General features: G+C 36.0%; 4 protein-coding genes, 3 long non-coding RNA genes and 2 other non-coding genes across 21 annotated transcripts in view; 2 read left to right on the top strand and 7 right to left on the bottom strand.

Moving 5' to 3' along the window:
- The first annotated feature begins 2,249 nt into the window (after positions 1-2,249).
- Positions 2,250-9,316, top strand: LOC113699536 (uncharacterized). Of its 4 annotated transcripts, none has more exons than XM_027219919.2 (14): positions 2,250-2,740; positions 2,858-2,955; positions 3,858-3,940; positions 4,087-4,213; positions 4,738-4,801; positions 5,542-5,639; positions 5,734-5,818; positions 6,682-6,805; positions 7,357-7,463; positions 7,581-7,645; positions 8,420-8,501; positions 8,584-8,663; positions 8,748-8,871; positions 8,978-9,316. In XM_027219919.2, the coding sequence occupies exons 1-10, from the start codon at positions 2,487-2,489 to the stop codon at positions 7,615-7,617; spliced, it is 1,077 nt and encodes a 358-aa protein (XP_027075720.1). In that variant the 5' UTR covers positions 2,250-2,486; the 3' UTR covers positions 7,618-7,645; positions 8,420-8,501; positions 8,584-8,663; positions 8,748-8,871; positions 8,978-9,316. The 4 variants fall into 4 exon arrangements, with proteins under 4 accessions (XP_027075720.1, XP_027075727.1, XP_027075713.1 ...); XM_027219907.2 differs by having other exon boundaries at positions 2,254-2,740; positions 7,357-7,458; XM_027219912.2 differs by lacking the exon at positions 8,978-9,316 and having other exon boundaries at positions 2,251-2,740; positions 7,357-7,458; positions 8,572-8,663; positions 8,748-8,794.
- An 859-nt stretch (positions 9,317-10,175) lies between these two features.
- Positions 10,176-16,980, bottom strand: LOC113699506 (glucan endo-1,3-beta-glucosidase 4-like). 4 transcript variants are annotated; one of them, XM_027219877.2, is made up of 6 exons: positions 16,430-16,980; positions 14,486-14,575; positions 14,258-14,386; positions 11,438-12,685; positions 10,658-10,685; positions 10,176-10,511 (listed from the first exon to the last, which is right to left on the bottom strand). In XM_027219877.2, the coding sequence occupies exons 2-6, from the start codon at positions 14,493-14,495 to the stop codon at positions 10,352-10,354; spliced, it is 1,575 nt and encodes a 524-aa protein (XP_027075678.1). In that variant the 5' UTR covers positions 14,496-14,575; positions 16,430-16,980; the 3' UTR covers positions 10,176-10,351. The 4 variants fall into 4 exon arrangements, with proteins under 4 accessions (XP_027075678.1, XP_027075684.1, XP_027075698.1 ...); XM_027219883.2 differs by having other exon boundaries at positions 14,258-14,383; XM_027219897.2 differs by lacking the exon at positions 14,486-14,575 and having other exon boundaries at positions 16,430-16,977.
- A 3,192-nt stretch (positions 16,981-20,172) lies between these two features.
- LOC113699497 (serine/arginine-rich SC35-like splicing factor SCL30A) lies at positions 20,173-24,514 on the bottom strand. The gene is made up of 7 exons (XM_027219869.2): positions 24,393-24,514; positions 24,250-24,283; positions 23,068-23,237; positions 22,844-22,921; positions 21,848-22,015; positions 21,004-21,150; positions 20,173-20,688 (listed from the first exon to the last, which is right to left on the bottom strand). Exons 3-7 carry the CDS (start codon positions 23,208-23,210, stop codon positions 20,412-20,414), a joined length of 813 nt encoding a protein of 270 aa, XP_027075670.1. The 5' UTR covers positions 23,211-23,237; positions 24,250-24,283; positions 24,393-24,514; the 3' UTR covers positions 20,173-20,411.
- On the bottom strand, positions 23,743-23,820 carry LOC113719409 (small nucleolar RNA Z102/R77). Its single transcript, XR_003454883.1, has one exon. It is a non-coding gene; the product is annotated as a small nucleolar RNA Z102/R77 (small nucleolar RNA).
- LOC113719414 (small nucleolar RNA Z102/R77) lies at positions 23,969-24,051 on the bottom strand. Its single transcript, XR_003454884.1, has one exon. It is a non-coding gene; the product is annotated as a small nucleolar RNA Z102/R77 (small nucleolar RNA).
- Positions 24,515-29,068: 4,554 nt separating the features above from the next.
- On the bottom strand, positions 29,069-32,420 carry LOC140020977 (uncharacterized). Its single transcript, XR_011824938.1, has 3 exons — positions 31,962-32,420; positions 30,517-30,851; positions 29,069-29,931 (listed from the first exon to the last, which is right to left on the bottom strand). It is a non-coding gene; the product is annotated as an uncharacterized lncRNA (long non-coding RNA).
- A 3,371-nt stretch (positions 32,421-35,791) lies between these two features.
- LOC140007451 (uncharacterized) lies at positions 35,792-39,296 on the bottom strand. The gene is made up of 3 exons (XR_011814765.1): positions 38,903-39,296; positions 37,232-37,552; positions 35,792-36,487 (listed from the first exon to the last, which is right to left on the bottom strand). It is a non-coding gene; the product is annotated as an uncharacterized lncRNA (long non-coding RNA).
- A 1,290-nt stretch (positions 39,297-40,586) lies between these two features.
- Positions 40,587-48,395, top strand: LOC113699472 (uncharacterized). 6 transcript variants are annotated; one of them, XR_003450447.2, is made up of 5 exons: positions 40,587-40,819; positions 41,455-41,619; positions 41,989-42,484; positions 42,701-42,745; positions 46,032-48,395. It is a non-coding gene; the product is annotated as an uncharacterized lncRNA (long non-coding RNA). The 6 variants fall into 6 exon arrangements; XR_003450446.2 differs by having other exon boundaries at positions 40,588-40,769; XR_003450450.2 differs by lacking the exon at positions 41,455-41,619 and having other exon boundaries at positions 40,594-40,819.
- Positions 48,396-51,932: 3,537 nt separating this feature from the next.
- LOC113699461 (butanoate--CoA ligase AAE1) overlaps positions 51,933-55,387 on the bottom strand; it is a 3,674-nt gene continuing 219 nt past the window's right edge. Inside the window, exons 1-3 of one of the 2 annotated variants that reach the window (XM_072050174.1) lie at positions 55,214-55,387; positions 53,558-53,690; positions 51,933-53,299 (exon numbers count right to left, since the gene is read on the bottom strand). The exon at positions 55,214-55,387 is cut by the window's right edge and continues 219 nt beyond it. In XM_072050174.1, the coding sequence (XP_071906275.1) occupies positions 52,224-53,299; positions 53,558-53,690; positions 55,214-55,387 (1,383 nt within the window). In that variant the 3' untranslated portion in view covers positions 51,933-52,223. Of the gene's footprint in view, positions 53,691-55,213 lie in introns of both variants that reach the window. The other variant, XM_027219836.2, reaches the window with a different exon arrangement.

The raw sequence follows: 55,387 nt of genomic DNA, 5'->3' as shown, positions 1-55,387 counted from the left end.
CAGCTACTTAGATAAGGAGCTAATGCCAGTGGTATTGATTAGGTGTTAGGACACACAGTCAGAGTTTAGTGAATTTCAAGACAGTGGAAGCAAAAAGATGATCGAAACTTATGAATTGGATGAGATTTTACTTGGATGTTGAAACGTACAGGCAAAGGTAGTGCTTTGAGCTGTTTCACAGGGTTCAAGCTCACCATAGAATGGAAAAGCTAGTGCAAGCCTGAAGGATCTTGCATGAAATATTGTGTATTTTACCTTTTTTTTTTTTGGCCAATACTCCACGTTTTCTTTTTCTTTTTTTTGGTTTAAGCAACTCTCAGGGTATAAAATGATAATAAACGAGTTTTATCAGTGCAATGATCAATTCTCATCAAGTTGCAGCATTTGATTAGCTAAAAACTGCATCTTAATGACGTTTAGGTGAAGTTCACTCCGTGTTATCATTGGTGGCCAACGCAGGGTGTGTAGTAACAACTCTATACCCTGTGAAACAAGTGCACATCATTATCACGAATTTAGTTTAGTAAGGACATTAGTTAGGTAATCTTGAAATCTTTAGTTCAACTTTCACCCCTTTAAAATAAATAAATAAATGAATAAGTATATATATATATAATTAATTTTCTATATACTGATAGTGTATACATTTTTATCATTAGATACATGACATATAATTTAAATTTGAATTTAAAATTCAAATTTTATATATATATCTTGCATTCAATCGTGATAGCGTATACACTGTCAGTGTATATAAATAAATATATATATATATATATATCTGTGCAAACATAGAAAGCTTATGCCATAGAAGCTAACATCAGGCTACTGGACTTGTATCGGGTTCGTTTTGTTTGGGATGAATTCTCAAAGATGTGGAACTCAAAAAGAAGTTTTAAGTTCTTTTAGCTTAGTTTTAGCACAAAGAAAATCAGTGGGTTTCAAACTCCTTTACTTGATTTCAAGGGACTTTGGGGTTAGTATGATTTTGTTTGGTTCAGTTCCATGTGGGTATTGTATTTCTTATAATAATATTGGGTGAGCAATTCACACGACCTTCTTATTTGAAGCAACAATATAACATGATTGTGTCCTATCTATATTCCATTGATACCCCAACTGCATGGAAACTGCATAAAACCCAACCACATATGCTGCCACAAGATCCAATATTAATGCTAATTCATTCGGATTATAAGGTGCTAATTAACATAATTAATCTTGGATGCAATGCATTCTCCCACCTAAATATAGTAATAGATGATATCAAACTTTTGAGTAGAATATTTTTGTGTTATTCATTCATCTTTATTATGTGGAGATGCTACCTTTTGTATTCATGGTTTAGCAAAGTTTTCCAATTTACTGGTTAATGATGTTAGGTAAAAACATCACTTCCCTCACTTACAATGAATTAGCAGTTGCCACATTATGTAATTATTACTATTGTAATTATCACTTCACTTATACGTACAAAAATGGCTTTTGAACTAAAAAAAAAAATCCAATCTTTACTCTATGATAGGAAACTCTAGACTATAATAGACAAGCCTACAAGTTAAATACTCCCTCTGTCCCGTTTTGATAGTACTAGTTTTTTTTTTTACATAATTTAAAAAAAAATTAGTTAACTTTGTTGGAAAAATAAATTTAGGTTGCTATTTTTCTAAAATACCCTTACATTAAATAAAGTACAACTTTATATTAATTATTTATCAAAACTTGAATTGATGGTTTATGGGAACTTGTATTGATGGTCAAGTAACAATCTACATTAAATAGGATAGTTTATACTAATAACAACCTACATTGAAAAAGGATATTTTAGAAAAATTATAAGATAACTATATTTTTCAATTGGAAAGTGGACTACAATTTGGGACAGACGAAAAAGGAAAACGGAACTATGGATCGAAAAAGGAAAGGAAAACGGAACTATATTTTTCAATTGGAAAATGGGTCGAAGGGAGTAGTAATTTCAAACAAGGTTTCTCCAATTGAGATCTGTCCAATTCTAACATAATTTTTTCAATATTTGATGCAAATTCGCACAATTATGGTATAATCGTGAACTTTAACTTATAGTTTATCAAATGATAAATTTCACAATGACACCAAGATTGTACGAGTCATACTAAAATTTTGTAAGAATTATTTTTTTTTTTTTTGTAAGAATTATATATTAATTGAACAAAACTTGATGGATGGATGTTGCAAGAATTATATCCAATTGGACAAAACATGACAGAAACCAAGAGGAGAGGGGGCGGATCCCAAATATTGAACCTCCGTTGTCCACAATTTATAAGTCCAATGTAGTCCCACGTCATAACCAACGTTAAACCAGATAGAACCAGAACGGGGGATAGAAGAAGATGGAGAGTTTCATTTAAACCTTCCAAGAAAGGAAAGGAAAGGAAAGGAAAGGAGCTAAACTGCATCATCTGTGTGCTGTATGTGTTAGTGTGTGACTGTGTGAGAGAGAAATGAGTGCCCTTTGCGTGCAATTGAACATCAACAGCAGAGGTGGTTGTTTAGCAATGGCAGTTGCCCAGCAGAGCAGCAGCAGCAGCAGCAACAGTAGTACGACAGTTCAACTTCCTGAGGAAAAGGTTGAGAAGAAGAAGAAGAATTCCAGAGTCTTGATATTGGGAGGCACCGGAAGAGTTGGTGGCTCCACCGCTATTGCTCTCTCTAAACTCTCCCCTGACTTGCAGATAATCATTGCTGGTCGAAATAGGTAACCTCATTGAATAACTACTGCTCAGAAAGTATTCATCCATTGTTTTTAATTCTAACATATCCCTTTCACTACTCCGAAATCATGTGTTCTTGGATACTTCGTGCAATATTACAGGGAAAGAGGTGCTGCTATGGTGGATAAATTAGGAGACGACTCAGAATTCACTGCAGTCAATATTGATGACTCTAAATCATTGGAAGCAGCTTTAGTTGGTATTTCCTTTGACTCCTTTTCTCTGATTTGCTTATATTCGTGCAAGATGATTTCTTTTTGGGATGGATATTCACGCGTATTGTCTTCTATTGTTACAGTAGTTCATTGTCTGTCTGCACTAGCATTTACAAATTTGGTTCCTGTTGTTTCAGCGCATTTGATTGGGATTTGCTTATAACTTGTTGGGCATGTGTTATTTTGCCCAGTTGATGTGTATTGGGTTCCTGTTTTTCTTGGAATTTCTTCTCATTAGCAGGCCAATTTTGGTTTATATGTTAAAAATTTTGTGCTAATGTGATTAAAGAAGTCTACAGCTCAAGTTTTTCTAGTTGTGAGTTTTATTCAGTGCTTAAAACATAGTCAGTCAGCCAGTATCACAAGAGGCTTCTCTTTATTCCCAGAGAGCCAGAAGGAATGAAATATACTAGCTTCTGATTCACTAATCAATTTTCTCATACAAAGCTCTGAGTTGAATAACATCCATATCATTTAATTGTGTTTACAATGATTTTAACGACTGCGGCTGGCTCCCAGATAGCCATATTCTAAGCCAAGATCATGCAACTTGTACTTTGTATGAGAGCAAGTGGTGTTAGTTAATATAGCCAATTTTGAAAAAAAAATTCATGTTGATTATGAACCTGAATATGGGTACTTATTTTCCGCGAATTTTGGAGACCCAAGCAACTCTATGTCCTTCTAACAGTAATTAATTAAGATATTTCTCTTTCATCTTCCCCTTTTTTTTCAGCATAACAAGTCCATGGAAGTTTTCTATATCCTGTATCATTACAAAGCAACAGGAGAAAGTGCAATGTAGCGAACTGCATAATATTCTTGAGAGCTGCTAACTATATCAATTCAGTGTACTAATCCTGACTTGTACTGGGTACAAATGCAGATGTGGACCTTGTTCTTCATACTGCAGGGCCATTTCAACAGGCTCAGAAGTGCACTGTCCTGGAAGCTGCCATTCGGACCAAGGTGAGAGAAAGGTAATCAACATGTTTATAAGTTCCGGAATGCTGTTTCTTCTAATACTCTAGGTCCCACAAGTCTAAAGATATGATAATGCTGAGTTATTCTGATGAATGCATGTAATCACTGCTTACTAGTTTATTCATCCTCAGACAGCATATATTGATGTATGTGACGATACAAGCTATGCATACCGTGCCAAAGCTTATATGGATGAAGCTGTGACTGCAGGCATTCCTGCCATAACAACTGGTGGAATCTATCCAGGAGTTAGTAATGGTGCTATTAAGTTTCTTCTGAACTTCCTATGCATTCTAAGGCCTGCTTCAAATACTGAGAGAGCCAAAAACAGAAATTGGATTGCAGAAAGCAATATCTTGCTAAGCAGACACTACATGAGCAATGCTTTATGTCTTTGTTTTCTATATGAAAATTTTCTTGATAGCTGGAACTCTATTTCTTCATTTCAAAACTCAAACTTTTCTAATCTGAGATCACCAATAGTTGCTCTTATTTACCGATAACTTGCTGTGTTGTATATCTTAGTACTCCTTACAAAATGGCCACTGATTCTTCCATGCTTCCAGCCCTATATTTGGAAAAAATTCTCTTTCTGTTTGTTCATTTTAGGTCATAGATCCTCCTGGTAAAGTTGTACTCCCACATGTTTGAAACGTGCAGAACCTTATGTTTTCTTAACGAACAAATCCTGATTATCATTCTAGAAAAGCAAAATATTTTGCCTTGACTGTTAATGTTTCTCCATATATTAAAACTTGATTTTCTGAACCATCGCTGGGCAGTTATGGCAGCAGAACTTGTTCGTGTGGCCAAAAGTGAAAGCGAAGTAAAACCAGAGAGGTTAAGGTAATTTGGTGTCCTTGTTAGATGTTAAAGTTGTCTCTTTGGTGTTTCTTTGGTCTGACGGATGTGATTTCAAACAGGCTTATCTAAATTTCAAAAACTTAAGATATAACGAATAGGTGCTTCTCTTACAGTTAAACCTCTTCTAGTATTCCACTTTCTTCATCACAGGATATCTTTTACAATCCCATTTTTTCCTATGCTGCCATTTGCAACTTTATTTATTTATTTTTTTTTTTTTTTGGTTTCATCCTTCGACAGCTTCTAAGTATGCTCTAATCATGGATTGCCACTTTTATTTTTGGTCTCTACTATTTGTTATTCACTTTAGATCTTAGAGTTTCTAAGCTGTTTTTAAACCTGGAAAATGTTGCCATTTGAAAGTTTTGTCAAACATGTGATATCTGATATCTCATGGTGTCCTTAGGCCTCTTACCTTACCATCTAATGCATGGATTTTCTATTCTAATTCCACATTTGAGCCTAAAGTAAGTTTGCATCTGCTCCAAGTGCCAAGAGTTGATTGTATAAAATGGTCTCGAATCTGATCCAGTTACATATCATTCATGCATTAAGTAAGAAATCCAGATTCAATAGTTGTCCTCCAATGTGCTCGAATTTGATCAGTCTTATTTTATTAATGTGTTCAACTAATAACCCTATGATTGTCACAACTGTAAAGAACTAATATAGATTAACTTTTGTAAAGAACTAATAAATATAGATTACAATACTTTTTGTAGATTTTACTACTATACAGCTGGTTCTGGTGGTGCTGGCCCAACAATATTGTCTACTAGCTTTTTACTTCTTGGAGAAGAGGTAGTTGCATATAACAAAGGTCTGAGTTTAAAGTGCATTATGGCTTTCTCCTATTTCTTTGGTTAACCAAATGTTACTGTGCATTTGACTAAATTATTTGATTATACATTCAGGGAAAAAAATCAACTTAAAGCCCTACAGTGGAATGCTCAACATTGACTTTGGAATGGGGATCGGGAAGAGGGATGTTTTTCTTTTGTAAGTTCTTAACTTAGGAACTTCTTCACTGACACTTAACATTTAATGACTGTAAGCTACTTTTGTAACCTTGCAACTGAATGTTGCTCTTCGTCTTTTGTGTATTAAAAACTTGTGTAACTACTACATATGAAAGTTCTTCGATGGATGTACATTGCCTACCATTTGATCTACTTATAATAGCTTCAATTTATATCCTCTGTCCATTTAACATAGGGGTGTTAGCTATTCATCCCTGTTGAAGAGATAGTTAGTAGGACGAGCCTGGTGGCAGATTCTAGAACTTTGATTTGGTTCTCATCCTCTAAGAGCTTCTTTGGAATCTTTTTTTCAAATTGGATCTTGTGTTACATGAAGAGCTGTGTACTTTTAGATAACTTGTCCAAATTTCTTTACAATTTGCATCTGAAATTGCAACCAACATTCCTTGTATTGGAATAGAATTTCTAAATTAGTTTGACTAACAGCTTGTTTGTCAGATCTCTTTCTTACTACACATAGTTCCTGATTTCTGGAAAATGTTGCCATGTGTTGATGAGTACTTTTGGCAGAAATTTTAGTTTTTACTTTGAAAGAAACTTCTTGGGACTGTAACTTCGGTGATTTGCAAAGACATCCCCTGCATCATGTGCTTGTGATCATATTTGACTGAACCATTTTGCTAGGCCAATTTTGAAGTAATTTTTATGAAAAAAACTTTAATAAAAATGATATTAACTTGGTGTTGATGGCTTTTGGATTGCGAATGTGGAAGAGGCATTCTCGTTGGCTGCTTGACACAGTATAGAAAAAAATCGTTTTCTTTGGATGTTGTTCTACTGGATTATATTTTTCATTTTCTTCTATGCTTTCTTATTCTTCAGAAATTTGCCAGAGGTGCGTAGTGCTTATGAGATCCTTGGAGTACCAACTGTCAGTGCTCGGTTTGGAACTGCACCATTCTTCTGGAACTGGGGAATGTTGGCCATGACAAATCTGCTACCTGCTGTATGCAACTTATTAATTTATTCATCTTTATTAGAAAGTTAAACTTTTGCATAGAATTAGCCACAAAGTACAGTTGACAATTGCTTTTAGTTTAGAGTGAGGGCTTTTATGCTACTGCTTCATTGCTTCAGAGTAGGTCTTTCTCCTGTTTAACATCATCTCTTCTCTTATCATTTATCAGCTTAATGTTTTGTAAACTTAGGCACAAGCTATTGTCTTTTCCATTCAATTTGATAAAATTCCTCAAATTGAAATAATTACATGCAGTTTATCAGTGTGCTTTGCTCATTCATAGTTTTCTGATTGACTGGAGAAGACTGCCACATGCCCTGGTCCATTGTTTGTCTTCCTCGCGTGAAAGGGATAGAAATAGTGAGAAGTAAATTGATAGGGTAATATGAGTATGCCCTGCATGTCGCTGGTGTTTATACAGTATGGCAGGCAGCAATGAAGCTAGACAAGCTTCTGTTGTCCGAGAACATAATGAGTCAATGATGCTAGTAACTTTAGCTCTTTCTACTGTCCTTGCATGATCCTGCCAAAATATGCAGGAATTTTTAAGAGACAGAAGCAAAGTTCAACAACTGGTGCAAGCGTTTGATCCACTAGTACGAGCAGTAGATAAGTTTGCTGGAGAGAGAGTTTCAATGCGGGTGATGTAAATCTTTTCCAATTACCTATAATAATCTGAAATCCATATGTTACACAGACTTGTACATAGAACTTCTTTGCTTGATCCATTTATGTTATGTGGTCATTATTCTAATTTTAACAGGTTGATCTGGAGGGTTCTGATGGATACAATAGAATAGCGATATTCAGTCATAGACAGCTTTCTAAGTAAGTTTTTCATCACTCTTTTCATGCTGCTTATTTGGGTAACCCGTTCACCCTATTAGAGGAAATTTTGGCTGGATTTGAGTGAAGAGTACCTGCATGCATCTTTAGTCGATGAAACCTGAATGTTAGACTTTAATTTTGGTAAATGGAAGAGAATTTCATATCTGTATAGATGACACATACTAAGAACTATGTATCTTTGTTATGGTTCACCACATAGCATGATACGTCTAGCTCTAAAGCTTTTTTGCTAGAATTCACACTTCTGTTGGAGTTACAGCGGAGGCAATAAGGGACAATGGCCACCACGGGTCTTGTGGTGTGTAATAGAAATTTCAAGACAATCTAGCAGGCACAAACAGAATATGAAATCAAGCTAATGACAACTTTTATAATGTTAAGTCTTTGAATGAGAAACAGCTATTTTCAGCACAAAGTATTGCTTGTTGTCCGAGGAAAGCTTCCTATGAAAATGCTGAATTCGTTCTGGGACCATTGTGGGTTGGGTATTTTGACCTTATGGAATATAATGAAGTGCATAGATGAACCTTTAAATGTTTTCTTCAGGTTGTTTATTTGTTGCTTCAATGTCTCTTTCCCATTTTCGCGGTACATTTTGTGCCCTTCTTGAGTTGGACAAATAGATTCCAATGAATTCATTTGAATAGGTGTTCTAATGAGTTTTAAAAACTGACCTTGAAACAGGAAGTTTCTTTTAGACATTTGACTGGAGTATGCCTTTGATGTTATCTAACTTAATGAGACATCTTGCAGATCAGTTGGAAATGCAACAGCAGCATTTGTACTTGCAGTTCTTGAAGGAAGCACACAACCTGGTGTTTGGTTTCCAGAAGAGGTATATATATACATCATTCTTTTCAAATTCAATAATACAGTAGATGTAGTTATACCATATCAAATTTTAGTCTGGTGTGTAGCCTCAGGGTATTGCTGTTGAGGCTAGGGAAATGCTTCTCAAGCGGGCTTCACAAGGAACATTGAATTTTATAATGAACAAGTAAACATCTGCTATGAAACGACTGTTTTTTATCCTCAATTTTAATTGCCACATTTGAACAGAAAAAGATTTTCTCCTCAACAGGGCACCATGGATGATAGAAACAGATCCTAAGGAGATTGGATTGGGAATATATGTATGACATTCTCATCTAGGAACGTGATTCAATGGCTTAATTGTGTAGCTCATATCTAACTTCACATTACTGGTAATCTCCTATCTTTGCTTTGAGGATTCTCATTGAGAAGCAGTCAAGCACATTAAGTTCTACAGACAATTTAGTTGACTTTTTTTTTTTTTTTATTGTGATCCAGGTTCTTAAAGCTGAAGCAAGCTCATGTTAATAAGACTCGTAATTCACATGTACCGCCATATCAGTGTCTTGATTCATGAGGTTTTGGAATTCAGCTACATAATCTCTTTTGTATTGTTGCATATTAAAATGTAAATTGTTAGACGATGGTTTCTTCCCAACAAAGGGAAGACAAAATGACATTTTGAAGAATGAGAATCAAGGCCAAAATGTAGGAGATACATGAAATACACGGCATATGGAACATTTTGATGTACTTAAATCAGGCCTTTAAGTTGAAATTTGTTAAATGTATCTTGGAGCATTTCACACAATGCATGTTTTGCTGCTTTGGAGCTAATCTTTTTGTTGTGCCTAAATCCTGAAGCGTATGCTGCTATTTCTACCCAAATGAGACCCCTATTCTGTTGTTTGAGGACAAGTGAGATCCATTTTAATTTTGTTTTATTCACATTTGTGAAATCATCTCCAAGAGGAGCGGAAAAGCAGTTATCCTTTTACCTGATCAATAATCATAGGGTAAAAAACAAAAAAAGTCTCATGTGGTATAACTATCTTACAGAAAAACCTTTTATGGTTTCAAATCATACGTATCGATACCTCATGGTTTGAAATAATTTAAAACATCGACATAAATCGTTAAAACAAATGATTTTGAGTGAAATGATAGAAATATCCTAATAATATAAGCAAAAAATAGCCTGAAACAAACAGTTTTTGATTCATTAGTTTCATTCACTAATAATATAAACAAAAATCGTCGATTTTTGCAAGTTTGGAACAAAATTGAAAAGAAATTATGATTGCTTTATTAAGGTATGAGGAGCAAAATAGATAATTCAGGTTAAATTTTACCTTAAAAAACTATTTTTCAAAAGAACCACGTGCAGTTCCAACACGTTTACATCAATACTTTAAATCACTTTAAATCATGAGATACCGATATGTATGATTTAAAATCGCAAGGACTTTTTTGTAAGATAATTATACTACAAGAAATTTTTTGTTTTTCACCCATAATCACAACATCTGTCTTTGTCATGAACAGCAGATTCTGCAGGAATAACAAATTGGTGGTTCCAAATTTATCCTCATGCCTGCTTGTTATGTTAATAACGCCAAACTGTACATTGCACTGTGCGAGCAGACAAGCAACAACAGAGGCATCAAAGATCACCCAATACTTGCTCACTAGCATGGATGCAAAACTAAGACTCTTCACTCTTGGTTTGTAGTATAACTGAATCACTTAAACATAGAAAAACAATTTGATGGTGCAAAATAAAGAATATGTCAATCAATCATCTACACACTCAAAAATTGATAAATTTTCCCTTGCATTGTCATCTAAGTACAATTTCTGTGCTTAATGATGCTACAAACTCATGGAAATACTAACATCAGCCATGACCACAGACAAAAATACAACCAACAGAAAGCCAAAACTGAACGCTCGAACGCTTGAGCCTTGTGAGGATGGACCTACAGGTCCCAATGCTGGAGGTGGAAATAGACCACGACCACTTGTACTTGAACTGTTTCAACATAAATATGACAAAGTGTTAGCTATAATTGTTTGGAAGAATGAGTTGGATTAAAGCAAAGAACTCCACCCAATCTTTTCCTTTGACATTAAAAGAAATAAAAATTATCTCTGTTGAAGTTGTTCATAGTTTCTCACCTTCCAGTAAATTTACAGGATCCATAGCCTGCCGAAGAACACAACAGCATATTTGTTAGTGACATGTAGCAGAGAGTAACCAATGGTTACCAGAAAATATTTGCACAAACTTGGAATTATTCATGTGACAGGAGAGAGAAAGGAGGGGGCAGGGAGAGGATGATAATCAACTTCCACCGTCTTTATTCAAAATGCTGAGGGTAAAACATTTGCATGTTTCCATTGTGGTATTTGGCAACACAACAATTCTCTACACTGATATTCACCACAGAAATAGTGCTTCAGAATCATGATTTGCTGATTACCATCCAAACCAACTTCACATGCCCCAATTTTCACTACAAAATTTGCTCAACCAACATTCTTTTTCACGCGTCACACCACAAATAGTGTTTGTTTTCCCTATTACTCTAATATGCTCTAACGTATGATCAAAGCCAAATTGTCTTACACGTCAGTCCTCAATAGGCAATAACAAGTACAGAACTTCTTGACATCTTCCAAATGAAAAGGTTTCACAGCCAACTCAAAGCAGAGGTCCTATTTTCAAAATTCAGTGCAACCTATTTTTGCAGTTCCTCCAAGTATGTTATATCACCAATTCCTTATTTTTAAAATCAAAACACAAATTAAAGAAACAGAAAACAAGATACATTTGCCTTCATCTACACTACCTTCATCTACAAATCCATGTAAATGAATAAGTGCATGCATGAGATGTAGACAAGGCAAAGACGACTTATTCAGGCATGATGGCGATAAAAGGATAGAGAAGCTTACTTGGATCTTGACTTGTAGTTGTTGCTGTACCATCAAAGTCACAGGTTCCACCAAAGGTGTGCATCTTCTGATAATAATCATTATAGGCATAAGAAGCATGATTTTGCAAAGTATCAGGGAAATAACAAGGCTGCCCTGTCTGAATGGCTGAGCAGTTACCCTGGCCTTGTCCACAAGCATAATTAAGTCCATTTTGCAGCTTCTTGGAATCAGCATCTTGTTTAGCTATGCAAAATACACCTGAAGAATTTGTACTGACATTAACTGAACTACCTAAACTAATTGGATATACCGTGCTTCCATTGGGAAAAAAGATTCCCCAGTTCCTCTCTGAAATAGGCCCTGGCCTTTTGTCCTCATTGAACAATTCATAGATATAAGTGTTTATGGGAATGTCTGGCTGACTAGGAGGACCAGAGTCATTTGATACACGCCGGATTAAGTTATTATTAAAAGTTTCAGCATTTTCTACTGTGGCATCTTGTTCGTTGGCACCGCCAAGCCATGGCCAGCCAGTTTCTGTCACAACAACCGGGATGCCTGAGATATTGAATGCTGCAATGGAGTTATAGGTAGCATCCACCATAGCATCAAACATGCTGTCGTAATGCAAAAGGGTATTTGGATCAACAATTTCTTTAACTGAGGAAAGTGGTCGGAAAAGAGCATAATCAATTGGAAAGATGCCGTTGCTATTAACATATCCATAATAAGGATAGGCATTCAACATGTAATAGGAATTAGTATTTTTCAAAAACTGAAGCATCTGAAAAATTGTGGAGTTCCATGTGGAATTGAATGCTGCAGTTGATGGAGGAAAGGGCCTAGGGATTACATCCATTGATTGTGGGGTTGAAACTTTAATCTGATCATTTAAGTTAGAAGCAACCAAAGCTTTCTGAAGATAATTCATGGCAGGAACTAAAATACGGGCAGCATTAGGAATGGTAGTTAGAACCTCACTGCCCACAGCAATAGCTGTAATATTGGTTGAGGGAACGAAAGCAGCAACATTCTTATTCACCCAGGCCGCTGCCACAGATGGAGTTTGACCAATCCCCAGAATCTCCTCGTTTGTGACGCTAACCATGACCTCAATACCAGTATCCGCGAGAGCAGTCAACATGTGAGCATCAGCATCAAATAGGCGGACATGAGTTATTTGATGGGCTTTTAAGATGGCAACCACATCAGTTGCTGATGGTAGGTTTGAAAGGTCGGTGCCAATGTTAAAACCAACAAATGCTCCTACAAGCTCAAGAGTTTGATAAATGTTCAATAAGAAGAAAGCATAACAATAGTCTTGGACTAAATGGTAGACTAATAAATCTTTGTCCCTAACAGATGTCAAGGTGTCTGTTAGTACAGCAATCCATTGTATTCTCAACAGCCTAAATATGTTTTCCGGTATATATGGCAGCCATAAAGCCAAGTTAATGCACTAGTCAAAACAAAGCAAATTTGGATACTTTCTTGATAAGAGAAGTATAAGTTGAAAATTCTAGCATCCTTAATAAGGAACAAAAACAACATATAAACACTGACCAAGCAGGTTTCAGAAGAGGCTACATAAAATGCCATTTAACCAGCTAGCCAATAAGAAGGCACCATTTTACAAAATCCGAGCAAAATATGGAGAAACTTCTATCGCTTCTGGTCATATATGAACAGAAATTCATGATCTTGCAGGAATGCATATAATAGTGGCTGATAACATCGCAAATTTCTAGCCAACAGAACATGAGATTGGCCATATGAATCCTCACTCGCAGGTTTGTTTTCTTCATAAATCAAAATATATTTGAACATTTGTTTTAAATCCAAATTATATTCATAGCTTTATAATCTTATCCATTCCTCAGTTTGGCAACAATAAAATCACCTTAATGGTCATCTGCAGATCTAACAAACTCAAAATATTGGACCATTAAGAGAATTATTGCAAGCCTTTTTTAGGCAGCAACTATAGACTTAATGTGTTAAATTAAAAACCTCCTCTAAGAAAATAGGTAACAAGGCATACTACCTATAAATATCTCCAGTATCTGATGAGTGCAACTGTTTGGAAAATTTGCCTTGGGTTACACTGGATTGACAGTTCTTTCAAGAATTTTAGAGGACAGGGTTTTCCATTCCCTCAAGCATATATCCAAAAGAATTAAAAATAAATTTAAAGATGATTTAAAACTGCAATTGTAAGAAAATACAGTAACTGGTCAATAAGGACTAAGGCTTTCCAAATTAACAACATGCGCATGAATCTCAAACCAAATGCAAAACAATTCTCCAATTCTTGATGCATTTGACTAATATTTTGAGATACAGAGATGCAGCCAAAATATATTAACCTCTAGCATCTTAACAAATTATTATGGGATGACGTACAAAAAATTATTAAGTAATAAACCCATAAGAACGAAAAATTAACTCGTGCACAACTGAGAAGACCGCCATACTAATAGCAGTGACATAATTATAGAAGGTGCAATTTGATTAAAAACACATATAGAGGCATCAGGTCCATTTTTTCCATATAAGGGAAACATAAAACATGATTTCCATGTTTGCCATGTTTTATTTACTCTATGTAGTTATATGTAGTCCAATAACAAAGCCAATATCACAGCTCCGACAAAAGAAAAAGGGACTATAAAAGATGATGCAAAGGCAAGCTAAAGACACAAGTGGCCTTTTGGCACCATGGTTTTCAGGAATGCAGTCTTATATAAAAAGGATGCACAGATGACTTGCCAGGATAAAGAAGCTAAATCTATTTTTGAAGAAAAGAAAAACTCAGAAAGTACAAGTGAATCAAATTACCTGCTGCAATGGAGAGACAGGTGATGAACAATATAATTATACCAAGCCACAGTTTGAGCATCCTTGGCTCCACCATAAAGTACAATTTTGACTCACTGCAGATCTGTCTTCTTTCTTTTAGCAAGACTGCTAAAGATGCAGATAAATCGTGGTTACACACGGTACATTGTCTATTACATGGATCTATGTTATAGGTAAAGCATGAAAATTAACTGAAGAACTAATGACCTTGTATCATGTAAGTGTAGCCTCAAACCTTGAAAGATGATCAAGGTTCAAAAGAAACCCATGCTGTTTAAGTTCTCATAGACAGGCTAACTGGAATTCATCTCAAAGAAACAGTGGCAATTCAGAAAGACAGATCAAGCAGGTAGTACATCTATAGTCGCTGACTCTAATTATTCTTAGAATGATCATTGAAGCTGCAGCAATGCACCATGCAGAGCACACGGCCAAACTATGCACACCTAGACTAACATTAAACAACTCCTCTAATTAAAAATTTGACCCAAAAATGATAACACGACACAGCTGAACCACATCTGGTGGCTGCTTTTTCCGTATGAGAAGCACTAAAATGTTCTCTACGTCAGGACGAAAGCCGGTAGTAGAATTGTTTTAAGCTACAATGGTAACATGGTCTAAGACTGGATGGTTTCTAATGATAGGAGGACAGCAGTGTCTCTGTTGCCTACCAACTTTGAAAGGTTTATGGTCAAAGAATAACTTATCAAGTATGCTAATGCACGAAATATTAGAAGCAGAAAAAAATAAAAATCTATTTTTCCACAAGAGTTGTGCATGTGAACATTAACATGTTTAAAGAACTATACAAGATATCCACTTGACATACACATACAAGCATATGACAGCAAGATGAAGACCGCACAAGGAAAAGTTAAAAAGCAGATTAAGGAAAGCATTGCACTGAATATGCTGTCAAATTTCCATAATCCAGAAAACCTTTATCCCATATTACCATTAATCAGTACCAAATGTACTTCTGCATGCTATTCCATCTAGGTTTATGTTCACTGTCGAGCCACATTTGACCACATTATGTTTAAAAGATTACTACCTCCTGTTGGTGTAAAATGAACAACTCCATCTATACAATATTATCTTCCCTAAGGTAATTCTGCCACTGCCACTGTTTTTGTTATTTTCCAACAATCCATGTGTACCGTTTCATTTGTATAATCATCTCTTAGATTATCCTTTCTTGCTTTACCTTTATCAGAGTTCATCTATGCACTTCTCATTTTTATCAAAATTAATTTCCATTACATGCTGTTTCCAGTCGCCAAAGATGGTGTTCCCTTATTAGAGAGCTGGTCTTATTGCTACCACTAAAGTTCTTTAAGTGAAAATCCCACCATTAGACAAGAGCATTACTATCAACTTTTATGACTGAAAAGCAAAGAAAGTATGTCATAGTTTTTAGGAGTAATATCATTTAAACAAAGTATCAATTTTTAGACTAACTGTAGAAAGAAGCGGAAAAACTGATTAAGAAAGAAACTAATGTACAGTAATGGCCAAATTTTTTTAAAAGATTCAACAAGTCTCATAATAAACAAAATAGCAAATGAAATAGCTCGTGTGTCTATTGACAAACAAGTAAAATGTAGAAACAGCAAATAGCTGTTGAGTCTTAAAACACTCTATACCTTACAGCTTGAAGAAATTTTAGAACAGATCGTTCAACAGAGACAGAGAAGTAAGAAAGTGAAAAAGCTAGCAACTTTATAAAAATCACCATCAGTTTCCTTAGCAACAATAAGAAAGCAAATCCACATAAGCCATTAACAGAACATACACCAAAAAAATGCAAAGATTCAGCAAGCAAAAACATCATCCTTGCGAGAACAGAAAACCTCAACAAAAGTTGTGAGCACCGACTAGATGTTTTAAAAACAAAATTTGTTTCAGACCCTCAAAAGAGCACTAATGCCGAAAGAAACTAGCTTTGTCATACACTATGTTCCAAAAATTTGAAAATCAACAAATGAAACCAAGAAGAGAATAAAAAGTGAACCCACTACAATTTTAGCTCCACTGAGAAAAACCACACTCCAAAAACCCCTCAAAAGCACAATATTTAGCAAAAACCCAGAAGCAGAAAATCAAGAACCAATTTTTAGAGAATAGAAGCAGAAAATGAAAAAGTACCTTTATCTTCAACTTAATTGCAGCATCCAAGAAATCTGCTTTCACAAAGAATCTAGAAAACCTCAGCAAAGCCCTATAGAAAGTCACAACGTAATGTGAAACCACTACCAAACTTTTCAAAGAAAAAACTGACGACCCACAAAACAGAACCAAAGACAGAATCCTAGAGAGCTCCACAGAACTAAACTGGAAACTAAAACTACACTCCCCAAATAAACCTTCAATTTATTACATAATTATTACTGTCCAAAACATGGCCCCACCAACCAAAATTAGTATACTAATTCTAGTACAATTTTAGCCCACGTACACATATTATATTAAAATAAATACAAACATAGTACTAAACTATGAAAATGTAGCTTAAGTACGTTAGGGAGAAGCTAAAAGGATCTGGGATGAAAGGAGCAGGGAGCTTCTAGTAAAGGCTCTACTAAATCTCGGACTTCTCAGTTCCAGACATTGACTACACTACAGTAGTGTCTTTTGTTATTTAGCTTTGTCTTTTTGATATGTGCTTGGATCAAAAAATAAAATACCAAAATTGTAAAAAGATTCTTCTTTTATTTGTCCTTTTTTTTTTGGGTTTCTTGGACGCATTGAGATTATCACCATGCGTCTAGTCTAGTTCAGTACAGCAAAGCAGGTGGTGCAATGGATTTCCATTTTTCTTTTGAGGCATAATATTAGTAGTAGATGAGTTGGCCGCAAATGAGGTCCTTGTCTTTTATGATTTCCCTCCAAAAAGATTTGTGCTTTTTCTCTAATTGAGGAGTAAAATAAGGGACTTTGAAGAGTCACAGGTCGCATGGCAACTTTTCACATTCCATACATGATGTAACTAGGCTGTTACAATCTTTTCTTCTACCAGGTTATAAATGTTGGGTGCAATTATATTATGACTAAATTTCTTCTTTCTTGATAAAGTGAAACAGATGTTGAAGAAGTGTTTGAATTTGCACGACAGATGTGTAAAGGATTTTAGTTTAAGTATCAATTTTTGTGAAAAAAAAAGTGTTTTTCATTTGGGTTGCAATTTTTTGATTTTTTGTAGAAAATATACTAAAACAATTGAATGTGTAACGGATTCTAGTTTAAGCGTCAGTTTTTGTGAAAAAAAAGGGCTTTTCGTTCGGATTATTATTTTTCAAAATTTTTTTCACTATAAAAGTTTTTGTGGTGGTCTCCTAATTTATTTTTCACAATAAATTAGGAGACCACCACCATACACAGACAGCCTGAATAATTGACGATAGTTTGGAAAATTCAATTCGTGTTCGCATTATACAATTTACCCCTAATCCGGTTCCAGATCCCTTTGCTCTGGAAGGGGGTTGTCCTAATTTCAAATAGTAACTTTTTTTTTTAATATTTGTTGTTTTACTCCCTCATGGACTTGAAGAGCACATTTAAAAATCCAAGAAACATGCTTGGTAATCTTACACTTCTTCATCCTTAATCAAATGCTATAATAGATGGACATAAGATCAATTCAGAATTAGGCTATGGTTGTTTAAGATTAAAAAAAAAGAAATACTGCTGAGTTAAAGTTAAGATATTATGAGCAACAACGCCTGGGCCATGGTAGATATCCAATGCATGTTCCTGTGTCTCGAGCATAATTATTTAATCCTGCATCTTCCCACAATGCAGGCCTCACAGAATTTGACTGTGGTCCTTAAAAAGATAGTAAAACTAAGCAATTAACCTTTGAACAGATCCAGATAGCATTAGATAAACTAAACACATTCTTCTGGAGAAAGCAGGTGCAATCAAAGTCCAACAGTTTCCGTTTCAAGAGTTCCCAAATTTGGCTTCAGTGGCATTCAATATGGAACATGTAGTGTACATATAATATGGTCATTGAAAGCTACTGAAACCTGCATTCTGAATTCTTGAAGCATTTTTTGGATTGCGGTTTTTCATTGAAAAATTTCGTCGTTTTCCGTGATCACATTTCCCTATTACCTTTTTCCCTCACATACATCAAATCGCTACAGTAATTTTTCCATGAAAAATCATGGAAAATGCAATCCAAACACAACCTTAGTGTTTACTGAAAGCTACCATTTAAGACTTTCCAAATTCTTGAAACAGGAATTGTCGTCCATGATTGTGTCTACATTCCTCAAGTATATAAATGTATGGTTTTGTTGTCAAATGTCATAGACTCTGCACATTACAGAGAAAGCTAGTAATTGGGTTTGTTTGGATAAAGTATTATTTGGAATAATTATTGTAATATTTTTTGTGATGTAATGTATAAAAGATAAAAAGGTGATTGAGAATATAAAAAGATGTGTTGGAAAGTGTGTTTATAATGTAAGCGAAATATTATTTGAAATAATTTCATATCAAAATAAAAGGACTTTTGCAACGAGTGCTCATTAGGCAGGCACTCGTTAATAGACATTAATTTTATTTAACCCCTCATATATATATATATACACACGTATTAATAATTATTATCTTCTCTTGTATTTAAATATTTTGTCTAATTAATCTTACCTTTCGAAAAATTTAGCACCTAAATATACATCAGAACGAGTAACCAATAAAGACCCCATAGACAGGCCTAACACAAAAGTGGAGGCAAGAAAGACATACTTCTATTTGTTGTAGCAATTGCACATGTGCTACAACAAATAGCATGATAGTTGTCTCAACGCTTGTTGCTGAATTCTTGGAAGCCTTCGTGCTCCCATCAACCTCCCTTAGCCTGCCCACTAGACATCGTGATTCGACAGCAAAATGCCAAAATTTTCCTGTGTATTCCTTCCTTTAATTCAAGGGAGAAAAAAGTTAAAATGTTTCAGAAAAATGTTAACAAAGATTATAGTTAAAAGTTAAAAAAGTTAAAATGTTGGCAACTCCTTGTGATTGTAGTTTTGCTTCGAGGAATTCATACATGCATGCTAGATATGCTTTTACAGGCTCCAAACAAAGATTTCTTAATGGGATAGCATGCACTATGCAGGTCATAGGAATGGTGTCATAAATTGGAAAAAGATATCCATTGAAACAGAGAAAATCCAATGGCTCAACTTAATCATTGAGCACTAAAATTTAATCAACACTGACGGATTAGACAGCAAATTTGACAATTAAAAGAGCCGTTCGGAATAATCGCGTGGTTAAGCCCCACATGCGCCTAAAAGATGTTTCAATCCAACAACAACTAAGAAACTAGAAGACCACGCCAAGAAGGCTGAAATAGAAAACGCGCTGTCCCATTTACCTCGGTATGTTTTCGCTTTCTTAATTCCCTCCGGTTTGTAAAATATGATAGCAAATTTTGTACATAAACTTGAAAATCTGAGCTGCAACAGATTAAAATTCCATGCCACTCTCAATTGACAAGTCCTCACACGAACTGGCGGAGAATCAGGAGGATCTGGACCCGGGTATCAATACAAGTTCACAAAATGAACGACGAATCTGGAACCATGGAAAAAAGTTGGCAGGAGCACACCATCATGACTAGCTTTCCACGATCACGAGAATCACCATTTCAGTTCCTAAACTACATAAATGTCAAATCCCCAAGCCAAAGAACCCATTAGCTGATTGCCTTCACCAAGGCCAAAAGCCTGGGTTACAACCCCTGTTCAATTTGCCTCTCATTTTTACCAGATAAGACTGACGGGAAGATGACCATTATGCCTAAACGTTCAATTCACTTCAATATACAATCCAAGAATACCAAGGGCAAAACCACAAGTATCTAAATACGTCCAAGAATATTCAAGCGAATTTGCCTCTCATTCTTACCAGGTAAGACTGAGGGGAAGATGACCATTATGCCTCTACGTTCAATTCACTTGAATACATAATCCGAGAATACCAAGGGCAAAACCACAAGTATCTAAATACGTTTAAAAATCAGCACACATCTTCAAATCCAGTTAGACGCTAAAGCAAACTTAGATCTGGTACTAACATTAAAACAGCATATCTATGACAAAGAAGCACCCCATCGGAATCAGTGATAGGGAGAACCATCCCTATCAAGGTCCCTTCGGTAATCCACAGGATCAGCGCTCCTGCTTCTACTACGGCTCGGGCTCCTGCCCCGGCTTTGACCCCTAACTGGACTTCTGCTGCGGCTCCTTGACCCATTGTATGGTGGAGAAAGCTCCCTGACAGGGCTCCTGCTGCGACTCCTTGGGCCATCATAGGGTGGAGGAGAACGTTCCCTTGCTGGAGAACGGGAGTATGACCTCTCACGACTGTACCTCCTCTCTTGGGGTGAGATAGATCTGTCAATTATATATTGGGAGAAAAGGCAAGAATTTAAGGAGTGCAAAAGGGTAAGAACAAATAGGAAAACTTATTGACGTAGGGGTGCAAAAGAGTAAGGACAAATGGGAAAGCTCAATGATCCAGAAGGCATGAAACATGATATCAAAATGCAAAGATCTAGTATCCCCCCTGATTTAAACAACAAGAAGCTGGTGCTACATAAAAGACAAGCAATCCTGGTGCATCAAAAAAAAATCTAACAAATTAACATTCACACTATTTAACATTTCATTGTGCCCGTGCATGTGTATGAAAGCAAGGAACAATTATACCTTGAGGACTGTCTTCTCTTCGGAGGAGGTGAATAATAATCACGACTTCGAGAACGAGACCTTGCATAGCGAGAGGGTGGAGATCGAGAATATTGAGGGGAACGTGAATAACGCACAGGAGAACGCCTTCGATCAGAGTGACGACCCCTGCAGAATACACAATTTAGAAATAAATAAATCTTCTCTAAGATGTCAGCTAAATCACAAACTTACTCTTGCAAATCTATATATAACAACATCCCAACAGCCTTCCAGAGGTCCAATATTTAATCAATAACTTCAACCAATAAAAAAAAGATTTGTCATAACACGTTACAGACAAACACTTGACAAACTTGAAAGAAAGATGCTTATTCAGCCCTGCAGCATAATCACTTATCCAAGAGTAAATACCAGCCCGTAATTGATCAAAATAGACATATAAGGAAAGGACAACCACATGAGCAAACAGAATACTAACTACAACAAAAATTAAGGTATTGTTTAGAAGCTGTTAAACTGAAATCATCCACCCATGTGGAATAAAAATTTTCCTATCATATTCGCAAAAGAACAGACGGATTTCTGGAAAAGCAAAAGTGGAAATCAAGATTATTTAGTTATCTGTCAAACTGTTATCGAAGTCAGGTTGGAATCTACAAAATATTGCTTTCACTGCTTTCACCAAGTCATATGAAATGTGTATTTTTTTTAAAGGAATTCTTTATCAGGACAGCTACAGGTATAAACCGCATTCCATCTAGAATAAGATATAAGAATTTATCTTCAAGTATATTGCTCTAATAAAAACAGATATAAGGTAAAATCCAGAGTAAAAAAATCCATGTATATAATCCAAACTTACCTTCCTACTCGCTCCCTGGCTCTCATTTCCATTGGTTTTTTCCTGTTCTCCTCAGCAAATACAACTGTCAATTGCCTGCCTTGAAACACCTGCCCATCCATCTGATATTTAGCTTCGCCAGCATCAGCAGGATCCACATATTGGACAAAGCCAAAGCCTCGCGGTTCACTTCAACAGAAAGAGAAGACAAAAGTCAGAAAACATATATGCATACCCAAAAAGAAGCCTGCCTGAAGTGCTTGCATCATACAAGCCATTTAACAGGAGTTTTCAACTCAAAAAGGTTTGGGAATTGTTGAACGGCTAAGTTCACTCCTGGCAAGGCAGGATGCAGCAGAAAAATTCAGAAATTTTTGGTTAACTTAGTATTCAACGATTAATTTCAACAAAGTGGGTGAATTTTAGAACACACGTTCATATACAAAGAGAGCTTTATACTACAACCAAACTACTCGAGAATCAAACCTTAAGTAGAAAATTTCAAGATGGCCATAAGCAGTCACTAAATTAATCCCAATAACATGGAAGGCCATGATAAGCGTATAAGCAAGCACATGGCAGCTGACCTTGCAAGTGTAAGTTATAAGGGAACTTGAAAATCTTCAAGACTTGAAATCTTGACATCTTCACATTGTATTCAAAGTCAAATCCTTCCAATCTTCATTATCATTAACATCACCTTCAACTCTTAATACTTGATTGGTGTCAACAGAACTCTTACTACTTGAATGTCTCAACAGAACTCTTACTACTTGATTGAAGTCTTCAAAACTCTTAATTCACTGCTAAATCCCAAAAGTTTAATAGAGGAGCCCAATTGAGATAATAAAGAATAACAGGCCAGGGAAAGCAATACTCTATCAGAAACAAACCCAGTGAAAAAAACTTTAAAAAAATTGAGTTCAGTTAATTACATTTGGGGAGGAAAAAGGTTTATAGTAACCCATAAAGGGTGAAGGGTTTATAAAAGCATCTCAGAAAGCCAGACAAGCTCACCCAGTGTAATAATCCCTCGGCAAGTAGGTATCTTTAATGGGTCCAAATTGTCCAAATGGCCTCCTGAGGTCTTCTGGCCTGCCAGCAAAACACTTAAAACATAAGAAAGAAAAACGGGAGAGAAGAAGATGGATAGAAAAGTAAATTTAGGTAAAATATTAGCACAAATATACTCTGCAGAAGTTCAGGAAAAGTATAGGATGTAACTGTTGATTAAACCTTACCTACAATCATGACGAAGGTTGCGAACTAAGAGACTTGTAGGAGCATCTCTGGCACGACCACCATATCGACCCCTAGGGCTTGGGCTCCTTCCTCTTCTACCATAACCCCTTGGTGGTGAAGGACTATAACTCCTTCCCCTCATTCTTCAAAATCTGAAATGCTTCAAAACCTGAAATGCACAATTATACAGGAAGAAGATATCAATTTGTATGTAGGCATGCAACAGAAACTACAAGCGCACAAATTTAAAATTGTAAACAGTGTCTAAAAATTGCAATGACGACCTAAATTGTGAACTTTTCAGTTCACATTAACAAGAAGAAGATGTCAGTCACTTTAACATGGTTATAAAATGCATCTCCCACAAAAAACCCAAAATTGCAAACTGGGTCTGCATAAAAGATAATATAGCTTGCTCACTTTATGACTTTCAATAGCCAAAGCAATCAGAAGACCAATTTGACATACTAAAATGACCACAATCCATATTCATCCTTATACTTCACACCTTAGTTTTGCCTACCATATGAAGACGGTAATAACTCAATGATTACCATCATCTTCCAAAAACTAAAGAAAATACATAACAGACACCCCAAAAAATGGCAGGGTTACACTAAGATAAAAAATAGGGCTGTGGGAGGCAACACTAGCTGAAAAGTCACCAATAAAGAGAATGATCAGCTAGAGCTAATACATGTTCAAAGCCATCACATTGGCCATCAAAACATAAAAGTGTCATCCTTTCATTCTCTTCTAAATAAAAATCCACTGCCAAACCAATAACTGCATTTGCGAAACTCGAGCAAAAAAGACAAACAATTTCAGAACAGAAAAGAAATCTTTTTATTTAGATTGTCACGCAACAAGGTTCACTATTTTAAAGCGGCTTCGGCCAGAGAACGATCAGCTAGAGCTAATACAAGATAAATCGCCATCAAATTGGCCATCAAATAACTAGAAAAATCATCATCATCCCATTCTCTTCAAACCCACTTAATTAATAATAGCCCAGTAATTAAAACGCGCCAAGAACAGTAAAACTTACTTTGAAATCAACCTTTCAAAGAAAAGAAAAAACACAAACAGCAAACTTTAGACGATAAAATAACAACAGAAAGTGATCTTTTTCCCCAATAATGCAACAAGAAAACCGAATCAGAAAAGAGAATACAACATACGTAAGGTGGAGCAGCCGATGGTTAATTTCCGAACCTACAAAGAACAACAAACAACGAAGCAAATTCAGTAAAAAGGGGTAAATTGAGGGACAGAAGGAGGGAAGAAATTAACCCTAGAAGCAAGAAAAAGAAGGAGGAGATACCGATTCGGCGGCGACAAAGAACAAGCGGAGTAAGCGCTAGGGTTAGAACAAAACGACGTGTATTTATTTGGGTCTCGATTTGGGGAATTGGAAACCCTGCTCTGCACCACGCGGCTTATAAGTAGTGGGGGGATGTGCCACGTGTGAAATTATACGGGTTAAGCGCAGTTATGCGACAATTATTATTATTATTATTATTTTAGCCACTCAAAATTTTGCTTGATCAAAGTTTTGACTCGAGACTTGCATTAACCGAGTTTAAGTGCCTCTGAACGGTTTGATGAGCCGTAGAGCTTAATCGCACTTAATCGAGATTTGAATATGTATTTATACTTTTTATTCTTATATTTATTAGCAAAAGATGAACATTGTATTTCTTGTTTAAAGTTATATAAAATAATAATTTATATCAATAAGTTTGATTGAGGACGATTTGATTGAATTTGAACTCGAATTCGAACAAAGCCAAATAAGATTTCGAGGTCAATTTTTAAAAACTTGAATCGAAATATTTTTATTCGAGTAGAATTCAAGTAGTGCACTATTTAAATTCGACTCAAAATTTTTTTTTATTAGTATAAGTTAAAAGATTGAAATTCGAAACTCTCACTTATATTTCTTTTCCTCTGACCACCCAATATATGCCTCACGCCATAAATTCAACTCAACTTGATGGTACTTTACTTGATTTTATACTTGGAATTTATCAATTTTACTATTTTAAAAAGGAAAATTATTCAAAACGTCCTTCATATTTCGATAAAATGAATTTTTACCTTTTATTTTTTAATAAATTTACGTTTTTCACAAAATCAAGTTAGTGAATTTTCATCTCAACTTATATTTTCAACTACTTTTTACCAGAAATCCATCACATGACCTATATATGGTCATTTTTTAGAGGAAAAAGGTTAGATCCTGTTTATAATCAAATAAATGATCAAATCCATATTCGTTTTTACCTTTAAAAAAGTAAGATTTAATCTGAACTATGTTCATTTTTCTTTTTTAAAAAGTGAAATATGACTAAATGTATATTCATTTTGTACAACAAAAAGTGGAATTTGACTTTATATATATACATACATATATACATATATATATATGATGACTACAAATGGGTCACGTGGTGATTTTAGACTAAAAAATGATTAAAAAATTTAGGTTGGAACCAAGTTTTACCAAAATCAAGTTAGTAAAAATTTTGTCTCAACTTATGTGTTTTAACTACTTTTTACTGTGAATCCATCACATGACCTATTTATGGTCATTTTTTAGAAGAAAAAGGTTAGATCGTATTTGTAATCAAATAAATGATCCGATCTATATTTGTTTTTACCCTTCAAAAGTAAGATTTGATCTAAACTATGCTCATTTATTCTTTTAAAAAGTGAAATTATTATTATTATTATTACTACTACTTACAATTTTGCTTGGTCAAAGTTTTGAATTGAAACTTGCATTAACCGAGTTCAAGTGCCTCTGAACAGTTTGATGAGCCGTACAGTTTAATTGCACTTAATCAAATTTTAAATATGTATGTATGTATATATATATATATATTCAAATTCTTATATTGGGTCTGTTTGGATACGTAGAATTTCGATGATTTGGTTGGAAAATTTGAAATCCATGATTTGGATTATTTGACCAAATGTGCCGGATTCATGTTAGAGAATCCTCGGTAATTATGACTTTCTAACAGCCTCTGGTACATTTCTGATACCCAAATTCAGACGCAGGTCCCACACTTTGACCCACAACTGATCACTCGTTGTCTTCATATTTTGAATGGGTGTTGGGCGGCGTATATTTGGATTTATAATAGATTATCATGCCTTGCATGATAACACAATCCCACATTTTAATAACAACTACGTTGGGTTATTGATAAAGATTTTTTTTTCTTGTTAGTTTAAATAATACCCAAGTTGGCGGGGCACGAGAGCGACTAAAATGATTACTCTTCAACCCATGACTTTTAAATACATGACTATAATGCTCTGATTAGAAAGAAAGTGCAACAGATATGTCCTAACAATATTTATTCAAGAATCACAATTATGTGGATACTGCAGCTCAACCTGGTAGCTTGGAGTGAATGAGTTACTGCTTTGACTACTTCATGCCCGGTGCCGCGTATTTCTATAGACATTGAACATATGCGCCACCATTGCATCTCTCATGACAATCCATTGATCAATAACTTTTGATGAAGAATGCAGCGACTATATCTCGGGATATGGAGGAATTGTACCATAAATATCTGGATCTCCCATATTAGGGTATGCAAAATACATATCATTCGGCTGTTGGCCTCTAATGAAATTATGCATGGCACATCAAGCAATAACTAAATTTATCTGAGTTGTCATCATGTAGTTCGTTACGGCTGCCCTTAAAATAGCAAATCTTCTCTTAAGGACACTGAAACTTCGCTTTATGACATTGCGTAGTGCAGAATGCTACAATTAAAAAGTTCTTTGGGAGTGGCAAATCTCCCTCTCCTATGACCACTTACATTCGTTTGAAGTCCCCTATAAGGTGGTAAGAAATCAGACAAGTTTTGATACATGGAGTCAATCAAATAGTATTTTCCTATGACAATTCGCAGATACAATTGAATTACATGCGTTGAATTATTGGATTATATATATTGAGGGATTACAAATTATACCTGGAGGAGGCAGAGGGAAGTGATTTGGGCCTGTCAAAATCCCATCCAAAACTCGGGTATCATGCGCACTTCTCTCCCAACCAGCATACACATATACAAATCGCATATCATGATCGCATACAGTTAAAATATTTTGTGATTGCACTCCTTGTCTATTAGTATATGCCACCTGTTGTCCGCTTGGGACAGAAGCGGTATGTGTGTCTCATCAATAGTTCCAATGCAATCCTTCAAAATCAAAATAGTAAAACACGCATTAACCCATTTATTCCACACAGCTATATGAATGACTTGTGGACTAAATACCATCATTATAGAAAAAAATAAAATAATAATTACTTCCAAGTGAGGTCCCATAAAAAAATAAAAAAAGGCGATGGGCAAACTTCCAAGTACAAGACCCAGCTGTATTGGTCTTGTTTGGAATTACTACGGTGACATGTCAAAATATTTAGCTGCCTCCGAACCTGCATATTGATTGTTAGCTAAAATTTAGAAAAAAAAAAAAGAATTTGGAACCCAAAATGTGATAACGTTACAACTTGAGGTATTCCTATTTTGTACTTTTTAAACTATAAAACTCAAACATAACAAACTAGTCGGGAGTTAAATTTTTTGAAAGCAGTATGGCATAGAAAATTTTTTTTAACTGTACTTCAAACCACAGAGAAAACCTCCTGTTATTCATAATTTTCGGATGAATTTTGTCTTGCCGTTTTGGAATAATGATGAATTGAGCGAATGTGCATATACCCCGGATGATTTCTTGAATATTTCGATATACTGTCTCCGTCGAATGATTAAATCGGTTTGCAATTATTCGCATTCGCATGTTGTGGCTCATCATGACCAACGTCATTACCAGTGCCTCCTCTATTGTAACCCATTTCTAATGATTTTGGGAACAAATCCACATTCATCCAAAAGGTGGCACAATCTCATGAAAAAATCAACAGTTAACCTTGTAGCATCCATAATTCGGGTGTGATGGTCTGGCATCAATTCTTCAATCCAGTTTCATCCAATTAATGCAAATGTCCTGTATGGTACCTTCTGGATTGTGCCCCCATATGGTTCTACATTTGACCCAAATAATAGCGCAGTACCAGCAGGAAATAGAAAATGATCTTCGTCCGATGACGAACTAGTCCCTGGCCATCACCAAATGCACTCATTTGTTGTTCTGCCAAAAAAGATACAATGGTGCTCAAGGGTGTACTACTATTAAAACGCTTGAGATTCCTATATCACATGCTATTCCTTTTCCCTGAATGTATGTGTGTTTGGATAAATTTTTGCATTCTCTTAAAGGCCATGACCATTCACATACAACTTGTCTGTTACCTAGTAATGTAGGGGTTCACGTGATCCCGACAGGAGGATAGTGAATAGGCTAAGGTGTAAGTCATCTTTGGATTCCTGTACCAATAAATATATGCAACTTTAGCTTATGCCTTGTTCGCAATCTGATTCCCATTTTAATTATGGTTACGATAAGGTAAACTGACAAGACTGCACGAGACATCAAATCTTAGCAAAGAAAATTTGCACTGAGATTTGTTGTCCATTAAGTGTTATCTGCCTGAGCCTGACATGCATTAAAAATTAATTTTGCTTACCTTGAAGCATGGCAGTACAGTGGCAAATTTTCGGTCTGAATCAATAAATGCATAGGGAAGTGATTTTCGGGGGTGGATGCTGTACTCAATGTAGAATTGTAATATGCCTGACGGCTGTATTACTACATGGTCTATTAATCGCAACCCATGATATTTTGCCACTGTACTACCTTCTACTTTTGATTATTACTTACGTCCAGTTTCAATTTATGTGCATTCAGCCTATCATTAATTTTATCACATATTAAGTAATGTCAAGTATTCAGTTCATGTGTACATTTAACTTCGGACACAACATTTCATCACTAAAGCTGTGAACTGTTTAATTAAAATAAAAGTGAGTATTGAAGTATAACTACACTTTTTCGGGCAAGAACATACATAATAAATAACTAATCCTTTCCTCCATAAAAGTACATTAAAGGGGCTGTCTCATGAAGACAAAAAGGGCCTATCCAAATATAACTTGAAAGACAGGGACCCCAAAATTGCGCATGGGCACATTTAGCCAATGTGGAATACTAACACAACTTAAAATAATTATCCGGGCAAGTTTTTTGAAGGAAATAAATTTAATGACAGGCACCAAACTACAGCTCAGCTATGGCGAAATACAAATAGCACTTTAACCCATTTTATTTGGTGGTTCCGAATAGTTTCTCCATTAGCCATGCACAGCCACTATAAAGTAGTTTCAGCTACTTTCCATCTGACCCCATCTGAGGGGCAATCTCCAAAGACTTCAGCCAATACTCTTGAAATCGCGAGTGAGATTTAGAAAAGTCTTCCACCACTTGTCTTCTTATAGTTGTAAAATAGCAGTGAGATTCCTCCCTTTGTGCATGATTTCGAACGATTTCACAATCTGAGCTGGCATTGTCACATCGAATTTCTCTTTTTCGGATTCTCAGCGATCATTAATCTTTAGTTTTGAATTTGCCAGGGTGGAGAGTGAGTTGGCACACTCGACGAAAGGATTGTCTATACTCCTACTTGACTTGCTTCCACGAGATCCCTGGACTAAGGTCGTGCTCCCCTGACTGCTTGATGCTCGCTTAACTCCTACACTTGGAGCTTCTTCGTTAAACTCCACATCTGGGACTGCGTCGTACATTTTATCACCAAATTACGAAGAGAAAACCTGCCATCAAATATGCCCAACTCGCTTGCGTTGATACAAAATTGAAAGTGGTACTGCAGAAGCCTAAGCCTGGCTCCCTGTGGCAGTTTCTCCTTCTAAGACCTGGGACGGGATAACATATTTGTCGACGCATTGAAAATATCTAAAGTTCCTATAATCATGGTTCTCCTATTAAAAAGCGACAACAATTAAGAAGAAAACATGTTATCTTTCACAACCATCGAATATTATTTGGGGGGACAACTATCAAACAAATTTCCACAGGGGATAACTTATGGCCAAGGGTATAAGTTATGCTAAATTTAACCCATGAAAGAATTCAAGTAAATTGTTTTGAACTAGTCCTGCTATATTTGTACATTTGATATTACCACAGAATAGGGTAAATAGGTCACTAATGATAACAAAAGAGAGATACCGAAAATTGATCGATTTTAAAAGCTTCACTAGTTGTCCAAATATAACTTTTGTTCACGCTATAAGATGCTAAGGCCAAAGACATATAAACACAATAGTTGTGTTACATATACAGTCATTAAAAAGATTAAGTGAGAATTTAATTACGTAGTAGTAATTATACGTTACATGTACGTGAAACAGGAATCTCCCAATATAAATGGTAAGATGAAAAATAAAAAATTAAAATGTTCATGACTGGAACTAAAAGATGGGAATCAGAGATGTTACCATTAGCAAATTATTCCATTGAGAATCTTTAGCCAAGAAGCACCTCCTATTCTCATCTCAACCAATACTAGTTTCAAACGAAAGTCACAGACCTTTTAACTTGGCAAAGGCACGCCAAATCTTCTTCAAGCACATGAATTTAGAATGATACACAGTCCAACTATACGACTTTCCCAGGTCAAATTCAGTTGTGAAGTAAGTTTCATCCAATTGATATCTGATGCGATGTTAAGATAACACTTCCTACTCTTTTTTCATCCGATGTATATCATACAGAAGTGCATCTCCATGTTTTCATCCTAATGCGCCTTTGCAATGGTGTGGTCTCGTGGCATCTATATAAGAAACAAAAAGAAATTGCATCATTAAAATCTAGTTTATCAAATTTGCACCAGAGTGTTTGCAATCGTCAAATACTGCAAGCTAAACTGAAATATTTTTAATGTCAGCAGCTTTCCTTCTTTCAATGGACAAGCACCTTGCAGACATGAATTTAAGGAATTATAACACAAACCGTCGCCTATATAAAGTGGATTGTTTAGGAAGTTGGTTGTCTGCGTGCATTAAAAGATTAGGTGACACTACTATAATATAATCTAGTTTGACAAGTGTTAGCCATCCATTCCTTAACTTAATAACAACTATTTTCTTTCATAACTTGATGCCAACATTGGTGGGATAGATTATTTGAGTAAACTACCTATTTTGATGTTTTTTTATAGGGCATAAGTGATGAGGGTGGCCACGCCCGAAAATCAAGCCACGTGTATGCAACCAAGTTTGAAATTAGTTATGTTAATATTGAACTATATAGAGTACAAGGGATTAAGAAACATTTTCTTAGTTATCAACCAATATACTTTGAATTCAAGTTTGGTACGATTGCAAATTTAAGTATGGGCTAAATTAATTGATTCATTTAATTTTGATATTTAATGAAGATCTTATGACAATCAAACAACAATGGCCATGGATGATGGATATATTGGGAACTTATTCTAAAGTAGTTAACAAGGGACTGCATGTAGTTGGAGTCAGTGACGAAGTGGACGGATGAAGTTTCAGAAAGACAGGCGGGAGTAGCAGAACCTGATAGTGATCTCCTCCGCTTGTTGGGCCTTTACTGGTGCTCTACAAGCAATAGCAGGTCATGCCGGGCCTGATCTCAGACGAGTAGGAGTGGCAAATTTTTTGATTTGTAGTAACCAGAAATTTGCGTTTGAGAATGCAGGTAATTTTTGGGAGACCTAAAGCATAAATCGTGGAGTTGCTACTACTCTGCGGGACAAGAAATTATCCATAAAGTGGAGACGAAGAAGCAAGCCTATTTTGTCCAAGTCCAATTCATGTAATTTTTACCAAATGGACAATACCAATTAAGGCTACCGCTGACATTATAGGGGAAAGAAGGTGATGCAGGCGGTTAAGAAAGAGGTCCGACTAACCTGAATCACCAATTGTATGCCAAATTCGGAGAGGAAAAGCCAACACCCGCCAATTTAACTGTGAATATAAGTTAGTAGCCTTGAATTTGGCCTTTAGCAAGCTCCAAATCTGGCATCCAAATTTCAGCATGCACTGCTTCACGTTCGAAATCGGGAAAGATGGAAACCCAAATGCAAATGGGGCTAATATAACTACTTGCTTCAGCATTTGATAATTTGGCCGGCGCACTGATGCTGCCTCTTCTCGTTCAGAGCAGAATGCAATTTTTGGGTGAAAAATTGCCGGAGGAGAAAGAGGTTGGCGGAGGTTATGCGGATAAAAAAATAGCAAACGGTGAAATGGGGAACACTTTTAGTGAATATCACTGCTCGGCTATGCTAACTGAAGGAAATGGATGACATCGCATGGGTGTTTAGCCCTGATGCCCTTGATGGAATATTATTTTCAGTTTTGATCGTTTCATGTGATGCTTTTAATAAACCTTATTCAGTAACATTGGTGGGTAGCCCAATATTCTAGCGCTTTGATCCACTAGGGAGTTTGCAAACTGACGTGTCCAAACAAGGTTTTCAAAACTTTATTTGCATAGCTAAATTAAGTAAACCAAATATCCACTCCAAATAAAGCCATTGAATATGTTTGGATAGATACTATTTGCAATAATATTACCTTTCCTTCAAAATATGAAGGATAACGAAAATAACGTTTGGCAAGTCAATTGTGGGTTATTCAACGTGGGATGAAAATTCCATACTGATGAGGACAGAAGTTGAAGAATGGAGGAGCAAAGTTGCTGTACGTGGCCATTGTAGCTGTCAGTTGCTTCTTAGGTGGAACTAAAGTGTTGGGTCCGATCTAGCTTAACCAAGGATCTAAGCCTGAAATAGTTGTGGGTCCACTTCTCCTTTGACTAGTACTAAGCAAAAGCGGAGGAACAATTCTTGAAGTTGCTTCCCTTGATATGGAATTCAACAAAATACATGTAGTACAAGAAGAGATAAATGCACCTATCCAAGAAAGTAAAGACAAATCCAAGTTACAAAAATAAGCAATTGTACAATTTATTTCACTCATACTACATCTCCTACTATATGAAGATTTGACTAACTTCCTCAACAACCACTCATCCTATTAGATATATTTAAAAATAGCATGCATTCGTTGGGAAAACTCCACCGTACCCCTCATCCGTTTTTATGCCTCCTCACTTCGTCTAGTATGCCTGTAGCGTGTTAGCCAGTGATTTTCATTCACCTACTGTTTTCGCCTTCGTGACGCAGCATGCATTTGATTAGCCATTTCTTTTCTCATTGCCTTCCAATATTCTATTTCTTGCGAGGACACTGTTAACGATTATATTTGTGGATATGGCGGAGCTCCACATTCGCTTTCGAATTGCATGCCCTCTTGTTCATACAGCATGAAGTGATCATCCAAAAGCTAATTTTTCCTAAGAAAATTGTGTAATGCATAACATGCAATAACGACATTGAGTTGCTTTTGCATATATGAATATGGAACTGGTCCCCTTAAATAGGCAAATCGTTGTTTCAAGACACCGAAGATGCGTTCAATTATATTACGAAATTAAGAGTGATGAGTATTAAATAGCTCTTTCGGCCCTTGGTCTCGACCACGTCCTTGTCCAACTCTTATGTTACATCCTCCCTTGAACAACATTAAAAAATCTGGCATCATCTTATAAGCCGCGTCAACGAGGTAGAACTTGCCTACATCTGCGAAAAAAAATTTAGTTGCATAAATACATTTTTCTAAGGTATAAAATTTTATACCAACCCATCAAACCCCAATATATATGAGTATCTATGGCATATAAATAATACAAAAAAGTTATAACTTGGAGGGGGGACTGGGAAATCGGTGTGCATTCTTATTGTACTTTCTAGCACCCGTGCATCGTGTGCGCTACCTTCCCATTTGGCATAGACATAAATGAAACGCATATCATGGTCACATACAGCTAATACGTTTTGTGATTGAGTCCCATACCTATTTGTGTAGGCCATCTGCTCTATTGCCAAAACTGAAGCAGGGATATGAGTACCGTCCAAAATACCTAAACAGTCTTGCATTTTATAAATTACAGCATAGCAAGTTATAAAATTGCTAATTAAAAGACCATAGTATTAAAATATTAGACTTAGGTGGCGCTATTAAGATGAAACTTTTTTCTTCAGAGCTTCTGATGTGCAGTTGCAATTTGGAGGACAATTGAATGATTCGGCCTCAGTCAAAGCATATCTGATTTCCTTTGGGGGGAACCCAAATATCCACAAGTGATCTCAAATTTTGGCCTCTGTTATGAAATTGCAATTTATTTTTTTCAATATATAATCTAAAAATCATTTATTGGAGCGAGTGAAGACATGTTTTACCTTGAACTAAGAATAATACTTTGTGCTATATCTTATTCGTGGATGCACATTGTCACTTTGTTTTGGTCGAATAATTCTTTGTGCAAATCAACATAATCCCAATAGCACTTCCGCTGCATTTCTATGAATGATTTTCGTTAAATGTTGAAATCTTTCGGCTACTACATAAGTTCGCGTGCTATGACTTAACATAACTAAAGTCATGTCTAGCGCTTCCTCGATCGACACATGCTTGTGTGGATTCTGAGGGACGTAGTTATTGCCTACTAGAATATCACAAAGTCCCATGAAATTGTCGACAGTGATTCAATAATTCTCCAAAATACGTAATGCGTGATCTCTTATTAGCTCTTGAACCTACTTCCAACCAGGCATGTCAGAATTGTGGTGAGGAATTTTGATAAGAGACCCATCGTAATGTTCCGCTTCAGAAGAGGAGAAAACAAAGTACGGATTAAAGTTGGTTATGTATGAATTTGGACAAAAATCTGCAATCGATGACAAAAATAGTTGTTAATTGAATAAAAAGTGAAAAAAATACCAGGACTTTACTTTATTGCTATGACTGAACGATAGAGAGATTGAACGATGGGAGGGGGAGCGTTAATACAGGACAGGTAAATAGAGGATGCAACACTGGTCAGTCCATCATAGGCAAGGCTGCAGCTTTCTTAATTTCCATGTTCTTATCGAAAACTATAATAAAAGACCGCAGATGCACTTCTTTTGAGGCAAGTAAGAAACAAGAAGTCAAATTTAATGTTATGTGTATAGATATATAAAAAAGCGTGGTAAATTTATGTGTATTGATGTGTAGTGGCCAGATTCAGTGACATGGATGTGATGGAGGCCTGCATAGCTTTTGTCGTCCACTTCAAAGTTGTAGGAGTTAAGTATGTTAAACAGAGAAAGAGATATAAAGCTATCTATTCATTCATGTGGAAGTGGTGACCCCTGTTATTTTTAAATTGGTTCTCTTAAGAAAAAAAAAAGCATTTGTGCATATTAGTGGATCTGCCAAAAGCTGAATTCAATATGAAGGCATATACAATTGGCTTTATAAAAAAGATTTTCTAATATTCAAATAAACCGCGAGTTTGCCAATCAATTGAACCCCTATGACCAGACATGTCTTAAATGAACTTAAGCAAGCTAAGTGTGTTTAATCGTAAGAACATATATATATATTTGGTCATTTCTTTAAGTCAAAAAGTAAACAAAAACAAACACTTTGGAGCAGCATTCAAAAGCTAGCTGAACCAACTGATCTTCTTGGTGCAGGGAGTCAAAAATTCAGCAACTTGGTAGCATCCAAGTTATTAAAAAAAGTCCCTATTAGTGCTAAGCATCAAGTAAAAGTTACATAACGCCTTCATCATTTATGCATATCCGACACTTATTTAAATAACAAAACAGTTAAGTACATCAGAAAATAGGTAAATGTGACTAGTGCCAAAATCTGGTGGTCAAACATGCAATAAAAATCCACCAAAGACAGCAACATAATCATAAATTTGCAGGACAAACGTCTTCCATAGCAATAACAGAAACATAGGATTTTTAAAACTACAAGTTCTCAGAACTGGTTTCTCACTTCCCCTCCATTTTCGGTACGATGAACAACTCAATCCATGTCATCTGCTCACTCTCACTGAAGCTAAGAAATAAACTACGGAACTCCTCATCCAACAATTCTTTCAAGAGATACATGTGCAGTATTCTCTTTAACTTCAGACCCTCCACTACTTTTGTGGCTTCAATTGAATACTTCTCTTTTGCTGCTTTTTAAGAAACTATGGAGGAAAATTTATTGAAGTTGTTCAGAGCCTTTTGGTAGTTATCCGAACTCGACTTTCGGGACTTGGTTTCTCTTGAGCCTTCCTTCTCAGAACTGTAGGCAGCACTACCCAATGGTCGCTTGTCGGGATTTCTTAGAATAGGGCTTCCATCATCATCAGATTTTCCTTCGAATTTGTTGGGTTGATGGCAGAACTTGAAGTCACGCCTTTGCCTTTAAGGTTCGAATCACCCTTACATCTACGGACACGAGGAGACACAAATTGGGGTGGGGGTTGAGCCGAAAATTGAGCACGATTGCCTGTGACTTGTTTGCCGTCCATCACCTCATCCTATAGAATTGTCAAATCAGCACTATGTGGGTATTGAAAGTCGACATACTGATGATCCAGCTATTAAGCAAACACCAGGAGATAGTTTATTAGGTAAAAGCAAATAACACATTACATTCCAGCAAATAATGGCCAACGAAATGAGCAGAATGCAAAAGTGCAGACGCTGTTTAGAAAATTCAGTTGAACTGAAAATCTCTCACAAGGCATTAATTAGTAAACTCCACGGAAGTATTAGGAGTGTCAGCACTACAAATTTCTGAAAGACAAATTCATACTAGCTAAAAAACATAGGTCAGATTAATAGGACAAAGACAATTCAGAAGTAGGTATAGACTTAGGTATTGTACCCTCCAGAATTGCACTAAAAATTGGTGGAAATGTATTCCAAGACAAAAGATTGAAGTAGTAAAGGCATGGTCGAATAAACAATTCTTGGAAAACCTCCAACTAATGTTTATTTCGCAGCATCTAAGTAAGCCAATCAGTACCATTTTGTTCTTGAATTAACAAACATGTTTAAAAACAGTCTCCACTTGATTGAACAAACAGAATCAATATTGGAATTGCTGCACAAACACACACTACAATAAAGAACCATTGTGCGTATTTTAAATTTTCAAGCACAAAAGAACTTCGCAAATTGCATAATTTCAACCATCAGCAGTGAAATGCATATAAATACTAGATAGCAGAAGTTGTCAGACAAAAAAGTAAACTTCAAGGTATCAAGGAATACCATACCTACCACAAATACGCCCATTGCTCTGCTCCGGTTAAAAAGCATCTGTGTTACTCGTCCAATCCTATCCCTGTCTCTGGCTTGGCACAATCACCTCGGAGGTGTGTGAACAGTCTTCACTTATCGATCACTCGATAGTACTTGGATTGGGATTGAGTTCCAATACAAGTTACCCCGTATTCTTGAGTCAAGTACATTGTCATTGTAGTGTGGTTTGCCAAGGTGCTCCGAGTTGCCTCCCACTTTCGATTTTTCTGCCAATCAACATACGTGCGGATATACAACTCCTCTTCCCATTCTTGCCAATGCTTCTTTTCAGGCATCTATGCATGAACAGAAAAGTATACTCAGTCACAGAAAGCAAAATCCGGGAAGCATCTAGTTATTGATTGGAATCTGGTTGGCAAATTTAAAACTCATATCAAAGTAGTTTATTAGGCTTTCTTCAAAGTCATTTAAGTCATACAAAGATTGGGCACTAACAGAAGCAATCAAACTGGATGGGGATTCTGATAAAAAGAACAAGCACAACATTCAGGTTGATTGACTGAGATGCATTTGTAAGACAAGATATGCTAGAAGAATGGTCAGAGAGTGAGCAATGCCTTACAAGTTCATAAACTTAATTTTTTCCTTTTTGTAGTGGGTATGAACACTTCCGTTTGATGTGTTTATCCTATAACTTTGTAGTTTCAGTTATGAAAAAATGTGACAAAAATAAAATAATATGACAGAAACATGTGTAGAACAAGTGAATGAAAGGGACATCAAAAAATGCATTGGAGAAGATGTTCAACTACGACACACTTGGTTGTGATTTAGTAAGGACTGAAGATGAATATTCTGTCAAGTTTAATTAAAATACACCGAGCAGCGTGTAAAGGCCTGAAATCACTATCTGATAGCTGTCAGTTTACACACAATTACATTGCTTAGCATGCAATGAAACTTCACCTATTGGAAGCCTACGAGCAAATAGGCAATAGAACTTCTCGTACCATAAACTCATAACCTTTAAGTCAGTGAAATGGAGCAACAAAACTTAACAATTCGACGCACATGATTGAGCAGATATGTCAATCAAAGAGTAAGAGGTGTTGTGAAATCACCATTCTAATACAAAAATGTGGAACAATGAAGAAGAAGTACAAAAAAAATTTAGCTGCTACAGGCGTACTAAGTTGACGGTAGAAGTAGAAATTTGGCCAGAAGAATGTCTACCTAATTCGATCTTAATAAATTGGCTTCTTACAAGTGAGTCTTATCCAATGCAAAATAGAGGCACAATTTGGAGATACCAATTCGCTCATTCATAATGGCATTCCAAATGGCACCGAAAGTATTGAATCAAATTAAGCCTTCCAATTACTTTAGTATTTCCTCCTATTTGGATAGTGAACTAGACAAATGAGAGGACAGGTGATTATCATCTACTGATAACCCAAAAAATGCCTCCAAAATATTAATTTGAAAATAATGCATAAATGTAGAAATTTCAAAAACCCTAACAGTCTCCAATTTCTACCATCAGAAAAGAGTCATCTACACATTTTTTGCGTCATACAGACCACAAGAGAAATCAAATTGAGCATATATATATATTGCAGTTGGCAAAGAAAGTGAATTACTAACCGAATTCTGTAATAACAGCTTATGTTAAAGTAATTGCTTACTTCGTTGATTTGCATTCATCCGTGAATGCCACACACGAGAAGAAAATACAAGCCAGGCACACGCGATATGTAGTGCTTCAGCACTTCCGAAGCCCAACCATGGCTACTACAGGTAACTGCAGTGGTATTTTTGTGGAAAAAAACCCAAGGGAGAGCTATTGTTTTCAATGCTCCAAGCTTCCCCTTCCAAGGTCAGTGGGATTCTGCTCTCCTTTCAGCTGGATTTTGAGCAGAGGAATCGAATCCAAGAACCAATTTTGCTAGCTTTCTGCCCTTGAGAGAAAATAAAGGCCTAACTTTTGCACTATTTGATGGGAGAAGACAGTCAGAAATCAAGAGGAGGAGAACGGTTGAGGCGAATAAATTCTGTGTAAGGAGGAACTGGGAATCGCAACTTTACCTTTACTTTTCTTCTTCATGGGTATCTTGCAACGGTAAAAAATTGCACAGTGGGAAGCTGCTAAGCATGATGTCTTACACGGCCAGCAAACCACATGCGTGGTACGATTTGGGTAGACATGTTTCTTCACGTGGATGCGGGCCCTTTTTCCACTTCGGCACCATTCCACGTGTGATTCTACCCTTACGGGCATGTTGCTTCAATTATTTGGGTTATTTGAGGTGTTGTTCAAACAGTTTTTTGTAGCATTATTTGCAAAAATCAGAATAATGGCATATCCAAATGCACCCATTGTATTTCTTGTTTAAAGTTATATAAAATAATAATTTATATCAGTAAGTTTGATTGAGGTCGATTTGATTGAATTTGAACGCGAATTTGATTAAGGCCAAATAAGATTGAGTTTGAGCCTTGGTCAATTTTAAAAACTTGATTTGAAGTATTTTTTACTCGAGAAGAGTTCAAATACTGCACTATTCAAATTTGACTCAATTTTTTATTAGTATAAGTGGAAAGATTCAAATCCGAAATCTTTTACTTATATTCCCTTTCTTTGAACTACTCAATCTATCTCTCACACCATACACTCAACTCAACTTGATGGTACCTCTACTTGATTTTATGTTTGGAATTTATCAATTTTACTATTTTGAAAAGGAAAATCATTTAAAACGTCCCTCATATTTTGCTAAATAAATTTTTTTGTCTTTCATTTTTCAATTGATAAATTTACGTTCTTCACAAAATCAAGTTGGGAAATTTTGGTTTCAACATATGTTTTCGACCACTTTTTACTGTGAATCCGTCACATGACCTATATACGGTCATTTTTTAGAGGAAAAAAAAGGTTAGATCCTATTTGTAATCAAATAAATGATCGATCTATATTCGCTTTTACCCTTAAAAAAGTAAGATTTGATCTAAATTATGTTCATTTTTTCTTTTAAAATGTGAAATCTGACCAAATTTATATTCATTTTGTACAACAAAAAAAACTAAAATTTGATTTATATATATATATAATGAATATATGGGTCACGTGGTGATTTCAGACTAAAAAGTAATCAAAAATTTAGGTTGGATCCAAATTTTACCAAATTAAATTTATAAGGAATTAAAATTAATATTTTAAAAATGAGTGATGAAAACATTTATTCAAAAAAATGAAGGTGTTTTGAGCAATTTTCCCCTTTTGAAAATCTTTTATTACTACACACTAATACACTATCTCTTTTTTTGTTGAAAAACAAATACTATATTGTGTTAATAGATTTTCTAGAGTTAATAGCATATGGTATGCTGTAAAAATTGGAAATTTGTGTTAGTTTGAGGGTATAGATGGCAATTAATTCCTTTGTTAATTTTTGGGGCCGTTGACGAGTCATTAACAACTTTTCTTTCGCTCTTTTCCCTCGTTCAATTTTCTGTATTCTTCAATTACATCCTAATGCAGAACATGAAAGCCAGGTAGTTGACTTGCTAGATTCTCTGCAACAATCTCTACTACTGTTTTTTCTGTAATTCTCATATCCTGTTCTTTATTATTTTTTTTGGGGTTTATTTGGGTTCAATTCTCATTTCGTACATCTTGTTAAACATGATGTTTTTCTGTCCGCATTAGTTCTTGGGTTAGCAAGTTGATAGTTATGTAATGATCAAGCCTTGTTGAATTGGTAATTTAGTCGAGTGATTAAATTATAATCTTAAAAGGGTCCCTAAAGTATTGGTTGCTGCTTATGAATTTTTAGATGAACTATGATGTTGAGTAGGGGAAATGTTTTCGTTTTTTATTGGTACGTTTTTCTGAGTATAGCCGGGAGGAAGAAGGGTAAGATGATGAAAATACTTACTGGGAAAGAATGAAAAGATGAATTTGATTTTTGCCTTTAATTAGTTTACAGATGTTGCCACACTTAAGCAGAATAATTTTTCTCATTTGGGATTTTAGCTTGTTGGTCGAATTCCAAGTTTGGTGGCTTTTCTTGGTTGGGCATTTCCATAACATGTTGAAAGTGCAAAAGAAAGAGAGATGGATGCATGTTAAGGGGTATTGAAGTAATAGGAAAGTTAATGAGGCGCCTTTTTTGACAATGCCCACTTTCTTAAGTATATATTAACACGTATGTGATAAAGAAATGATCTTTTTCTGAAGGCAAAATATCTTTGATCAATCTGGTGGCGCCATGTAGTATGTAACTCTTTGTCGATCGTTAGTTGATCAATCTGGTGGCAGCATGATTATCCTGATGGGTTAATTGGCAATGAGGTGCTTCAAGCAGAGGAGTCGAACCCTAACGTATTGCTAGGAGGAAGAAAGGTAGTATAATGGAAATACATGTTGGAAAAAGAATGAAAAGATGAATTGGATTATTGCCCTGAATCAGTGTAGAGATATTGTCACACTTCAGCAGAATAGTCCTTTTCTTTTGGGTTTGTAATTTGGTGGTCATATTAGTAGTTTAGCAGCTTTTGTTGAATGACTATTTCAAAAGCATGCTGAAAGTTGCAGAGGAAGCTAACTTAAAAGGCTGGATGCATGGTAAGGGTATTGGAGTAATAGGAAAGTTAACAACATGGTGTCTATCATATGCACACTTTCTTAGGCACATATTTATGTGTATGTGACAAAGAAACAATTTTTGCATAAAGGCAGAATAGTTTTGATCAATCTGATGATATTGTGCAGGAATAGAAAGATGTTGCGTCTACAAGTCCACAGAGCAAAGAACCTTATTTGACTCAGGGCCATAGCATGTATGCTGTGACATGCTCTCACCTTGAAGTATTTCACTTCCATGTCAAATTGTGGAGCTGCACTATTGGCTAGCCAAAACACTGGGAAATTCCGTACAAAAGTCTGCCATTTTTCTATTGGAGAAAATTACTATGTCTTCTCTACAATGTTGTAATTTAGAGTCTGAGACCGATGAACTATCTGCTTTGCCTTCAGTATTGTTGCCACAAGGTTTTGTTTCTTCTTTCTTATGCAGATACATGAAAATTTGCATGTGTGGTCTATATGATGTATTGCTTAGGCCTTTAATGTGCTTTTGTTGGAGGAAAATGGTGGCCGTAATGGCTTACGTTTTGGAGGTTTTTTTGATACAATTGAGGGCGTGGGAGCTGAGGATACTGGTTTCACGTTAAGATTACAACACAGAGACAAGATTCACTTGCTCTAAGTATTATTCAATCTCTGCTATTGCAATTTACATTTTAATGTAATGAATGATTATAAGGTACGAGTCAGTGCTGTCCAGAAAAAGAACTTCTTAGTCAGTGCATTATCTTGTGTACAATTACTGAGACGTTGTATTTTTATGCATAAATGAACTTCTTAGTCAGTGCATTTATTTGCTTAGAGGTCCTAATTGTTGGGTATTGGAATTCTTTTTCAGTGACTTCAAGTGGAAGAAATCAGAAGAAAAACTTGATTTTACCCTGTAAGTTTGAAAGGAACCCGTGATTTTACCATGTTGCATTGAATATGAGACTCTCTCATGAAGCCATTAACATTCACTTTCATCTTCCTTCATTTGCCTTTCCATGTATTCTGACTTGCATTATTGGAGGGTTTTGGTACTCATTATGGTGAGTTAAAACAACACTGAGTGACTACTACTGTTATTTAAGATATATTCAAGGAGCTGAATTTGTAATGAGACAACAAGACAGACAATTTGGAAATCGATGTGCCCAATAGAAGTGAAGAAAACTCAAATAAAGCTGCTAAATCTTTTGAATGTCCTCATTCCCGGAAATTCTATGGCTTAACAGCTGTTAAGCATAACCTTGAATAAGGTTCTGAGTTGCTCAATACTTGAGAGGATTATTCCACAGTAGTTTTTGAAGGAAAAAGTTATTCTTTTGTCTGGTGAATTGGGTCTAACCAAATTGTTCTAATTTATGAAGGGAAGAAGATGTTGTGGGGGCATCTTTTATGCATTTAAGGTTGATAGCTATTAATTTAAGAAGACTTTAGCTAAATATGCAATGAAAGTTCATTTTGGGCTGCTATAGTGAATGACAATCAGTTTGGCTTATAGCATGAATATATGGACTATGAAAGAAGAATTAGGTATTGGAGTTACAATTATTCGTCTTTTTGGTCTCCAAAACATTAATCTAGGTTGAGAAGCCAAGTGACAATAAGCCTATTTCAACACATTGAATTAACTCTGGAGAAATTTATGTACACAGATGTTTCATTTCTTTGCCCATTACATTGAAGAAATTTCATTACTTCTGCCAACTTTAAAACCGTAATTTGAAGTACAGCACGTTGTTGAAATTACTTCCAAGATATATTGTTTTTAAATTCCTTCTCAAAATCTGAATTAACTTAATTAAAAGCACTTCTTATACATATTGTTATGGTTTGTGATAACTTTGAATGAATTTGTGTGAAAAGCCCTATTACTTTCTAATGAAAAGAATATGGAACTGTATATGTTAAAGTTTTCTCACCTGCCATATTGTGCTTTTGATGTGCTTGCTTCATGGTTAAAGATGTAATTTACTGTTATATGGTTCACTATTTGTAAGTTTACATGCATAATTGGATGAGACATGTCTTCTGGTGGCAGGATTATAGTCTATTCTTCCTACTTTCTCCTGCCTTTTGGTTTTCTTGTTATATCTGAGTCCCATGTTTATAATTGTTTTTTGCAACTTCGTATTGGTTCTCTAGAATCAGAAACCAAGAGATGAAAGATTAAAATGTTTCCTCTTTGGTAGGAGATTGTTATTTTCTGATTGAACTCTTGTAGCACTGGATCCTGACCTATTGACCTCAAATTTTATCACAAGATATAAGGAATACTGAATTGATTTATATGCTTAATCTTTTAAAGTTTTCTCAAATGTGAACTTGTTTGGCTTATGCTTGTTACTAGATTTCTCAGCCTAAGTCTGCAGTTCCTGATTTGGATGTATATATGCATATTTCACATGTAGCAGAGCATTATGACTGTGGACAAGTCAAAGGTCTTTGACCTTGAAAGCTGCAAATTGGGAAAACGAGTAAAAGGCATAGGTACATCGATAACATAGCATGGGATAGGGTCCTAATGCATATATTTTTCCAAATATGGAATCAATGTCCCCTTGTGCCGAGAAATTTGATTTTATTTGACAAAACAATTGGGAAAATAGTTTTTTTTTCTAGCTATTTATCAAGAAAGAGCATAACATACTATTCACTGATTTTGAGTTTTCAACATCATTCGTATGTTAATATGAAGCTTCATATATGAGGTAAATATGCCAATCCACCTCTGGAGAGAATTCAACATGCTACTTTCTTGGTCAATCTTGTATATAGCCATGAGAAGTGAAACATAAGATGTTCCCAATGTTGTCTCCAAAGAGGTGATCGATGCGGATGACTAACCACCTTTCTTTAGAAGTACATTTTCATCCTTTGAAATGTAATTTATCATTTGAAGTATCTAAAAGTTACCCAATAAAGCCATATATTTGAAATTGTCTCTGAAGCACTATTCAGTAGGCCTATTTGTGAGCAACTGTTGAGTGTTTCCTAAAACATGCCAAAATTGCCTCTTCAACTATTTTGTACTTGTGTAGGTGATGCGGTTCAGTTGACAATTCTAAGATCTTTTCCTTTTGGTGCTTTTTCTTTTTCTTCATATTTTCAGCTTTTTGACGTCTTTTGATTATTCTTTTGTGAGACTGAATCTGGTCTTGATTGTGTTACCTGAGGGCATATATTTGACCGTTTCACAAAACTTTACAAAGTTGCCCCTTAAATTGTTTTGAACTTGGGGCTGCTGTTCAGTTGACAATTCTAAGCTCTACTCCACTTTGGCTCCTTTTTGCTTTTCTATTTTTAATTTTTAATTTTTTCCTTTTCAGCTTTTTTCATATCACTTGCATTCTGGTCTTGCTGTGTTACCTGGGAAAATTAACTGGTTTCTTGAATACTTTCAACCTTTTCAAATTAACTCTGGGCTTGCCTAATTCAAATTCATAGTGAAGCTGATGATGATGAATTTAACATCTCTAAGTAAGTAATTTATGCACAGAAACACTAAACTTGTTAATAGAACGTATAAATTTAATACAGCACAGTTAGATTTGTTCATTAACTTCTTTGGATTAACGGAATATGCATTTTATGTGAATGGAATGGTATCACTACCTGTAACCAAATTAACTCAAGTTGTTTACTGAGTTTAAATGGTTAAATACATTTTGAGCTGCACCTTTTTTACCTTGGGCTTCTCTTAGTACAATTGGAAATCTAGTGTTGATGTAAATGTGTTACCAAACACCTGATTGAGCAGAATCAGATAACTATTGCGTGTTTGTCGGTATATTTGCTCCACTCAGTAAATGATGCCGGTAAAGGAAGTTGGCTACAGCTGTTATGATCATTAAAGCCTTCCATTTTTCTAAAAGACAGAGCTATAAATTTACCACAGACCTGCATGGACAATATCTCAGTCTCTCTTTCTCTTTCAGTGTCTATATTTTTTATTATGAACATTTATATTTAGAGCCTGGCTCCTCATCATAATCCCTTCAGTAAGTAATTGAACCTCAATAAGATTTTAAGGTCACCAGACATATTTTTAAAGTAAAACTTGTTCTTTAGCTTCCCTAATGCAGCAGAAAAAGAAGACAAATTTGGCATGTTACAGCCATGGTTTTCCTTTAATGGTGGATTTTATTTTTTAATTGGGTAATTGAGTTATGTATTTTTTGCAGGAAATCTGCCTAGGAAATATTCAACCTTTGAATGGTTCAATTGGTTCATCCAGGAATTTTCAGCTGTTCGATCTGGTTGAATGCAAACTCAGAGAAGACTAAAAGTCTTTGAAACTTGGTGAAAGCCAGCGAAGAAATTCACTAGAAACCAGACCAGTTTGGCCGAGGTTTTCTATTGGTGCTCTCGATTATATTTGCTGTCTTTTGATGGAGTCCTTGATTTATTTGATTTCTTTTTGTGTTTCCTTTGCATACTAGTTGCTTGTCAGGGGGTCTGGAACTAAGGCATGGGCAAAAAGAGTGATAGACTGATAGTGATTGATGGTGTTTGCAAGGCTTCTGGAAATAGATCTAAGGCTTTCATTGGCCCAATCTATGGGATTTATTCATAAATTGGGCACTAACATTTTGATTCCCCCACTAGGGTTATCTCTATTTATACAGCCCAAACAAAAGGCATATCCCGGACTCCATTTTCTTATTGCCTGATATCTGTTCCTTTTGATGCTTTCCTCCCCACCTTCCTTTCCACCTTCTGCCTCTCCTGTTCTTGCTCTGTCTTTTCCCTCCTATAGGAACATGTTGATTGCTGGTGGCCATCCATAGTTTTCTTGATTGAAAGATAGGTTTATAAATTTGGCATACTGAATTTGGCCTCTTGAAATTGTATTTTAATTTGTTTTAGAGTTTTTGCTTGAAAATCAGAAAAGGCATCAGGGGTTATGGTTGAGTTTGGGCTTTTGTTAGCTGCTAGTGAATTTTCAACATGTTAAGTCAAATCAAATTTCAGCTCTCTTTGGTTTCCTGATCATAGAAGCTATTCTTCAACTGAACTATTGTGTTCTCTCATTATTAACCTTTTTATTGTTTGGGCCTAATGAAGATGGGATGAGAAACTGACAGAGTGGTGATACCATGCGTTAGTGGATAGATTAGGTAATAGGTCATGCATCAGTAACAGTTCAGCCAACAAATCAAAGATCAAGGGTAGTTCAGCCACAGAGTTGCTATCATATAGAGAAATGCTATCTAGGCTCTCACTCTTTTTGTTTTTTTCTTTTTAATAGATTAAGGTAAAACATAGAGAAATGCAGAAATATGGAAGAGATGCAGAAACATAACCACACAATAGGATGCACTTGGGCAATGTAATGTTATTTCTGCAAAAATTTTTTAAACATTGTCTCACCATCTATTATCTTGAATGAACCTGTCAAGTCCAATCATGTAATTGGAAACAAAGAGGTTATAATCTCTATAGAATTTTCTATTCAGTTAGTATCAGTGTATATTTCATGCTTGCAGAAATAAAAAGGGCAGATGGTTGACATGTGAGCTAACATCAGAATTCTCTGTTTCTGAGCTTGTTCCTTCTCTCTCCATAATCTCTCTCCATAGAATTTTCTATCTCCAGGGTTGTTGCCAGCCATACCTTTATCAGAATCCAATTCCTTTTTTTTTCTGTTTTTAAATCTACATGACTTAGCATGTGAATCTTATTTTGCCGAAGCAAGCTAAGTATTTTAACTCTTTCCATTTTGTTTGAAGCTCCTTTATGGTTTTAAATTCTTACCCTGAGAATCTAGACGTTGTTATGTCAGAATATTCTGTTTGAGAATGACATTTTAGCAGTTGCTGTAAATCATTATGTAATGTGTCATCCGATGAGTAGTTTTTCTAACCAGTCATAGAGAAATTGGAAAAAGAAACATTTGTACGTGTCTTTTGATACATTGATTTTGCCAAAGAAAGCTTCTGCGTGTATTAATAATTCTGTGCATTGGATTAGCAAGTTTGGGCATTTCTTGCATTTTGATATGGATAAAGAGTGCGTTCAAATGATGCCGGCAACTCCAATATCTAGGGAAAGTGAAAAAGGTTGATTCTGTACTTTGGGTCTACAAAGGGGCAGCTGCATCTGATTGAAATGCGGAGGTCAAACACTGCTTTGGCATATATCTTGGAGATGAAGAGGGACTACTCAGGATGAACCTCGCAGATTCTGCCTTGTAATATCAACTGCAATGGGCACGCGACTGGTGCAACTTTCTCATAATTCAAAACATTTTGGTAGGGTAAGGTCTCTTTGTGAACCTGACCAGGGTTTCATGACACAATTCAAGTGGTACAGATGCCACCCTCATATCATGACCCTCACAGCTGTTTGATTGATGCCGGCAAAAGTAAAGCTATCAGAAGTTTATTTAGTGAAGGATCTTTCAATTCATGTAATATGTCAAACCTGACATTCACCTTTCCTGGTTCCAAAGATAAGATTATACAGGTGCTATGTGTATCGGTTGAACTCTACATGCATCTTTTTCTTTTCAAACATTGATTTATCCATACTCGTTTTTTGGGATATATTCAAGTGTTTGTTCTAGTAAATTCTCTAAATCTCTCAATAGGTACATCTTTACAACTAGGATGGTCAGCTAGTTTGGGACAGGAACTTCAGACGCAAACAGGCACTATCTCATGAAAAGAGATATATGATTTAGAAGGAAAATGGTCCGAGCAAGATGCTGAACATGATTTATGGTTTCGATCTTACTTTCTGTCGGTATATATTGTATATCAGTCAATATATCAGGAATTGGAATAGATTTCTGCAGTATCTTCGATTGAACTCAGCTGCAGGATTTCTTGAAGGAAAATATCAGGTATAGTTTTCCAAAATAAAAGCAATCTAAGTCTTTCAAAGTGAAGAGATACAAGTAGCTTTTGGTCCCAAGTTTAGGGATCCAAACTCAGATTGGCATGCACAACTTCACCGCATATTATGTTTTTTGCATGGAGTCTAGGAAGTTGCTCCAACTTAAAATTGATCAAGGAATAAGATCAAAGTACATAAAAGGCAGCTTCATTTTCATTTCCAGTGTCTCTTGACCTAAACCAGATACCACATTTTACGAGATTTCTATCATTTTCAATTGAAAGCCCCTGTAGAAAAAATCAACTCAAACTGGAAAGGAATTGCTTCTTGGCATAGACTTTGTTCAGGGCGAGTTAGAAAAGTATCATTTACTCCTTCATTGCCTGCGTAAACTTTTGTACAAAAATCAGTTTGGCAATCTTTTTTGGATCACAGTCAACTTGCCTGGTAAAGTGAGTTTAACAAGTTGAGTGAGCTCATGCTCGCAGTTCCATATCAACTTTCAATGGTCTTGGTTTTTTTTTTCCTCCTCTTTTCTTTTTTGATTAAAGTATTAGATTATTTTGTAATTTTATTCGCATTGATTAACTTTGTTTTTTCAAAAATACAAGGCTAACTAAGAATTGATAAAGCCCACCACCATAATAATACTACTATATATGATCCACCACGGCCTAGATCTGTCCCAACCACATTTTGGGTACAGATTTTTCCCGATTGATTATTTGGTGTGATGTGCAAGTATGTGCTTGATTTTCTTTTTCTCATATTGGGATTTTTAAAACCCCAGCAAGTAGAACATATTGTTCTTTTTGGATTTTGGTTGTATTCATTGGTCTGTACCTTTTTCTTGAGACTGAGCTGCTAATTTTTTTTGTTATCCTCTCGTGTTGGATAGCAGAAACTAGAGCAAATGCATTAAATTTTGCCAATGTTTTGATGCATTAAAGATCATGAATTGATGCTTGGTTTTATACTTTGTTGGTTAAACAAAGCCAAAAGAAGATGATGTTCCATTCCAACTTCCTACCAAGCAAGAAGGCAAGAAGCAGAAAAGAATCAGTCCAGATGCCACTGCCAGTATTGTAGTCACTAGTCAGTAGCCATTTTCCCAAATTCAGGTTCTCTGAAATGTCTGACCAGCATGTCTCTAGAGTTCCAAACAGTTCACAAAAAAAGAAAAATCGAAGATGGGGAAAAACATTTAGGAATGGTGATGGCTGGTGATCACCATGCAGGCACAGATGTTAATGCAGAATTTGTATATCCTTGGATGGGAATTGCTGCAAATATTCCTGATGACAATAGAAATGGACAAGATGTTCGAAGCTGCGGCTCTAAGGTTAAGAATGATCTGACTATGAAAGAGTTTAATCCAATGACCGTGCAACCATTCTGAAACTGTGCAACATTATCAGGGTATGTAATAGTTGAGTTCAACAAGAACTAGGCAGGATTGTCCGAGGCAATGGCTTTTGAAGAGAGTTTTGAAGCAGAGCATCTTGGTAGGAGGGATTACTATGAAGCATATAACGGGTGACAAGCATGATTCAAAGTCGCGGTCGCGGCCTGGACCGTTCCACATCGGTCTCGACATATTGATCACGGTCTTGGCGAGACACAAATTTTAAAGTATTTAATATTCTAAAAATTGTGAATAATATTCAAAAATATGCTAAACAAAAATAATTAAAAAATTAGCAAAAGAAAATATGTAAAATGTAAATTTGCAAGTTGACTCGGGCCGAGACTATTCGTATCGGAGATTTCTCAACCGAGTTTTCGGCGAGTCAAGTATCTCAGAGTCATCTCGTCTCGGTATCATATCGGAGGGGTCGTTTCGGCGACGACTCGGCCGAATCATCTCAGTCTCGGCCGAGACTTTGAACCATGAATGTGGGTGATAAGTGGTATGGATGGGTTGCCCTGCTGATGCTTATCATTCATTAGAATTAATTGGAGCATATCTTCAACAGAAGGCAGATTTGAAGACTATTGCTGATATTGAAGCAGAAGTGAAGCAAATAACTTCACGGCTTATTGACAATTTTACCAAGGAAATACAAGATAACAGCAGGTCCCTCAGAGTTTGTGAGCGTAAATACAATGAAACTATTATACTCTAATTCGATTTGATGACTCGAAAGGATGAGATGGATCGATTCCATAATGAAGATGTGTACTCATTCCTCACATCCAGAGAATGATATCTTCAGTTGTTAACGATTTGATGCAGTGTTTTTTTGCTTTCACTCTCTTCACTAGTGACAATATCTGCATTGATTTTCCCTCACTTTCTTCCATTCACATGAATCAGAGATACGAAAGATGCAGGATACCATGCTAATCAGTTGAAAAGGTATCTTCAGAGCATGCAGCTAGAGGCATGGAAACAAAAGCTGATTGAGCGTAAGAAAGAATTGGAGAAACGGGAGGTTTAGAATGAAATAGAGAGGCAGAAACTTGAACTACAGAATAAAATGGTACATATCTGAAAAAACCATTGAAGGTAAATGAGAACCAACCCAACCCACATCGAACGTATGCAACACTAGAATATGGAACTGCAAGCAGAAAAAGAGAGCAACAATCAACAGAGGAATAGCATTCCAGCAGTTGAAATATAAACCACTCAAATCAAAAGCTAAAAGAGTTCGCAACCTAATGAAATTGTTAGCCTTGTTTTGTTGTTTAATAGATGAAACTTAATACTACTGTATCCTTCTTCTTTTGAGTTGTTCAACTAGGATATATGATATGTTCCAGTTGCTGAACAATTTCTGTAGTTAAGCGGTTCCTATATCTGTGAACTTCTGTCAAAACTGGTAATCAATTTAGAAAACAGATATTTGTCTTCTGTGTCACGATATGCGACTAAACTAGCTGGAAAATGTGAAGAGCGCTGCACGTTTGTTCAATAACTACTTGTAAACTGAAAGAATTCACACAAGCTGAAGTCCGTTGAGACGTGATTGGACCATTGTCTCCTTGATTCTTGATTTACTGACTAGCAAATCATTGGTAAAGCTGCTGCAGCAAGTCTCCAATCTTAAATTACCTGAGACAACTTCATTTTAACGCTAACACTTTTCAGTTGAAGTCTTCGTAGTAGATGTTGTCAAAGAATAAACAAGATTTGTTCATTCAGACTGATTGACGAATTTAATCCTTTAATATGTCCCAAGCTTGCATCAAGACTATGTTAGACAAGTTTGCCTTAATACAGTCGTAAATTTCTCCTCTGATTGAAGTGGAATACTGATCTCATATTAAACTAAAGCACATTATATGGTTGATCAAATACAACTCAAGTCTTGACATTTAACTCATTATAATCTCGCCTTGGAACAAATTAAGAAGATATTAAATGCCTTTCACTTCCTTGTACCGGATCAAATCCTCAATATTCCACCTTCACCCCAAAAAGCCAACAGGATCAAGTTCTTGGTGAGGGATCAATTGTGATGTGATAGCAGTCTTAACAACAGAACCAGGTGGTGGAAGTTTACATTGTTAGTTTGCAGACGATGGAAATGCTATAATCTGCTGGTCCTTGAAAGACTTCCCATATCTTTGGCCTTCTGGCGGAGAACAAATTTTTGTATTTTTCCTGTTGAAGTTTTTGGCAATTCCCCAAAAACAACAGTTCGTGGAGCCATATAATGTGGCAAATGATCACGGCAATACTTGATAATTTCATCTGCATTTGCATTACAATCATCCTTCAATTTGACAAATGCACAAGGTGTTTCACCCCAATAATCATCTGGTCTTCCAACAACTGCAGCTTCCAGAACTGCTGGATGGCTATAAATCACTGATTCCACCTCAATCGAGCTAATATTCTCCCCTCCTGAGATGATAATGTCTTTGGATCGATCTTTTAATTCTATGTATCCATCAGGGTGTTTCACCCCCACGTCCCCACTTCGAAACCATCCACCTTTAAAAGCATCAGCTGTTGCTTTACTATCCTTAAAGTATCCATTCATGACGGTGTTGCCTCTGAACATCACCTCACCCCTTGTTTTTGTGTCCGGTGGTACGCTTTGCATTGTTTCCGGATCTTTGATATCGAGTTCTTCCATGCCAAGGTGGTGCAACCCTTGACGAGCCTTGATCTTGGCCTGTGCATCAGGTGGTAGTGAATTCCACTCGGGTTTCCAAGTGCAAACTGTTCCAGGACCATATGTTTCGGTCAAGCCATAGGAATGAGTAACATTGAATCCCAGCTCCTCCATCTTAAAAAGTACATGAGGAGGAGGGGGGGCAGCGCCTGTCATCACTATCACTTTTCCTGGAAGCAGTCTCCGATCAACAGATGGTGCATTAATTATCATATTTAATACTGTAGGTGCACCACCCATGTGGCTCACTTGGTGCTTAGCTATGCACTCAAAAATCCCTTTTGCAGTTACATTTCTTAGACAAACATTTGTGCCGCCCTGTGCTGCAACGGCCCAAGTAAGGCACCAGCCATTGCAATGGAACATCGGAACAGTCCACAAATAAACAGGCATGGATGGCATTTCGTTTAAAAGAGCAGCAGCCAGAGAATTGAGGTAGGCTCCTCTGTGACTGTAGACAACACCTTTGGGGCTTGATGTTGTACCTGAAGTGTAATTCAAAGCAATAGGATCCCACTCATCATGTGGCCTTATAACCTCAAAGTCTGGTCTTCCTGATGCCAAGAAAGACTCGTACTCTAAAATGTCATTATTGAAATACATGTCACTAACCCTGGAAGATGAGCTAGCTTGGTCAGGAATCACAACTAATTTAGGCGTCATGCTTCTTGTCTTTAGTAGATTTCCTAATGCCCCTTTTGCAATATGAAGTAACTGATAATCAACAAAAATGACTTTTGCACCTGAGTGTTTTAGCAATGTCGACACCATTGCTGAATCATGACGTATATTGAGAGTACAGAGAACTGCTCCTGCCATTGGAACTCCAAAGTGCAGCTCGTAGATTGCAGGAATATTTGGGGCCAGGACAGCGACCTACACATGTAATCAAAAGCTTAAACACAAGGTATCAGAAGAGACACATCACATCAGGTGGTTTAGACAAGAGAACACAGTCTTCAGTTGCATATGCAGAAAAACTGTTTGACTTGTAATCCATGAAATACAGGGAAATCTATGAAACGAAAGAAAAGTTTTAAGGTTCTGGGGTAGTTCATATTTTCAGCTATACTTGACGAGTTCTAGTGTGCTCTGTGTATAACTTGACTAAATTTTAGGGAGAAAATGTGGAGGAGTCCTTTCAATAGGCCATGGAAAAGTTGGATTCAAAGTTTCAAACTTTTCATAAAGCTCAAGCCCTCAGGTCTAGCTAATTCAGTGTACCTATATCTTAGGAAAACCTTATTTTCAAATTTAAGCATGTGACAAGACTTGATTTAGAAGATCTTCTAGGCACTCAATGTTCTATATCAAAACGTTTACTTTTAGCCTCATCATAAACCAGCAGAAATATTTTCAGCCAGCAGAAGTATTACTTCCAGCTCATCAAGTCCTCTATCAGAAGTATTATTAACCAGTAGATGGAATTTCTGGTATACTTGTCAAGAAAGGAACCTCATCATTGTACCATAACTGAACGGCAAGACATAGCTAGACTGCAGGATTTAAAGAACTTTGCCAAAACATTCCAATGGTTAAAGCACACAGATATTAGCACCAGAGATGCTTGAAGATACATTCAAACTTGAAAAAGCACCTGAAATTCAGATATCAAGATTAGACCTATTCAAATACAAAAGGTTAACATTTTTGTAGCGCACGTTACTAGGAAAGTAATGTTCCACAAACTCTGCCGTAAATGGTTACTGAGAAACCAAAATTGACCACCAAATGCACAATTCCGTAAGGTCAGCAATTTCATAGTGATATCTTTACCATAATGCTCCAAACACTCAAAAACTTCTTGATAGGTTAGCATGTCTTTTACAGGTTTCAAGTAATCTGGTTCCATTAGGTGCCAAATTCCCCTTCCCCCACCATATCCATGCGACCTTTCTTTTTTTTTCTTCACAAAATAAAAAAGAAAAAGGTTGAAAGTATTTAGAGTTGGGTAACAGCAACAAATTGCATAATTAAACCTCCAACTACTACAAAGTCACTGAATTGAAGCATGAAAATGACCCACCAAAAAAAATAAATAAATAAATAAAAATATATATATATATATATATATAAGGGGCAGTTGGCTCCAAACAAAGGCAGAAATCATTTTTAACATTCCAACTAGTTCCCAACAACCAAGCAATCAGCAAATTAAAAATTACAAATTTAACGCATAAAAGATGCTAAATCAAGGAAGAAAATTACAATCCCAATAAAAAAAAGATTCAATCGTGATAATTAACGAACAACAGAACAAATTGAAGGACTTTTAATTGCAGAACAAATTGAAGCATAGAAATTAAAGAAAACAAAACGAACTGGACAAGAAGAAAATGCAGGTAAATTGTGAATAACAAAGAAAGCCCAGAAAATCCAAGGATTAAACGGGAACTTACAATATCATGACGGGAGATTCCGAGGGAGTGAAGAGCAGAAGCGAGTCTGGCGCATCTGTCACGAGTTTCTGCCCAAGTGAACTTTAAATCGCCATACACTACTGAAATCCTGTCTCTGTATACAATTGCCGAACGCTCCAAGAAACTTATGGGCGTCAGAGGTACATAATTTGC

The sequence above is a fragment of the Coffea arabica genome, chromosome 1e (genome assembly GCF_036785885.1).
Source record: "Coffea arabica cultivar ET-39 chromosome 1e, Coffea Arabica ET-39 HiFi, whole genome shotgun sequence".
NCBI classification, from domain to species: domain Eukaryota; kingdom Viridiplantae; phylum Streptophyta; class Magnoliopsida; order Gentianales; family Rubiaceae; genus Coffea; species Coffea arabica.
The sequence above is the reverse complement of the archived record's forward strand: the minus strand, read 5'-3'. Positions and strand labels throughout refer to the sequence as shown.

What these genes read in the sequence shown, in the direction of transcription:
- LOC113699497 (XM_027219869.2), bottom strand. Translation starts at nt 23,210, where the DNA reads ATGAGGGGAAGGAGTTATAGTCCTTCACCACCAAGGGGTTATGGTAGA. An exon ending in CCGAGGGATTATTACACTGG is followed by an intron (nt 22,016 to 22,843) that starts GTGAGCTTGTCT and finishes TTTCTGTTGAAG; the next exon opens with TGAACCGCGAGGCTTTGGCT. An exon ending in GCCAGGGAGCGAGTAGGAAG is followed by an intron (nt 21,151 to 21,847) that starts GTAAGTTTGGAT and finishes TGTATTCTGCAG; the next exon opens with GGGTCGTCACTCTGATCGAA.
- LOC113699536 (XM_027219907.2), top strand. Translation starts at nt 2,487, where the DNA reads ATGAGTGCCCTTTGCGTGCAATTGAACATCAACAGCAGAGGTGGTTGT. An exon ending in CTATCCAGGAGTTAGTAATG is followed by an intron (nt 4,214 to 4,737) that starts GTGCTATTAAGT and finishes ATCGCTGGGCAG; the next exon opens with TTATGGCAGCAGAACTTGTT. An exon ending in GAGAGAGAGTTTCAATGCGG is followed by an intron (nt 7,459 to 7,580) that starts GTGATGTAAATC and finishes TAATTTTAACAG; the next exon opens with GTTGATCTGGAGGGTTCTGA.
- LOC113699506 (XM_027219877.2), bottom strand. An exon ending in AACTACAAGTCAAGATCCAA is followed by an intron (nt 10,686 to 11,437) that starts GTAAGCTTCTCT and finishes GTTCTTCGGCAG; the next exon opens with GCTATGGATCCTGTAAATTT. An exon ending in TCCTGTAAATTTACTGGAAG is followed by an intron (nt 10,512 to 10,657) that starts GTGAGAAACTAT and finishes ATGTTGAAACAG; the next exon opens with TTCAAGTACAAGTGGTCGTG.